Source organism: Triticum aestivum, chromosome 1A, assembly GCF_018294505.1.
Source record: "Triticum aestivum cultivar Chinese Spring chromosome 1A, IWGSC CS RefSeq v2.1, whole genome shotgun sequence".
NCBI lineage: Eukaryota > Viridiplantae > Streptophyta > Magnoliopsida > Poales > Poaceae > Triticum > Triticum aestivum.
Window position 1 is genome coordinate 252,342,327 of NC_057794.1, and position 72,089 is coordinate 252,414,415.

Sequence of the window (72,089 nt, forward strand, 5' to 3'; positions counted from 1 at the left end):
CACAGAGGGAGGCAGAGGTTGTCATGTGTTTTCATGGTTGGATGCACGAAATCTTAATGCAAAAGAACATTACTTTATATTGTCACTTGTGATATGGACCTTTATTATGCAGTCCGTCGCTTTTATTTCTTCCACATCACAAGATCGTATAAAGCTTATTTTCTCCACACTAATAAATCACACATATTTAGAGAGCAATTTTTATTGCTTGCAACAATGACAAGTTACTTGAAGGATCTTACTCAATCCATAGGTAGATATGGTGGACTCTCATGGCAAAACTAGTTTCAAGGATATTTGGAAGCACAAGTAGTATCTCTACTTGGTGCAAGGAATTTGGCTAGCATGAGGGGGAAAGGCAAGCTCAACATGTTGGATGATCCATGACAATATTTATTTCGGATGTAAGAAAGCATAACCCATTACATTGTCTTCCTTGTCCAACATCAACTTTTTAGCATGTCATATTTTAATGAGTGCTCACAATCATAAAAGATATCCAAGATAGTATATTTATATGTGAAAATCTCTCTTTCTTTATTACTTCATATTAATTGCAACGATGACCAAAACTATGTTTGTCAACTCTCAACAACTTTTATTCATCATACTCTTTATATGTGAAGTCATTACTCTCCATAAGATCCATATGATCTCTTTATTTCTTTTTATTCTTCCTTTTATTCCCTCAAGACCATAGAAAGATGGCAAAGCCCTTGACTCAACACTAATCTTTATTATATATAGCTCACAGACTCGATTACATAGAAGGATCATAAAGCAAAACTCAAAACTAAATCATACTAAAACTTTATTCTACTAGATCAAGATATTACCAAAAGGATCGAACTAAGAAAAACGGTAAAGATAAAAGTGTGATGGTGATACGATATCGGGGCACTCCCCAAGCTTGGCAGTTGCCAAGGGGAGTGCCCATACCCGTGTGTTTATGTCTCTTTCTTCGGAGGTGGTGATGTGATATTCTTGGCGATGATGCCCCTCAGGATACGATTCTCCTCCTCGAGCTTGTTGACTTGCTGCTTGAGGTCCATTATTTCCTTACGGAGCTTGCCCGTGACGGCTAAAGATCCTTTCACCCATGGATGTTGCATAGCTGCGGGAGAACAAGTAACACTCTTTTTCATATTTTCATAAGAAAGAAATCTAAAATTGGAAGGGATGACCGAGTTTGGAATAGTTGAGCTCTGTAGTTCCCCCATCGTGAATCCGGCTTGGAAACGAGAAGTAACTTCTTGATCCTCTTCCATGGCATCTATCCTTTTCAAGTCAGCCTCCATCTCTTCCTTCGTTGATGGCCCAAAGTGGTCAGCATCACTGTTTGCTCCCGGTCCCAGTGTCGTGTGGGATACCCGGCTCTCCCCAACTGACTCTTGAGAAGACATCTCGATCTAAATCTGCAGCAGAAACAACTCGAAACAAAGACGGGAGATATTTGCGTGGTACGGTGGTCAAAACCTCCGGGAGATTACATAATGAATTTTTACCGACCAAAAGAAGTATCGTGTAAGAAAACAGAGTCCGAAGGGCACACGAGGTGCCCACGAGGCAGGGGGTGCGCCCAGGGGGGTAGGGCACGCCCTCCACCCTCGTGGACGCCTCGTGTCCTTTCCGGACTGCTTATTATTTTCCTATTTTCTTAAATATTCCAAAACGGAGAAAAATTGCTATTAGAACTGTTTTGGAGTCGGTTTACTTACCGTACCACAAACCTCTTCCTTTTCGGAGGCTGAAACATTCTGGAAGGTGTCCCTTATATACTCCTCCGGGGTTATGGTTTCAATAACATTAGTTTCAACATTTATAGGATTACCTGAGATATAATGTTTGATTCTTTGACCGTTCACCACCCTCGGATTTGTGCCTTCGAAGTTGTTGATTTTTATGGCACCAAAACGATAGACCTCCTCGATTACATAAGGACCTTCCCATTTAGAGAGGAGTTTTCCTGCAAAAAATCTTAAACGAGAGCTGTATAACAATACATAATCACCTACATTAAACTCATGTTTTTGTATCCTTTTGTCATGCCATATTTTAACTTTTTCTTTAAACAGTTTGGCATTCTCATAGGCCCGGGTTCTCCATTCATCAAGTGAGCTAATGTCAAATAGTCTCTTCTCACCAGCAAGTTTGAAATCATAATTGAGCTTTTTAATGGCCCAATATGCCTTATGTTCTAGTTCGAGAGGTAAGTGACATGCTTTTCCATAAACCATCTTATACGGAGACATACCCATAGGATTTTTATATGCACTTCTATAGGCCCATAGTGCATCATCAAGTTTCTTGGACCAATTCTTTCTAGATCTATTAACAGTCTTTTGCAAAATTAATTTAAGCTCTATATTACTCAGTTCTACTCGACCACTAGACTGTGGATGATATGGAGATGCAATTCTATGATTAACATCATACTTAGCAAGCATTTTATGAAAAGCACCATGAATAAAGTGTGAACCACCATCAGTCATTAAGTATCTAGGGACTCCAAACCTCGGAAAAAAACTTCTTTAAGTATCTTAATAGAGGTGTTATGATCAGCACTACTAGTTGGAATAGCTTCTACCCACTTAGTAACGTAATCAACAGCAACTAAAATATGTGTATACCCATTAGACGAAGGAAACGGTCCCATATAATCAAAGCCCCAAACATCAAATGGTTCGATAACAAGTGAATAATTCATAGGCATTTCTCGACGTCTACTAATATTACCAATTCTTTGACATTCATCTCAAGACAAGACAAACTTACGGGCATCCTTGAAGAGAGTGGGCCAATAAAAACTGGATTGCAATACCTTATGTGCAGTTCTATCTCCAGCATGGTGTCCTCCGTAAGCCTCGGAGTGGCACTTGCGGAAGATATGTTCCTCTTCATGCTCAGGTACACAACGTCTAATAACACCATCTACTCCTTTATAAAGATGTGGGTCATCCCAGAAGTAATGTCTTAAATCACAGAAAAACTTTTTCTTCTGTTGGTATGTGAAACTAGGTCGTATAAATTTAGCAACAATGTAATTGGCATAATCAGCATACCATGGAGCAGTACAAGAAGCATTTATGATAGCTAATTATTCATCAGGAAAGCTATCATCTATAGGTAGTGGGTCATTAAGAACATTCTCTAACCTAGACAAGTTGTCTGCGACGGGGTTCTCAGCTCCCTTTCTATCAATAATATGCAAATCAAATTCTTGTAGTAGAAGAACCCATCTAATAAGTCTAGGTTTAGCATCTTTCTTTTCCATAAGATATTTAATAGCAGCATGGTCGGTGTGAACAGTTACTTTAGAATCAACAATATAAAGTCTGAACTTATCACAAGCAAACACAACTGCTAAAAATTCCTTTTCAGTAGTAGCATAATTTCTCTGGGCACTGTCTAGAGTTTTACTAGCATATTGGATAACATTTAATTTCTTATCAACTCTTTGTCCTAGATCATCACCTACAGCATAATCACTAGCATCACACATAATTTCATAGGGTAAATTCCAATCAGGAGGCTGAACAATAGGTGCAGAAATCAAGGCTTTCTTAAGTATTTCAAATGCTTCTACACAATCATCATCAAAGACAAAAGGAACATCTTTTTGTAAAAGATTAGTCAAAGGCTGGAATTTTTTGAGAAGTCTTTAATGAACCTCCTATAAAAACTGGCATGACCAAGGAAACTTCTTATACCTTTAATGTCTTTAGGACACGACATCTTTTCAATAACATCAACTTTAGCTTTATCAACTTCAATACCTCTTTCAGAAATTTTATGCCCCAAGACAATACCTTCATTAACCATAAGGTGACACTTCTCCCAATTCAAGACAAGATTAGTTTCTTCACGTCTCTGCAAAACTCGGTCAAGGTTGCTTAAGCAATCATCAAAAGAAGTTCCATATACAGAAAAATCATCCATGAATACCTCAACAATCTTTTCACAAAAGTCAGAGAATATAGCAGTCATACATCTTTGAAAGGTAGCAGGTGCATTACATAAACCAAAAGGCATACGTCTATAAGCAAAGGTACCAAAAGGACAAGTAAAAGTGGTCTTTTCCTGATCCTCTTTTGACAAAGGTATTTGAGAGAAACCAGAATAACCATCTAGAAAGCAAAAATGTGTATGTTTGGATAATCTTTCTAGCATTTGATCAATAAAAGGTAAAGGGTAATGATCCTTTTTAGTAGCTTTGTTTAGTTTGCGGAAATCAATTGCCATTCTATAACCTGTAACAATTCTTTGTGGGATCAATTCATCTTTATCATTAGGAACAACAGTAATACCTCCCTTCTTAGGGACACAATGGACATGACTTACCCACTAACTATTAGCAACATGATAAATTATATCTGCCTCCAGGAGCTTTAGTATTTCTTTTCTTACCACTTCTTTCATCTTAGGATTTAACCGTCGTTGGTGATCAACAACCGGTTTAGCGTCCTTCTCCAATTTTATTTTGTGCTGGCATAGAGTGGGACTAATGCCCTTAAGATCATCAAGAGTATATCCAATAGTAGCACGGTGCTTCTTCAGAGTTTTCAATAATTTCTCTTCTTCCTGCTCTGAAAGGTTAGCACTAATAATAACAGGATATATCTTCTTTTCATCAAGATAAGCATATTTAAGAGTATCGGGTAATGTTTTAAGCTCAAACATGGGGTCACTCTTGGGTGGAGGAGGATCCCCTAGAATTTCAACAGGCAAGTTGTGTTTCAAAATAGGTCCCTGTTTAAAGAATACTTCATCTATTTCCCTTCTTTCATTCGTAAACATAACATTTTCATGATCTAGCAAATATTGTTCTAAAGGATCATTAGGAGGCACGGCAATAGAAGCAAGACCAATAATTTCATCTTTACTAGGAAATTCTTTATCATGGGGTTGTCTACGAAATTTAGCAAAATTAAAATCATGAGGCATATCCCCTAAACCAACAGAAACAATATCCTTTTTGCAATCTATCTTAGCACTAACAGTATTCAAGAAGGGTCTACCAAATATAATGGGACAAAAGTCATCTTGTGGGGAACCAAGAACAAGAAAATTAGCAGTATATTTAACTTTCCAACACAAGACTTCAACATCTCTAACAATCCCAACCGGTGAAATAGTATCTCTATTGGCAAGCTTAATTGTAACATCAATACCTTCTAACTCAGCAAGTGCAATAGCATGCATAATTTCTTCATATAAAGAATGAGGTATTGCACTCGCACTAGCACCCATATCACATAAGCCATGATAGCAATGATCTCCTATTTTAACAGAAATAACAGACATGCCTACAACAAGTCTATGTTTATTTTTAGTATCGGGTCTAGCAATTCTAGCAGCTTCATCACAAAAGCATGCCCATCAATATTATCGGACAAGAGATCTTTAACCATAGCAATACTAGGTTCAACTTTAATTTGCTCAGAGGGTGTAGGTGTTCTAGTATTATTCTTATGAACCACAGTTGAAGCTTTAGCATGATCCTTTTGAAGGAAATATGCCCTAGAGGCAATAATAAAGTTGTTATTTATATTTCCTTATATCATGATAAATGTTTATTATTCATGCTAGAATTGTATTAACCGGAAACTTAGTACATGTGTGAATACATAGACAAACAGAGTGTCACTAGTTTGCCTCTACTTGACTAGCTCGTTGAATCAATGATGGTTATGTTTCCTAACCATAGACATGAGTTGTCATTTGATTAACGGGATCACATCATTAGAGAATGATGTAATTGACTTGACCTATCCGTTAGCTTAGCACGATGATCGTTTACTTTGTTGCTATTGCTTTCTCCATAACTATAAATGTTCCTATGACTATGAGATCATGCAACTCCCGAATACCGGAGGAACACATTGTGTGCTACCAAACGTCACAACGTAACTGGGTGATTATAAAGGTGCTCTACAGGTGTCTCTGATGGTGTTTGTTGAGTTGGCATGGATCAAGATTAGGATTTGTCACTTCGATTGTCAGAGAGGTATCTCTGGGCCCTCTCGGTAATGCACATCACTATAAGCCTTGCAAGCAATGTGACTAATGAGTTATTTACAGGATGAGGCATTATGGAACGAGTAAAGAGACTTGCCGGTAATGAGATTAAACTAGGTATTGAGATATCGACGATCGAATCTCGGGCAAGTAACATACCGATGACAAAGGGAACAATGTATGTTGTTATGCGGTTTGACCGATAAAGATTTTCGTAGAATATGTAGGAACCAATATGAGCATCCAGGTTCCGCTATTGGTTACTAACCGGAGACGTGTCTCGGTCATGTCTACATAGTTCTCGAACCCGTAGGGTCTGCACGCTTAAAGTTCTGTGACGATCGGTATTATGAGTTTTTATGTTTTGATGTACCGAAGGTAGTTTGGAGTCCCGGATATGATCACGGACATGACGAAGAGTCTCGAAATGGTCGAGACGTAAAGATCGATATATTGGACGACTATGTTCGGACACCGGAAGTGTTTCGGGAGGTTTTGGACATATACCGGAGTACCGGGGGGTTACCGGAACCCCCCGGGGAGTATATTGGGCCTAATGGACCTTAGTGGGAGAAGAGGAGGGGCGGCCAGGGCAGCTGCACGCCCCCTCCCCCTCTAGTCCGAATTGGACAAGGAGGGGGCGACGCCTGTCATGGATCTAAGACTGACAGTAGAATGGGGGGTAGGTATGAGGAGGCAAGATCCTAGCTATGGTGAAGTTGTACAAACGAGTTTTACGAGTTCAGACCCTTCGCGGAGGAAGTAACAGCCCTACGTCTCGGTGCCCGGAGGCGGTCGACTGGATTATGTACGTGTGTGTTTACAGGGGGTGCGAACCCTTGTGCCAGTGGAGGGGGGTGGCTTATATAGAGTGCGCCAGGACCCCAGCCATCCCACGTTACAAGGGGTTTAAGGTACATCAAGAGGGGGGCATTACTGGTAATGCTAGCAATTAAATGACACAAATGCTTATTAAGTCTATGGAGTAAACGTCCGACCGTTGTCATGCAGAGTGACTTTAGGTCTTCTGTCTATCGAGTGATAATTGTTGTGGTCGAGTGACTTTGAATCTTCCGAGTGGATGATGCTATCCTTTGAATGCTTCTAGTTTTAAGATGGTGTCCTAGGGGAGGGTGTCTAGGTCAGGCCTATGACCCTACCCTAGCTACATAGCTTCACCATTAGCCCCTGAATGGTTTAGGGTTTGAGTGGAGAAGGTGTTGAGGACACCTCCGATTCAATTTTTGCGCTTCAGAAGCGTCTTATTGGAACCAAATGAGCAATCATGATGACTTCAACTTCTTTTTTAGTCGCCTTGATCTATTCTTGGTTCTGCCGAGTGGGCTTTTACTGCGATGCTTCGAGTACTGATATGGGAAAAAACTTACGTCTAACAGGTTGCTCTGCTAGTCTTGGATATTGTGGGATTCGAATTTTGGGGAAGCGCGCGGGCCGGAGGAGGCCACAGTAATCGGGCGAGATTAGGGAGGGCCGCCTTGATTACCGCGCCACCTTTTTCGCCACGTATCTCGCGCGCGACTGTTGCGGGATTTGACAGGATCGTCCGGACCCACAGGTCAGCCACTCGGAAACGGCCTCATATAAGGTGTCGGATTGGTTTTTTTTTGCATAGTACGTTCCCATTCTTCTTCTTCCTCCCCCGCTTTCTCCACCATATCCACCTCTGCTCCTGGCGCCACTGCTCCTTTCGAGCTTCGCCCGCGACAATGGGGAAGGAGAAGACGGTGGCTTTGGAGCGCGCACAGAAGACGATGGCGAAGGCGAAGGGGAAGAAGTCCAGCCGGGGCGGATCTTCGTCGAGGTCCGGCCTGCCGCGCGGCTGGATCCAGGGCGACTGGATTTGGTCGACGATTCATCAAGACGACATCGACGATCTGGTCGATGGGGGACTGATTCCCCACGAATCTGCGCGGCTCTAGGAGGGCAAGACCGAACTGCATCCGCGGGAGGGTGAGTGCGTTCTCCTCGCCACCCATGTTGATCACGGATTTTCTTTGCCTCCCCATCCTTTTTTCCGAGGATTCTTGAACTTCTTTCGAGCACAACTCCACCACTTTTCTCCCAACACCATCGTGTACCTCGCTGCCTACGTGTCCATGTGCGAGAACTTCTTAGGTTGTAGGCCACACTGGGGCCTTTTCAAGCACATTTTCACGTGTCGTTCCCAGTCGGTCAAGAAGGCCAACCCGAGTGATGAGAGGACGCACGTGATCCAGCTGTGCGGGGGTCTTGGGATTCAAATGAGAGGTAAAAGCACTTTCCCAGCCATGATCCTTCCTGAGTCAGTCTAAGGATGGCAGTCGACCTGGTTCTATTGCAAAGACCAGCCGACTCCAGGTCAGTCAACCAGACTTCCTCCCTTCTCCATGGTGTCCTCCGCCTTGAAAGTGATCCCGGAGGAGAAAGCGCAGGTGGAGGTGTTGGTCGAGCGGGTGGTCCAACTCGTCCGTGATGGCGTGACTGGTATGGATCTGTTGGAGGTCTTCCTTAAGCGACGCATTCAGCCGCTTCAAGCCCGTGACCATCCGATGTGCATGTATTCAGGTATTGAGGATTCCACTCGGATCCACCCAGAAGAGGTCAACGAGGACACGATGGAGAAGTGGCTGAGAGGTGTGACTAGCAACAAAGATAACCCCAGGGGGTCTAGGAGAGTCCCTCCATTCGACAACTCGCGCCAACCAGACAAGGTCCAACTCTGAACTGCCGAGTGTTCTCTTGATTTGCATGTAACTGCTTGTTGTCAACCGACTGATTTCTGCTTCACTTGTTGTCTTTCAGGCCCTTACTGAGATGTACTCGATGCCCAACGGGGAGCACGAGCAGGATCCGGATGGGGAGGCGGGCGGAGGCGAGAGCGACGAGTGGCAATCTGATGAAGAGGAGGACGAGGAGAGCGACGACCCGAGTGATGAAGAAGAGGTCGACTCACCTCCCCGCAGGGAAAACGATCCAAGCAGGCTCATGACCCGGCAAGCATCCATGACAAAGTGACCGTACCAACTGGACAGTCGTCGAAGCGCCCTCGGACGTCTTCTCCACTGCCGACTGAGAGGACACCAAAGCAACCGAAAGCTGCACCGTCTCCATCGCCGACTGAAAAGGCGTCGAAACAACTGAAAGCTGCATCGTCAAAACCGCCGAAGGCCTTGCCCAAGATCAAAGTGGCCATTCCTACTATTTCCGGGTAATAATCAGACCTGATTTCTTGGTTTAGTATGAGTCGAATTTTGGTCGACCCACCGTGATAGGCATGACCGACTGAATCTTGAAATTTGCAGTGCTGCTACCTCTGGGACTTCCACCCACAAGTATGAAGATGAAAGAAATGGATGACGCAGTCACTTCCAACCCGAGTATAACTTCTCGTAATCCTGTCTTCAGTTACTCGGTCGATTGAATTCCGATGATTAATCTGGAGTTGACTGATCTTTTTGCAGCTCCTCCCAATGTCATTGAGCTTCCAGATGACGACAAGGACGTGCCGCTGAGGGCCAGGAGGAACAAAAAGGCATCAGTTGGCAAGACATCCCAATCGGTGCTGGCGGCAGAGCCAGCGGTTCAACGGCCTGAAGATGTGACTCGGGCTTCTGTTACTTTTGCTGATCCAGTATCGAGTGAACGCCCCACATCATCGACTGTGCCAGTGCTTGCTTCCATCATCCAGCTTCATGCCTCGGAACTTCCAGCTGCTGCGTCTAGACCGTCAGTCACATTCTTCACTACTCATCATGTTCCGGAGAGCCAGGCGGACGCCGCTGCAGAAGCCATTCGCCAAGCTGGCCTAATGATGGAGCGAGTGAAGGTGGTGCATGAAAATAGTCAGGCTGCTTACGCCGCCAGCGCGGCCCTTCGAGCCAATGTCCAGGTAAGTTGGCTTCTGACTGAACTTGTTATGTTAGATATGCTATCTGGAAACTTTTCTCCGTGCAATCTCTTGTTATTCTGCACTTCGCATCTGCGCACCCAGTGGGTGTTTGGCATCTTTGTTGTTTTCACTCTTCTACTCGGTCTGGGCGGACCATGTCGAGCGGAATCTGAACCAGTGGGGGCACGCTAAGTGCACCCACTGGGTGTAGTCCCCGAGACCGCAGTCGGCTGCTGGCAGTCGGTTGGGGTCCGAGTATCTCTTTCTCTCTTTCTTTTGTTCTTTCACTTGGTCTAGGCGGACCATGTCGAGTGGAATCTGAATCAGTGGGGGCACGATAAGTGCACCCACTGGGTGTAGTCCCCGAGACTACTATAGAATGTTTGATTCTGCAGTAGTCTTAAAGTTTTATTCACTCGGAAGTAAATAATCTTTGATCTTCGAGTACATGTCTTTTGCTCATTGTAGAAATCCTGTGCACTTATCTCCAAGTTCACTGAATTCAAGGAAAAACAGAGACAACTCAACCTTGACTTGGAGCTGGCCCATCAGAACTTGAAAAAGGCTAAAGATGAAGTGGTTGGTACGGAAGGTAACGACTTGTCGACTGTTTATTTTGACTTTCGTTATTTCTTCTTTCTTCTGTCTGACGCAAGTGTATATCTTGCAGAGAAAATGAGGCTGGCTCTGGCAAAGAAGGACCTCGATCTTGCAGCTGCGCAAAAGGAGGCTCAGGAGAAGACTACACTTGCTGACAAAAGTGTAACATCCCAAAATTCTAAATTTTGGAATGTTATAATAAATAGATAGATTTGACCGATTGTTTGATTGATTGTCTGAAAGTGAGTGAATTCGAAACTTTTGAAAGTTAAATGAGAGGGAATAAAAGGACTTTCCCAAACTTTCATATTTGCTTTCTGATCTCCATGAATTCACATTCTTTTCAAGACAAAACCATAGAGAGAAGATGACATGACTTCTTCCATTTAAAATGAAAAGGGTGTTTGAAAAACATTTGAATTCCATTGGGAAATATTTTCCAATTCAGAAACTTTATGCAACTCAATGATTTTCACGAGAGAAGATAAAATGACTTCTTAAAATTATGAAATATGAGTTGGGAGTTTCAAAGGATCAATTTCAAGTCCTTTTGGAATTAATTTTCAATTTGGAGTTATTTGAGTTTTATTCAAATTATTTTTCTCCAAAAATAAAATATATGGAAATTAGGGTAACATGATTCCCTACAATAGAAAATTGGAGAAAAAATTGAAATCATTTTGGTATTTTTAAAATGATTTTAGTTGGATTTTAATAGACCAGTAGCACTCTTTGTTTTATCTGAATTTGTGTGGATTTTATTTGAAGTTATAAAAATGTTCATGTAGTAGAAAATCTTTTTCTGAAAATTTTGATATATAATATGCCTATATAATATTTTAGTTATTTTTGCTTTTATTATTTTTGTTCTCTGAAAAAATGTGTTTATTAAAAAAAAAACCTCCTCGCCGACTGGGCCGGCCCAGCTCCCAAGCCAGGCCACGGCCCAGCCCAGCCGCACCGCCTCCCTCCTCCCGAGCGGGAGACCCGCTCGGGCACGCGCCGCCGCCGTCCCATTGCCGGACTCCGCGCCGCCCTTGCCCCTTCCCCACGTCTCGCCTCTCCCCTCCTCCTATAAGGCCGCCGCCCGGACACCCCGTCTCTCCTCTTGCCACGCCTCGCCTCGCATCCCGCGCATCGCCGCCGCCGGCGAAGATCCGCCGTGACCGCCGCCGCTGCTGTCCCGCGCCTCCACCCCGCGCGCCGCACTCCGCCCCTCCGTCGCAGCCGCGCCTCGCCTAGCCCCTCGCCGCCCCGCATAGCCGCTGCCTCCGCCGCCCTGCGCCGCTGCCGCCGCCGCGCCGGAGCGCGCTGCCCTCGCCGGAGCCGCGCCGACTCGCCGGACTTGATCCGCCGCCGAAATCCGCCGGTTTACAACGAAAACCCAACCGATATAAACCGCGAACCTCCCCGGTTTATTTTTATTCGTTTTCGGTTTTATTCAGAAAGCCTAGATCTGTTTTTTTATTAGGTTTAGTTATAAAGCGAACGCTCACTAGTTTAGGGTTTGTAGCGAACGGTTTTCGTTCGTTAGCATTCGGTAGCGAACATCCGCTATTTAGTCTTTTTCTTTTTATTTTATTTTTCTGCCAGGGACCTGTTTGTGAATATTTTATTTACAGATCGGTCCCTGTTTTTCAAACGATCACTACTTTCTACTCGTTTATCCAAATCCAATGAAACGAACGCCCACTTCTTCGTTACGATCTCCTCTATCCAGTAAAACAACTCAAACATGTTTTTGAAAAGTTTTAAAATTTGAATTAGATCAGATCTGAATCCAAACTTCGTTTGATCATAACTTGAGTTTCGTAGCTCCGTTTGAGTTGATTCTTTTTGCAAATCGAAGCTCTTGACCTAAACATTCTAATAAGGCCAAATTCACATAATTTTGGTACTGTTAGTAATTGTTTTATGTTGAAAGAGTTATTTGCTTGGTTTTGAAGTTTTCCGAATCGTCTTCTTCGATCTTTCTGGTCTTTTGAGTGATTGCTTATGTGTGGTTACTATTGCTTGCTTACGATAGATTGACCGGAGTGTGACGAGTAGAGCTATCAAGAGTTTTGAGTGCGAATCATCTTCATCAACATTGCAGGCAAGTTCACACTTTGATCATATCCCCTTCCATACCCAGTTTTTATGCATTAGCTTCACCCTCAAACATTGCATGAGTAGGATTGATAACATGTGGGTATTGGGAAGTAGTTGATGAGGTAGGAACCTATTGCCCTGCATTCAAACCTTGGGAGTTACTTTTACGTTATGCTTACATGGCCATGCTATGCTCGTAGACGTGGATTGGGTTTTGAGAGTATCCATGACAGATGTGAGATTATTAATTAATGGTTTACTTAAGGTGGCAACTTAAACACACATCTGGGTGGATTGAGGCACCTGGTTATTCTAGGATTGCCTGTCTAGGCACCTGGGTAATCCAGGACTTGCCTGTTTTCTTTTAGACCGCCACCCAGGCTCAAAGGGATCATGAGATTATTCATACTAGAAACTTCCGTGTGCAGCCACAAGCCATTATGGGCTCTGGCATAGTTGATTAAGTCGTGCGAACTCTTACAGGGTAGACTAGCAGATGTAGGGGAAAGTAGGTGTACCGGTCTATCCATCGTAAGGTGCTAGCGCTTCTGAAAGACTGTGTCTCGGTCATCCGTTTCTCAAACACCATGTAGTGCGAGAAATCTAACGGAGGCGATCGAGTCTTGTGGGGAAAAGTGCGCAAACCTCTGCAGAGTGTAACAAACTAATCATGATTAGCCGTGTCCCCGGTTATGGACATCTTGAGTATCTAGTTCTTGGATTATCCTGTTGATCTCATCACGTTACTTTAAATGAATATTGTTGGGTTTAATGATGTTACTTAATTTGGATTGAGAATGCTGTCAACCATTCTCAATGTTCAACAACCACCATGATAGTTAAATAAAATTTATTCCTTTGTAGTAGGGAAAAATTGGCTTTTCGCAAAAACGTTATAACCATAGAGCTTTTCCACCAGCCAAATATGCATGTAGTGATAGCCTTTATTCATCATTCTCTATGGTGTGAATTTGCTAGTACATTCAATGTACTGACCCTCTGTGGCTGCAACGTCTCATGTTGCAGGATTATCTTACGACGAGTAAGTGATATGTTAGGGTTACGATTTCTACACTCAACTTTGCCGTTGGTGTTGATGGGAATCCACAACCTTGTTACTTCCGCTATTTTGGATTTGAGGTAATAGTATTTACGTTACTTTTACATGTGATTTACCTCTGTTATAAATCCTCGAGTACTATGTGTGTCAGCATACCGATCCAGGGATGACACTTAAGCACAGAGACTTGACCCATTCGGGTCGGGTCGCTACAAAAAGGCTGGCTTTGGTCGGCGCGTTAGAGGAAGAAATCACCAAGCTGAAGACGTGTCTTACCGAGTCCAACCGAGAGGCGACTCGTCTAAAGAAGGATAAGGTGACTCTAAACGAGCAACTGGAAAGCATGTCTCGTAGGATTAACGACCTGGAAGCTTAACTGAAAGCACTCGCCAAGAAGCTCTTCCTTATGCTCAAAGGTACTTTTCTTTATCCGACTGATTCACTGTTTGCAAGTCATCATGAATTGGTCGACTCACTAACTCCTTGAATCTGCAGAATTCTGCCAAAACTTTGAAGAAGAAACTGGATTGGTCGAGATAGGCTTGGACCCTATCCTTTCTCCAGTCGGTGATGAGGCTGCCATGAACGTGCTCTGACTGGAATCTCGTGTTGCCAGCGTTACAAGCTATCTTGCTCGCCTGAAGGTGGCGGTGTCGCGCATTGATACATCACTCTGGCCAAGGGCAACGTTTCAAAATGACCTCGAGTCTCTGATCACTTGACTCAATGAGGTTCCTGGTCGAGTGCAGGAATGGAAGAAGTCTTCTGCCCGATGTGGTGCTGATGTGGCTCTGTCACTGGTTAGGGTCCACTGCAAAGAAGCTCGAGAAGAGAAGCTGGCGGCGATCAAGGTTGCCAACACCAAAAGGCATGACTTCCAATCCTTCATGGAAACCTTCATTGCTGCTGCCACTCGGATCGCTGACGGAATTGATCTGGACGAGTTCGTCGAGCCTGCAAGCCCTCCTCCTATGGAGTGAACAAACTTTATATCTCGCCTTAAATTTGCCTCGGAATGCTGAGTGATTTTGTAACCGTTAAGCTCCTTCGGGCTTGATGCTCGAGTACTTTTATCTTTGTTCTGGAACTTTAGCATTTATCTGAACTTGGTTTATCTTCTGAATGTGCTTGTGTTTGCCTTCGAGTGGAACTTGTTCTTCACTCGGAATATTCTTTGTACTTGAGATGCAGTTCTGAGGAGGATGTCCCAGTCGACCTGCACTTCGTCGTCCTTGCGGATGAGGATGGAGCGCACGTTGTATTTGTGGCGAAGTCCAAGGAGAAGGTTGCAGTCGACCTGCACCTCATCGTCCTTGCGGATGGGGATGGAGCGCACATTGCATTTGTGGCGCAGCTCCGAAGAGAAGGTTGCAGTCGACCTGCACCTCATCGTCCTTGCGGATGGGGATGGAGCGCACATTGTATTTGTGGCGCAGCTCCGAAGAGAAGGTTCCTGTAGACCTGCACCTCATCGTCCTTGCGGATGGGGATGTGTTTCAAACTTAGGCGAGTACTGGACTACAGCTAAGCCCCCGAGTGTGAGGGTTGCTCATCACTCGGTAGGATTTTCTAAACTTAGGCGAGTACTGGACTGCAGCTAAGCATCTGAGTGAGAGGGTTGCTCATCACTTGTTAGGATTTTCTAAACTTAGGCGAGTACTGGGCTGCAGCTAAGCCTCTGAGTGAGAGGGTTGCTCACCACTAGGTAGGATTTTTTAAACTTAGGCGAGTACTAGACTGCAGCTAAGCATCTGAGTGAGAGGGTTGCTCACCACTCGGTAGGATTTTTTAAACTTAGGCGAGTACTGGACTGCAACTAAGCCCCTGAGTGAGAGGTTTGCTCAACACTCGGTAGGATTTTTTAAACTTAGGCGAGTACTGGACTGTAGCTAAGCCTCTGAGTGAGAGGGTTGCTCACTACTTAGTAGGATTTTTCAAACTTAGGCGAGTACTGGACTGCAGCTAAGCCCCTGAGTGAGAGGCTTGCTCACCCCTCGGTAGGATTTTTCAAACTTAGGCGAGTACTGGACTGCAGCTAAGCCTCTGAGTGAGAGGGTTGCTCGCCACTTAGTAGGATTTTTCAAACTTAGGCGAGTACTGGACTGCAGCTAAGCCCCCGAGTGAGAGGCTTGCTCACCACTCGGTAGAATTTTTCAAACTTAGGCGAAACGGATTCGCAGCTAAGCCTCCGAGTGAGAGGCTTGCTCACCACTCGGTAGGATTTTTCAAACTTAGGCGAAACGGATTCGCATCTAAGGCACCCACTGGGGTATTTAGAACATATAAAAAAAGAACAACAATCATTTAAGAGACTGTAAAACTATGTCTTTGATAATCAAACTAAAGGGTATTTCTTATTACATCTCAGCAGTCTGAATGCTTAAGTGTAAAAGGGGCGGAGCAGATCCGCACTCCAAGCGCGTGGCACGTCTTTCTTGTGCTGGACATTGTATAAGTGGTATGCTCCGTTGTGGAGCACTCTGGTGATAATGAAGGGGCCTTCCCAAGTAGGAGCAAGCTTGTGTGGTTTCTGCTGATCCACTCGAAGAACCAAGTCTCCTTGAAATGCTCGACCCCTCATGTTTCTGGCGTGGAATCGACGTAGGTCTTGCTGATAAATGGTCGTCCGGATCAGGGCCATCTCTCTTTCCTCTTCCAGGAGATCAACTGCGTCTTGTCGAGTTTGTTCTGCTTCATCTTCTGAGAAAAGCTCGACTTTGGGTGCGTTGTGAAGCAAGTCACTCGGAAGAACAGCTTCAGCTCCATAAACCAGGAAGAATGGGGTTCGGCCAGTCGACCGATTAGGAGTTGTCCTCAAGCCCCAAAGCACTGACGGAAGTTCATCGACCCAGGCGCCTGCCACGTGCTTGAGATCACGCATCAGTTGGGGTTTCAGTCCTTTGAGAATCAATATGTTTGCTCTTTCAGCTTGTCCATTCGACTGGGGATGGGCGACTGAAGCGTAGTCGACCCGAGTGCCTTGGGAAGCGCAGAAGGCTCTGAACTCATCAGAATCGAAGTTTGACCCATTGTCAGTGATGATGTTGTGCGGAACACCATATCTGAATGTTAACTCTCTAATGAAACTGACCGCAGTACTGGCTTCAAGACTTTTGATGGGTTTGGCTTCAATCCATTTGGTGAACTTGTTGACTGCCACGAGTACATGAGTGAAGCCGCTCCTACCCGTTCTCAGAGGTCCCACCATGTCCAAACCCCAAACAGCGAAGGGCCAGACGAGTGGAATGGTCTTCAGGGCTGATGCAGGCTTGTGAGACATGTTGGAGTAAAACTGGAAACCTTCACATTTGTCGACTATTTCTTGTGCCATCTCATTTGCCCGTGGCCAATAAAATCCTGCTCGGTATGCTTTGGCCACAATGGTCCGAGAGGATGCATGGTGACCACAGGTCCCCGAGTGGATGTCATTGAGGATCACTCGACCTTCCTCTAGTGTTACGCATTTCAGGCTGACTCCAATTACAATTTCTCTGAACAGCTGCCCTCTTATCACAGTAAAAGCTTTGGATCGGCGGACGATCTGTCGGGCCTCTTCTTCGTCCTCTGGGAGTTCCTTCCTAAGGATGTACGCGATGTACGACACTGTCCAGTCGAGAGTGATGACCAAAACCTCCATGATCAAGTCGACCACGGCCGGGACTTCGACTTCAGTCGGATCAGCGACGCTCTTTGGTTGCGGGGGCTCTTCAGTGAAAGGATCTTCCTAGACTGAAGGTGTATGAATATGTTCCAAAAACACATTACTGGGAATGGCTTCCCTCTTGGAACCTATCTTCGCCAAATCATCCGCTGCTTGATTTTTCAGTCAGGGTATGTGATGGAGTTCTAAACCCTCAAACTTCTTCTCTAACTTCCTCACTGCATTGCAGTAGCCAGTCATAGTCGGGCTTCTGACGTCCCACTCTTTCATCACTTGATTCGCCACCAAATCTGAGTCACCGTAGACCATGAGGCGACGGACGCCGAGTGAAATGGCCATACGCAACCCGTACAAAAGTGCCTCATATTCAGCTTCATTGTTGGAGGAATCGAAATGAATTTGGAGAACATAGCGGAGCTTGTCACCCCGGGGGGATACCAATACTATCCCAGCACCAGAACCATTCAGCATCTTAGATCCATCAAAGAACATGGTCCAATGGTCCGAGTGAATCTGAGTCGGCTATTGCTGTTTGATCCACTCGGCGAGGAAATCCGCTATTGCCTGGGACTTGATAGCTTTCTTTGCCTCAAACTTGATATCCAAGGGAAGGAGTTCAATCGTCCATTTTGCCACTCAACCAGTTGCATCTCTGTTGTTCAGAATTTCTAACAATGGTGCGTCGCTGACGACTGTAATGGTGTGATCAGAGAAATAATGTGCAACCTTCTTCGTGGTCATGTAAATCCCATAAACAAGCTTCTGATAATGTGGATATCTTTGCTTGGATGGAGTTAAAACTTCAGAAACTTAGTATATTGGGCACTAAACTTTATAGGCTTTTCCTTCTTCTTCCCGCTCGACTGTGAGTACTGTACTGACAACTTGTCCAGTGGCTGCAATGAAAAGCAGTAAAAGCTCTTTGCTGATTGGGGCAGCAAGCACCGGCTGGGTGGAAAGCAGGGCTTTGAGATCTGCAAACGCTGCATCAGCTTCAGGAGTCCACTCGAACTTGTCAGATTTCTTCATCGGTCGGTAAAGAGGCAATGTCTTTTCACCGAGGCGAGAAATGAATCTACTCAAGGTGGCCAAACAACCAGTAAGCTTCTGGACATCATGCACGCGCACAGGGCGCTTCATCCGGAGTATGGCACCAACTTTCTCTGGGTTCGCGTCGATCCCTCGTTCGGAAACAAGGAAGCCGAGTAACTTTCCGCCAGGAACTCCGAATGTGCACTTTGATGGGTTAAGCTTGATATCATATCTTCTCAGGTTGGCAAAGGTTTCAGCAAGGTCAGTCAGTAGGTCGGAACCTTTACGCGACTTGACCACAATGTCATCCATGTATGCTTTCACATTCTGACTGATTTGAGTGAGCAGACACTTCTGAATCATCCTCATGAATGTGGCCCCAGCGTTCTTGAGACCGAATGGCATGATGAAAGCTGCTTTTATCTCGTCGGGTCCATACAGTCAGATATGATGGTACCCGGAATAGGCGTCTAGCAAAGACAAACGCTCACACCCTGCAGTTGAATCAACAATTTGGTCAATGCGGGGGGGAGGAAAATGATCTTTCGGGCAGGCCCGATTGATATGCTTGAAGTCAATTCACATGCGAAGTGAGTCGTCCTTCTTGGGGACCATAACAACATTGACGAGCCACTCGGAGAGGTAAATCTCTCGGATGAACTCAGCTGCCAGGAGCCGAGCCACTTCCTCACCAATTGTCTTTCTCTTTTGTACGGCGGACCGTCGGAGATGTTCCTTGACTGGTTTTACTTTCGGGTCGACTCGCAAACGATGCTCAGCCAGTCCCCTGGGTACACCCGGCATGTCAGAAGGTTTCCATGCAAAGATTTCCCAGTTCTCACGGAGGAACTGGATGAGCGCTTATTCCTATTTGCTATCGAGTGAAGTTGAGATATGAGTAGGAGCAGCATTAGGATCGGTCGGGTGAATATGAATCGGCTTGGTTTCACCGGACAACTGAAATGCAGAATCAGTGGCAGGCTTCTTGGAGTGCAGCAAATCACTCGAATCTGCATTTTTCTGGTATTCTTGCATTTCAACTCCTGCCATTTGTGCATCAGTGATTTTTGAGCCCTTCTGGAAGCACTCTTCTGCTTTCTGCTGATTGCCAGTGATAGTGATCACTCCTCTGGGACCAGGCATTTTCAATTTGAGGTACACGCAACACGGTCGAGCCATGAAACGTGCATAGGCAGGCCTACCCACAATGGCATGATAAGCACTCTTTAAATCCACTACTTCGAATGTCAACTTTTCTTTGCGGTAATTCTTGGAATCACCGAAAAACACATCAAGGACGATTTGGCCGAGTGATTCAGCCTTCTTGCCAGGTATAACGCCATGGAAACTCATATTACCTTCGCTGAGCTTGGACATCGGAATCCCCATTCCCTTCAAGGTTTCAGCATAAAGGATATTCAGGCCGCTACCACCATCCATCAACACTTTAGTCAGTCGAGTGCCTTCAACAACTGGGTCGACCACCAACGCTTGCCTCCCAGGGGTGGCTATACGTGCTGGATGGTCAGACTGGTCGAATGTGATGGCAGTCTGGGACCACTTCAAATAACTTGGTGTTGCCGGAGCAACCATGTGTCACTTCTCTGCTGATAACTTTCAATCGATTTTTGCTCTCAACATCAGCAAAAATCATCAGAGTGGAGTTGACATTGGGAAAACCATCATCATCCTCTTCCTTATCCTCATCCTTGTCCAACTCCTTTTCCTTCTCCTTGGGTTGTTTCTCTCGGAACTGCTGGATCAGGAGTCGACACTACCGAGTGGTGTGCTTGGGATAAATCAGATTACCCTCTTCATCTTTCTTGGTGTGAATGTTACATGGCAAATCGAACACATCATTTCCGTCTTGATCTTTCACTTTCTTGGGATTCCAGGGCCCTTTGGACTTCCCCTTGAACTTTCCTTGAGCCACAACTAAAGCCTCACCAGGAGCAACTGGATCGGCCTTACGCTTCTGTTTCCGATTGGAAGTACCTCCACCGGTGTCCTGGGCGACTGTTTTGTGTTTGCCACTCCGGAGTCGGTCTTCCTCTTTGCTGTTAGCGTATTTGGCGGCAATCTACATCATCCGAGTCAGGGACATAGCTCCCATCCGACCAAATTTCAGATTCAACTCCCGACACTTGACGCCTTCCTTGAAGGCACAAACTGCTTGGTGATGTGACACATTCTCCACTGTATGGTGTAACGTGATCCATCTTTGGATATAGTCTCTCAGGGTTTCATTCGGTTTTTGTACACAACTCTGCAATTCATTCAACCTCGCTGGTCGCTTGCAAGTACCTTCAAAAGTCCTAACAAACACTCGAGCGAGTTCCTCCCAACTGAATATACCGTCGGGTGCCAACTGGTTCAGCCATGCCCTGGCCGAGCCTTCCAACATCAGAGGAATGTGCTTCATGGCGACGTCATCATTGCCACCACCAATCTGTACAGCTACTCGGTAGTCTTCAAGCCAAGTGTCAGGCTTAGACTCACCCATAAATTTGCTGACTCCAGTCGCCAACCTGAAATTGGGAGGAATCACTGCAGCCCTGATGGCTCTGCTGAAACACTTGGGACCTGAAACATGCACTCTACTGCTAGTCGGATAATCTCTGTCATGGCCTTCTCTGTGTGCTCTATTCCTGTCAACCAGACCTTGAACGAGAATAGATCTCGCATCGAAGCCTGGCTCCCTTGGGTCGACTGGTATTCTTCGCTCGCCGCTGTGAGGGCGTTCGTCATCATGCCGACGAGGCACATATGACCCACTCCTCGGAGGAGGCGTGGGCACTCGACGTCGGTCATCGTGGCCGAGGTGGTGATCATATTGCTCATGGTTTCTGTACTGATCTTGCCTGTGACCATGTCCTTCATGCCGCGGGGGCGATCTTGGGTTGTGGGCCGACTGTACTGTATCTGCTACCACAGACCTGCTATGAATCCTATTTCACGACTGAGACACTGCTGTGTTCTGTTCTCCAGCTGCTCGGAGCAAGGCCCAGATCTGCATCAAACCCCTGCCTGCCTCAGATTGGGAAGGCTGGATTGACTCTGCTATTTGAGCTGCGGCTGTGAGATTTTGAATCGGAGTGCGGTATACCTGAGTTTGAGGCGGAATAAGCTGTCGTCGACTGGATTCAGGGATCCACTGCCGAGCACGCTCGTCGAGTGCATGCTGCAGGTTCTCCAGTCGAGTGCGCTCAGCCAAGTTGGCCAGGCGCGCTTCCTCCAAGGCCCGGGCCTCGGGAGTTTCTCCAACGATAGGAGTGTGAAGTGCATCCATGTTGCGGCGGCGAAGCTCTTCCCTCCGTTGTGAAGAAAGGGGCTCGGGGCGGTACTCCTCATGAATGCGCGACCGATCGCCGCCGCCATCACCACCGTCGTTGCGGGGGAAGCCAGGAGGATTGGGTGGTCCCTTGACCATCAAGACTTCTGCCGTGGATTGCTGCTGTCGCACTCGGATGCGATCTCGATGGAGCCAGTCGACAGGTCGAATGGGCCGTAGAGAGTTTCATCGGGCTCGATTGTCGCGACTTGAAAGGTGGCCGACTGGCGGGCCACCGCGTGTCTCACCCACCGCTAGAGCCGCGATCGACCGGAACGCTTGTGCCGGTGAGCAGCAGGGGATGAGGACGCCATAGGAACCGACCGATACTGGGTCGACGGTTGCCGGAGAAGGACGCCGCAGACGCACGCGCGAAAGTGCGTCGCCCCGCGGATGGGGAGCGCATTGACGTTGAGTGGAGCTTCCTGGAGCCAGGCGGAGTCGTCAGCGATGAACACGAGCGCGCCGAGACGGATCTCGTGGCCCTCAACCAGTCCGCCGGCGGAAACCATTATGATGAGAATCGGAAAAATCGCAACTCCACCAAAAAGTCACTAAGACACCTGCCCCACGATGGGCGCCAACTGTCGTGGATCTAAGACTGACAGTAGAATGGGGGTAGGTATGAGGAGGCAAGATCCTAGCTATGGCGAAGTTGTACACATGAGTTTTACGAGTTCAGACCCTTCATGGAGGAAGTAATGGCCCTACGTATCGGTTCCCGGAGGCGGTCGACTGGATTATGTATGTGTGTGTGTTTACAGGGGGTGCGACCCTTGTGCCATTGGAGGGGGGTGGCTTATAGAGTGCGCCAGGACCCCAGCCAGCCTACGTTACAAGGGGTTTAAGGTACATCAAGAGGGGGGCGTTACTGGTAACGCTAGCAATTAAGTGACATAAATGCTTATTAAGTCTATGGAGTAAACGTCCGACCGTTGTCGTGCAAAGTGACTTTAGGTCTTCTGTCTGTCGAGTGATAATTGTTGTGGTCGAGTGACTTTGAATCTTCCGAGTGGAATGCCTTGTAGTCGAGTGGATTATGCTATCCTTTGAATGCTTCTGGTTTTAAGATGGTGTCCTAGGGGAGGGTGTCTAGGTCAGGCCTATGACCCTACCGTAGGTGCATAGCTTCATCAGCGCCCCCTTTCCTTCTCTTCTTCTCTCCCTTCCTCTCCTACTCCCACTCCTACTTGGAAGGGGGGAGTCCTACTCCCGATGGGAGTAGGACTCCTCATGGGGCGGGCCATAGGAGGCCGGTCCCCTCCCCCTCCTCCACTCCTTTATATACCGGGAGGGGGCACCCCTTGGAGACACAACAATTGATCATTGATCTTTTAGCCGTGTGCGGTGCCCCCTCCACCATAATCCACCTTGGTCATATCATAGCAGTGCTTAGGCGAAGCCCTGCGTCGGTGGCTTCATCAACACCGTCACCACACCGTCATGCTGACGAAGCTCTTCCCGGAAGCTCTACTGGATCGTGAGTTCGCGGGATGATACGTCTCCAACGTATCTATACTTTTTGATTGCTCCATGCTATACTATCTACTGTTTTGGACATTATTGGGCTTTATTATCCACTTTTATATTATTTTTGGGACTAAACTATTAACCGGAGGCCCAGCCCAGAATTGCCGTTTTTTGCCTGTTTGGGGGTTTCGAAGAAAAGGAATATCAAACGGAGTCCAAACGGAATGAAACCTTCGGGAACTTGATTTTCTCACCGAATACAACTCAGGAGACTTGGACCCTACGTCAAGCCAACTAACAGGAGGCCACGAGGTAGGGGCGCGCTTGCCCCCCCCCCTCCCAGGCGCGCCCTCCACCCTCATGGGCCCCCTGTTGCTCCACCGACGTACTTCTTCCTCCTATATATATCCACGTACCCCCAAACAATCAGAACAGGAGCCAAAACCCTAATTCCACCGCTGTAACTTTCTGTATCCACGAGATCCCATCTTGGGGCCTGTTACGGAGCTTCGCCGGAGGGGGCATCGATCACGGAGGGCTTCTACATCAACACCATAGCCTCTCCGATGAAGTGTGAGTAGTTTACTTCAGACCTACGGGTCCATAGTTAGTAGCTAGATGGCTTCTTCTCTCCTTTTGGATCTCAATACAATGTTCTCCCCCTCTCTTGTGGAGATCTATTCGATGTAATTTTCTTTTTGCGATGTGTTTGTTGAGACCGATGAATTGTGGGTTTATGATCAAGTCTATCTATGAATAATATTTGAATCTTCTCTGAATTCTTTTATGTATGATTGGTTATCTTTGCAAGTCTCTTCGAATTATCAGTTTGGTTTGGCCTACTAGATAGACCTTTCTTGCAATGGGAGAAGTTCTTAGCTTTGGGTTCAATCTTGCGGTGTCCTTTCCCGGTGACCGTAAGGGCAGCAAGGCACGTATTGTATTGTTGCCATCGAGGATAACAAGATGGGGTTTTCTTCATATTGCATGAGTCTATCCCTCTACATCATGTCATCTTGCTTAAGGCGTTACTCTGTTTTTAACTTAATACTCTAGATGCATGCTGGAGAGCGGTCAATGAGTGGAGTAATAGTAGTAGATGCAGGCAGGAGTCGGTCTACTTGTCTCGGACGTGATGCCTATATACATGATCATACCTAGATATTCTCATAACTATGCTCAATTCTATCAATTGCTCAACAGTAATTTGGTCGCCCACTGTAAAATACTTATGCTCTCAAGAGAAGCCACTAGTGAAACCTATGGCCCCCGGGTCTATCTTTATCATATTAATCTCCTACTACTTAGTTATTTACTTTGCTATTTACTTTGCCTTTATTTTACTTTGCATCTTTATCATAAAAATACCAAAAATATTATCTTATCATATCTATCAGATCTCACTCTCGTAAGTGGCCCTATAGGGATTGACAACCCCTATTTGCGTTGGTTGCGAGGATTTATTTGTTTTTTTGCAGGTACGAGGGACTCGCGCGTAGCCTCCTACTCGATTGATACCTTGGTTCTCAAAAACTGAGGAAAATACTTACGCTACTTTGCTGCATCATCCCTTCCTCTTCGGGGAAAACAACCAACGCAGTGCTAAAAGAGGTAGCAAGAAGGATTTCTGGCGCCGTTGCCGGGGAGGTCTACGCAAAAGTCAACATACCAAGTACCCATCACATACCCTTATCTCCCGCATTACATTATTTGCCATTTGCCTCTCGTTTTCCTCTCCCCCCAATTCACCCTTGTCATTTTATTCGCCCTCTCTCTCTATCCCCCCTCTCTTTCTCTATTTGTCCCTTTTTGTCCGCTTGCTTTTTGTTTGCTTGTGTGTTAGTTTGCTTGCTTGTTGTTATGGCTAGTCCCTTATCTTCTCCGTTGTCTCCCGAGAATGAAATTCTGAATTTTAAGCAAAGGGAGGGTGAAATCTAAAAGATGCTTTGTATAGAATTTGCAATGCTCAAAATAAATCTGCTAGAAAGCAATCTACTACCATTCTCCTTTGCAATTTTTATGTAGGCATTACTCCTTGGCACCGTTATGTTCTTGATACTATTACCGGAGGGAATTTTTTGGGTAGCCATACTTTTGATTCTTATAATGCTATGTTAGATTTATTTGGCTCCCCCCTCTTTTGGTTAATGGAACTATATTAACTTTGGAGCATGTAATGCAAAGGCTTGAAATTATTGAAAATAAGGTTGCTACCGTAGAGTTAATTGAAAATTTGGATAAAAAGATCCACATCCGAATCTCTCAATATGGATCTAAAGTAGGAGTTACTTTGAAAGATATTAAAGAAAAGGAACCCATAGTTAATGAGAATATAAATCACGATTCCGTTAGGATCGATAAACTTGAGAATATTATTACCAATTTGGGAACCGCTTTTTCTTCCATAAAGAATACGCCAAGTTCCTCCACTAATGTTGCCAAGCTTATGTATGTTCCTAAAAATAAGGGTGAATCATCTAGTAAGGAAAATGCGGATCTTAAATCTATAAGTGTTCATCCCAATCTTTTTGCTATCATTAAGGAACCATTTGTTACAAATGAATTTTTCGATCTTGTGCCTAAAAGTTTGATAATTAATAAAAATAAAGAAACTCCTAAAGATGGTAGATTCCTCATTGAAGAATTGCCTACCAAAGATGGCAATACCTAGATCTATTCTTGCTTGTTATGCCTAGCTAGGGGCGTTAAACAATAGCGCTTGTTGGGAGGCAACCCAATTTTATTTTTATTCCTTACTTTTTGCTCCTGATTAGTAATAAATAAATTATTTAGCCTCTGTTTTGGTTGTGTTTTTTGTGTTTAATTAGTGTTTGTGCCAAGTAGAACCGTTGGGAAGACTTGGGGAAAGTCTTATTGAACTTGCTGTAAAAAACAGAAACTTTAGCACTCACGAGAACTGATGTCATTTTTATTTGGAAAGTTCTATTTAGTTAATTCTTTTTCAGATGATTAATAGATAAATTCCTCACGTCCAGCAATTTATTTTAGAATTTTTGGGGTTCCAGATCTTGCGCTAGCTACAGATTACTACAGACTGTTCTGTTTTTGACAGATTCTGTTTTGCTTGTGTTGTTTGCTTATTTTGATGAATCTATGGCTAGTAAATTAGTTTATAAATCATAGAGAAGTTGTAATACAGTAGGTATAACACCCATATAAATAAAGAATGATTTCATTACAGTACGTTGAAGTGGTCTTTTGTTTCCTTTCGCTAACGGAGCTCATGAGATTTTCTACTTTAAGTTTTGTGTTGTGAAGTTTTCAAGTTTTGGGTAAAGATTTGATGGATTAGGGAACAAGGAGAGGCAAGAGCCTAAGCTTGGGGATTCCCATGGCACCCCCAAGATAATCTAAGGACACCTAAAAGCCAAAGCTTGGGGATGCCCCGGAAGGCATCCCCTCTTTCGTTTACTTCTATCGGTAACTTTACTTGGAGCTATATTTTTATTTACCACATGATATGTGTTTTGCTTGGAGCGTCTTGTATGATTTTAGTCTTTGCTTATTAGTTTACCACAATCATACTTGCTGTACACATCTTTTGAGAGAGCCATACATGATTTGGAATTTGTTAGAATACTCTATGTGCTTCGCTTATATCTTTTGAGTTATATAATTTTGCTCTAGTGCTTCACTTATATCTTTTAGAGCACGGTGGTGGATTTGTTTTATAGAAACTATTGATCTCTCATGCTTCACTTAGATTATTTTGAGAGTCTTGATAGTATGGTAATTTGCTTAAAATCCTAATATGCTTGGTATGCAAGATTAATAATAAAACTCTCTTATGAGTGTATTGAATACTATGAGAAGTTTGATACTTGATAATTGTTTTGAGATATGGAGATGGTGATATTAAAGTCATGCTAGTTGAGTAATTGTGAATTTAAGAGATACTTGTGTTGAAGCTTGTGATTCCCGTAGCATGCACGTATGGTGAACCGTTATGTGATGAAGTCGGAGCATGATTTATTTATTGATTATCTTCCTTATGAGTGGCGGTCGGGGACGAGCGATGGTCTTTTCCTACCAATCCATCCCCCTAGGAGCATGCGCGTAATACTTTGCTTTGATAACTTGTAGATTTTTGCAATAAGTATATGAGTTCTTTATGACTAATGTTGAGTCCATGGATTATGCGCACGCTCACCCTTCCACCTTTGCTAGCCTCTCTAATACCGCGCACCTTTTCGCCGGTATCATACACCCACCATATACCTTCCTCAAAACAGCCACCATACCTACCTATTATGGCATTTCCATAGCCATTCCGAGATATATTGCCATGCGACTTTCCACCATTCCGTTTATGACACACTCCATCATTGCCATATTGCTTAGCATGATCATGTAGTTGACATAGTATTTGTGGCAAAGCCACCATTCATAATTCTTTCATACTTGTCACTCATGCATCATTACATATCCCGGTACACCGCTGGAGGCATTCATATAGAGTTATATCTTGTTCTAAGTATCGAGTTCTAATTATTGAGTTGTAAGAAAAATAAAAGTGTGATGATCATCATTATTAGAGCATTGTCCCAAGTGAGGAAAGGATGATGGAGACTATGATTCCCCCACAAGTCGGGATGAGACTCCGGACGAAAAATAAATAAAAGAGGCCAAAGAAGCCCAAATAAAAAAAGAGAAAGAAAAGAGGACATAAAAAGGAGAAAAGTCCCAAATAAATAAAAAATAAAAAATGAGAGAAAAAGAGAGAAGGGACAATGTTACTATCCTTTTACCACACTTGTGCTTCAAAGTAGCACCATGATCTTCATAATAGAGAGTCTCTCATGTTATCACTTTCATATACTAGTGGGAATTTTTCATTATAGAACTTGGCTTGTATATTCCAATGATGGGCTTCCTCAAAATTGCCCTAGGTCTTCATGAGCAAGCAAGTTGGATGCACACCCACTTAGTTTCTTTTTGAGCTTTCATACACTTATAGCTCTAGTGCATCCGTTGCATGGCAATCCCTACTCACTCACATTGATATCTATTGATGGGCATCTCCATAGCCCGTTGATACGCCTAGTTTATGTGAGACTATCTTCCCCTTTTTGTCTTCTCCACAACCACCACTCTATTCCACCTATAGTGTTATATCCATGGCTCACACTCATGTATTGCGTGAAGATTGAAAAAGTTTTGAGAATGTCAAAAGTATGAAACAATTGCTTGGCTTGTCATCAGGGTCGTGCATGATTTAAATATTTTGTGTGGTGAAGATAGAGCATAGCCAGACTATATGATTTTGTAGGGATAACTTTCTTTAGCCATGTTATTTTGAGAAGACATAATTGCTTTGTTAGTATGCTTGAATTATTATTATTATCTATGTCAATATAAACTTTTGTCTTGAATCTTTTGGTTCTGAATATTCATACCACAATTAAGAATAATTACATTAAAATTATGCCAAGTAGCACTCCGCATCAAAAATTTTGTTTTTATCATTTACCTACTCAAGGACGAGCAGGAATTAAGCTTGGGGATGCTTGATACGTCTCCAACGTATCTATAATGTTTGATTGCTCCATGCTATACTATCTACTGTTTTGGACATTATTGGGCTTTATTATCCACTTTTATATTATTTTTGGAACTAACCTATTAACCGGAGGCCCAGCCCAGAATTGTTATTTTTTGCCTGTTTTAGGGTTTCGAAGAAAAGGAATATCAAACGGAGTCCAAACGGAATGAAACCTTCGGGAACGTGATTTTCTCACCGAATACAACTCAAGAGACTTGAAACCTATGTCAAGCCAACTAACAGGAGGCCACGAGGTAGGGGGCGCGCCTGCCCCCCCCCCCCAGGCGCGCCCTCCACCCTTGTGGGCCCCTGTTGCTCCACCGACGTACTTCTTCCTCCTATATATCCACGTACCCCCAAACGATCAGAACAGGAGCCAAAACCCTAATCCCACCGCCGTAACTTTCTGTATCCATGAGATCCCATCTTGGGGCCTGTTCCGGAGCTACGCCGGAGGGGGCATCGATCACAGAGGGCTTCTACATCAACACCATAGCCCCTCCGATGAAGTGTGAGTAGTTTACTTCAGACCTACGGGTCCATAGTTAGTAGCTAGATGGCTTCTTCTCTCTTTTTGGATCTCAATACAATGTTCTCCCCCTCTTGTGGAGATCTATTCGATGTAATTTTCTTTTTGCGGTGTGTTTGTTGAGACCGATGAATTGTTGGTTTATGATCAAGTCTATCTATGAATAATATTTGAATCTTCTCTGAATTCTTTTATGTATGATTGGTTATCTTTGCAAGTCTCTTCGAATTATCAGTTTGGTTTGGCCTACTAGATTAATCTTTCTTGCAATGGGAGAAGTGCTTACCTTTGGGTTCAATCTTGCGGTGTCCTTTCCCGGTGACAGTAAGGGCAGCAAGGCACGTATTGTATTGTTTCCATCGAGGATAACAAGATGGGGTTTTCTTCATATTGCATGAGTCTATCCCTCTACATCATGTCATCTTGCTTAAGGCCTTACTCTATTTTTAACTTAATACTCTAGATGCATATTGGATAGCGGTCGATGAGTGGAGTAATAGTAGTAGATGCAGGCAGGAGTCGGTCTACTTGTCTTGGACGTGATGCCTATATACATGATCATACCTAGATATTCTCATAACTATACTCAATTCTGTCAATTTCTCAACAGTAATTTATTCACCCACCGTAGAATACTTATGCTCTCGAGAGAAGCCACTAGTGAAACCTATGGCCCCCAGGCCTATCTTTATCAGATTAATCTCCTACTACTTAGTTATTTACTTTTCTATTTACTTTGCCTTTATTTTACTTTGCATCTTTATCATAAAAATACCAAAAATATTATCTTATCATATCTATCAGATCTCACTCTCGTAAGTGGCCCTATAGGGATTGACAACCCCTATTTGCGTTGGTTGCGAGGATTTATTTATTTTGTGCAGGTACAAGGGACTCGCACGTAGCCTCCTACTGGATTGATACCTTGGTTCTCAGAAACTGAGGGAAATACTTACGCTACTTTGCTGCATCATCCCTTCCTCTTCGGGGAAAACCAACGCGGTGCTAAAAGAGGTAGCACGAGACGTCACCGAGCTAAACGTGTGCTGAACTCGGAGGTGCCGTATGTTCGGTAGTGAGGATCGATCGATCGTGGAGACGTACGACTACATCAACCGCATTATCATAACGCTTTCGCTTACGGTCTACGAGGTTACGTAGATGACACTCTCCCCTCTCGTTGCTATGCATCACCATGATCTTGCGTGTGCGTAGGAATTTTTTTGAAATTACTACGTTCCCCAACACCTTTATTCTAGTAGGGAAAGATGGTTTCTCAATATAAGCGGTAGGAACAATAGGATCAGCATTATAAGTGATAGTCTTTTCTTCAACTTTAGTAGGTTCAACTACTTTTACTTCAATGGGAGGATGATATTTAAGCCACTTCTCCTTAGGGAGATCAACATGAGTAGCAAAGGATTCACAAAAAGAAGCTACTATCTCAGAGTCAAGTCCATATTTAGTGCTAAATTCATGAAAAGCATCGGTATCCATAAAAGATTTAACACAATCAAAGTTAGGTGTTATACCCGACTCCTTACCTTCGTTGATTTCCCAATCTTCAGAGTTGCGTTTAATTCTTTCCAGTAAATCCCATTTAAATTCAATAGTCTTCATCATAAAAGAACCAGTACAAGAAGTATCGAGCATGGAGCGATTATTGAGAGAAAGCTGAGCATAAAAGTTTTGAATAATAATTTCTCTTGAGAGGTCATGATTGGGGCATGAATATAACATTGACTTAAGCCTCCCCCAAGCCTGAGCGATGCTTTCTCCTTCGCGAGGCCAAAAATTATATATATAATTACGATCACAATGAACCAGATGCATAGGATAAAACTTCTGATGAAATTCCAATTTCAAGCGGTTGTAATTCCATGATCCAATATCATCACACAGCCTAAACCATGTCAATGTCTTCCCTTCAAAGATAAAGGGAAGACCTTCTTCGTGATAACATCCTCGGGTATACCTGCAAGCATAAATAATCCACAAACTTCATCCACATAGATTAGGTGTAAATCGGGATGCAATATTCCATCTCCTGTAAAAGGATTAGCTAGCAGTTTCTCTATCATACCCGAAGGAATTTCAAAATAAACATTTTCAGTAGGTTGAGGAGCAACTCTTTGCTCTACTGGTTGGGGTGAAGATACCCCGGACAAGCCCCTCAAAGGATTACTTTCCATAGTAACAAGTGATAGTAAATTTCAGCACACCATATCAATTTTTCCTTACCAAATTCCACCTACCAAAGGCGCTTCACTCCCCAGCAACGGCCCCAGAAAAGAGTCTTGATGTCCCACAAGTATAGGGGATCTATCGTAGTCCTTTCGATAAGTAAGAGTGTCGAACCCAACGAGGAGCAGAAGGAAATGATAAGCAGTTTTCAGTAAGGTATTCTCTGCAAGCACTGAAATTATCAGTAACAGATAGTTTTCTGATAAGGTAATTTGTAACGGGTAACAAGTAATAAAGGTAAATAAGGTGCAGCAAGATGGCCCAATCCTTTTTGTAGCAAAGGACAAGCCTGGACAAACTCTTATATAAAGGAAAGCGCTCCCGAGGACACATGGGAATTATCGTCAAGCTAGTTTTCATCACGCTCATATGATTCGCGTTCGTTACTTTAATAATTTGATATGTGGGTGGACCGGTGCTTGGGTACTGCCCTTACTTGGACAAGCATCTCACTTATGATTAACCCCTCTTGCAAGCATCCGCAACTACAAAAGAAGTATTAAGGTAAACCTAACCATAGCATGAAACATATGGATCCAAATCAACCCCTTACGAAGCAACGCATAAACTAGGGTTTAAGCTTCTGTCACTCTAGCAACCCACCATCTACTTATTACTCCCCAATGCCTTCCCCTAGGCCCAAACAATGGTGAAGTGTCATGTAGTCGATGTTCACATGACACCACTAGAGGAGATACAACATACATCTCATCAAAATATCGAACGAGTACCAAATTCACATGACTACTTATAGCAAGACTTCTCCCATGTCCTCAGGAACAAACGTAACTACTCACAAATCATATCATGTTCATAATCAGAGGGGTATTAATATGCATAAAGGATCTGAACATATGATCTTCCACCGAATAAACCAACTAGCATCAAGTACAAGGAGTGATCAACACTACTGGCAACCCACACGTACCAATCTGAGGTTTTGGGAGAAAGATTGGATACAAGAGATGAACTAGGGTTTGAGATGAGATGGTGCTGGTGAAGATGTTGATGGAGATTGACCCCCTCCCTATAAGAGGATCGATGGTGATGACGATGGTGACGATTTCCCTCTCCCGGAGGGATGTTTCCCCGGCAGAACAGCTCCGCTGGAGCCCTAGATTGGTTCCACCAGGGTTTCGCCTCGTGGCGGCGGAGTTTCGTCCCGAGAGCTTGCTTATGATTTTTCCAGGGCAAAAGACTTCATATAGCCAAAGATGGGCACCGGAGGCCTGCCAGGGGGCCCACGAGACAGGGGGGCGCCCCCACCCTCGTGGACGGTGGGTGGCCCCCTATGGTGCTTCCTTCGCCCAATATTTTTTATATATTCTAAAAATGACTCCCGTGGAGTTTCATGACTTTTGGAATTGTGCATAATAGGTCTCTAATATTTGCTCCTTTTCCAGCCCAGAATTCCAGCTGCCGGCATTCTCCCGGTTCGTGTAAACCTTGTAAAATAAGAGAGAATAGGCATAAGTATTATGACATAATGTGTAATAACAGCCCATAATGCAATAAATATCGATATAAAAGCATGATGCAAAATGGGCGTATCAGTACTCCTGACATAATTCCAGCTCTATAAGTTTCATCTCCTCGAGAAAAATACCAGAGAGAAAGTTTCATTTTGGTCTACGATACGGAGCCGCTTCCACCTAGTGTTCTTCTTCGAGAGTCATGATTTGGAGTATGTTCGTGGCTCAGGAGAGAGGGATTTGTCACCGTCGTCATCACCAACCCTTCTCCATCAACATTTTCATGATGCTCACAATCATGAGTAAGTAATTCCTTTGTAGGCATACTGATGGAGATGGATGAGATTTCATATGTAGTCGTGTCAATTTGTTAGGGCTTGATCCCTAGTATCCATTATGTTCTGAGGTTGATGTTGCTATGACTTTGCTATGCTTAATGCCTGTCACTAGGGTCCGAGTGCCATGATTTCAAATCTGAACATATATGCTTTCATGAATATATTTGAGATGTTGATCTTAACTGCAAGTTTTGTGCACCTGTTATAATTCTGAACCCTAGACCCCCAAGGTGACCATGAATTAGGATATTGACAGGGATGACTTTATCTTGAGGAGTTCATTAATTAATTATGTGCTAATGCTTTGTTTTGGTTCTCTATTAAAAGGAACACCTTGATTACCGTTAGTTTCCATTAGGACCCCGATGTCGCGGGAGGATAGGGCAAAAGATGTTATGCAAGTTCTTATCGCAACCTGAGCAAAGACAATCGTATTAAAACGTAGGCATGAAGTAGCGATGGATATTTGAATAGGTATTGTACAATGAACATCGTATAACTGAAGTACCCCTCCCGCGTCCCACAAGCAACCGGGAGGGCCAACCCCAGCGCCGCCAAGGGTCTTCCCTTACTCCAATCTACCCCCTCACCACCGCCGGGCAAAGACCGGCCAGAGGCGGAAGGGTCTCATCTTTCCTCGTTTGTGGGTTGCTGGCACGGGCGGACGACCTTGGGCAATGGCGGCGTGCTGACAGCGGGGTGTTTTGGCGCACCAGCGAGTGGTGGCGGAGTTGCGCGCAACGCGCGCGACCATGTTGCTCCATCTTGCATGTGTGGTGGGATGCTTGTTCTGTGCATCCGTGGCAAGCTAGCTGCTCGATGTGGATAGGCATGATCCAGGCGCATGTGTAGCGGGTTGCACTAGCGTCCACCAGTGGCTACACCTTGTATTAGAGGATGCTCTGTGTTTGGCGGGGCGTGCATGGTCTGGAGGCTGCAACGGTTGTGGTCTTCTGGCGGTGCCTGATTTTGGATCAGATCACATTTGCTTCCCCCTACTCGATGTGCTCCGCCATACGGATCTAGGTCATGAGACTTGCTGGTCCTCGATGCAGTTGGAGCTGGAGGTGGGGGATTTAGATCGAGAGAAATCCCTATTCAGCTCTGGTCTGCCGCGGCATTCGTCAAATCTCCTTCTACCTCCACCAAGCCATCGTTCTTCCGGGTGAAAGCCCTAACTTCAGTGGGCGATGATGGTGCCTTCGGCGTCATTCCCTTCTTGAAGGCGCCTCCTTGAGAGATAGCTGGCTGGTGGACATCATTGGGTTGGCGTTGAGGTGGTGCGGTGTGGCGTCTACCGTGTTAGTGATGACAGGTCTCGGTGGCGTGGCGTAACGGGTTCTCAGCGATGGACGTGTGTTGATGGATGCACACAGGATGGTGACGTTGTCTGGCATCGTGGTGGCGTCGATGGTAGTTGGGCCTGACAAGGTCAATGCGCTGATTTCTCCTAAAGTTGGGACGGTGGAAGATGGCGGCGGCGGATTCTGGAGCGTGTGCATGCGGTGCGCGCTCATGGTCGGTTGGTGCTCTCGGCTTGTCGGCGGGCAGTTTAGTGAGGCCACCAGATTAGATGGTGTGTGTTGGTGCGAGGTTAAGGGCATACCATGAAGTTAGTAGGTGTAGCGACATAGATTAGAAAGGTGGCTTCGTAATTATCCATGTAATTTTTTCGGTCTCTGTTGAATATGATAATAAAGATGGTTGTATGCATCGCTTAATACAGAGGCCCATGGTCATCCTTCTTTTACAAAGAAAGTTACTACTGCCGATCTGTTTGCTACAAAATTGCTAATACTGTAATTATTTTGCCACAGCTATCACTATTATCATACTACTGTGTTACTAATAAATAGTTGTAAGAAAGTTATTCTTAGACATAATTGAATTGACAACTTAACTATTAAGGCTTATAAATACTTTTTGATTTCACTTGTGTCGAATCAATAAATTTAGATGAAATAATACCTTCAAAGACTATTACGATCTCCTACACTTATAGATCATCACCATGCAGGCCTACTAATGTTTGGAAACAACCAAACAACCCAAATCAAGAAAACCTGCATCCAGTGGGTCTGACGGGACTTAGGTGCAGGTAACTAAACACCTCCTATGATGCATGACCGTGCATGCAATACACACAGATAAGTCAACCGTACATGCATATCAGAACTAGCACTTCACTCCGCTCCATTGTGAGAGCACGTACGACAAAAATCACAGCAACAAGGAAAAAGGCTAGCGAAACGGACAAAATGATCATGACATCACCTTTTAGATGTGTTAGAAGGAAGAGAGATTGGTGGAATAATTGTTGTATTGCTTGAAGCTCGTGAGTATATATATATATATATATATATATATATATATATATATATATATATATATATATATATATATATATATATATATATATATATATATATAAGTACAGTGATTTACTTGGAGTACAAGACAAGTCAGAACAAATCTTAGTCTATTTCATCTTTCCTAATAATTAATATACTCAACATCCCTCCGCAGTCACTACGCGCGGTAACGACGCAGACGGTGAGACTGGAGAAGAATCCGAAGGCAAGCCGACGAACACCCTCCCACAGTCGTAACGGTCGACGCATCACGCAAGTCGTGCCTGGAGTGGAAACCGACGAGGTTGCTCAAGCAAGGCGGTAGCCCTTTGTGCCGTTTGTCGAGGTAGCCGAGAGCGTAGGTGGTGTAGCCGTAGTCCAGGTAGCCGTGCGAAGAACACCGTGGTCGGTGTCGAGTCGGGGGTCACCGGTGTCGAGGTAGTCGCTGTGGAGCCGCGGAAGAAGAGCAGCGACGGCGGTGCTCGAAGTAGGCGATAATGAACCCGACAGCGCGACGAAGACCGGCGCGGACGGTGAAGTTCCCGCGCGAAGGGAGGCGGCGCGACACATATCACGTGGAGGTCAACGCGCGTGGACGGCGGTGGACCGCGGGCCGCGGCGTTACGGCCCGAAGGAGCGACGCAACGGCGGCGGGCAGGTCGGTGCGACGGCGGGGAAGACCTCGGGACGGTTGCAGAGATCGTGTGCCACGCTCGCTACAGCCCGACGAGGCGACGCAGCGGCAGCGCGAGGGTCAGTGCAACCTCTGGGACGAGCTGGAGCGGACAACCTCGGTGCGGCGGTTGACCGCGGGCCGCGGCACTACGTCCCGAAGGGGCGACGCAGCGGCAACGCGCGCGATATGGTGCAACCACGAGAACATCCTCAGGGCAGCGGCGAGGACCACGTGCCGCGGCGCTACGACCCGAAGGGGCGACGCAACGGCAGCATGGATCGGTGCAGTCACGGGGAGAACCACGGGATGGCGGCGCTGCGGCCTGATGGGACGACGTAGCGGCAACCCGTTGCTCAATCGATGAAGACACATGAATATTTGATGACAACCTTTATGAAATTCCACGCAGTATGTTCAGTTAATCAGACCGAACGGGTGCGTTAGACAACAGGATGTTACAGCAGCAACCGGACATAGCAAGCATGTGGTCAAGCGAACCAACTTGTGATTGGATGGTTAGAGAGACGGTGGTATTTCCAGCCCACCAGGGTTCAAATCCTGGTGCTCGCATTTATTTCTGAATTTATTTTAGAATTTTCGGCGATGCGCATTCAGTAGGAGGAGACGTTCCCATCAACGACAAGGTGCCTACGATGACTTCGTAAATTTCAAGATGATATGCCTCTTCAGTCTTTCAAAGATGCTCATAGAGATAGAATATGTGTGTGCGTTCATACGGATGAGTGTATGCGTATGTATATGAGCGCTTGTGTGTACTGATGTTAAAAAAAAACACTTGTGGTCAAGCATCGTGAAGGATCACTTGACATGCAACGAGCAGCCAGCAAGCCACGAAACTTGCACGGCCGGTCAACATGCATAACACGACCACGCGGCCTGGCTGCATTGGCAGGCGGCCAGCGCGCTAATCACGCCCGCACGGGACGTGCGAGTGGCCGCACGCGAAGCGGCCAGCCCAACGAGCCAGCGCAAGACTGCGCGAGCCATCGCCGTACCAGCGCCCGCAATATACGTCCCAAGGACCGTGTGACAGTCTATCCCGTCGGAGCTGATGAAGATGATGACGAAGTAGCAGCGTGCGTCGTAGATGACAAACGGCGGCGGGCGACGCAAGCCGATTTAAGATTAAAAAACCAAAAAGAATCGTCGATTAAGACAACCGGCAAGAGAGAAAAAATTCCGGATAAGCGATCGGCGAAAAAGACTCTCTAGGGCAGCCGGTCAACACGACCGGCGGATGAATCCTAGATACGGGCGGCGCGGCCCCGGGCGACAGTCATGGAGGCCGACCGCCCCGGGGCGGCGCGCGGGTGCGGAAGCGGCTAGGGTTTAGAACCCGGAAACTGATACCATGTTAGAAGGGAGAAAGAGATTAGTGGAATAGTTGTTGTATTGCTTGAGCCTCGTGGAAGTACAGTGATCTACTTGAAGTACAAGACAAGCCAGAACAAATCCTAATTTATCTCATATTTCTTAATAATCAATATACTGAATAAGATGAGACTCAATTAAGTCTCATCGACATGTGCCGTAGATAGACCCTTTTTTGTTGTAATGTGTTTTAGATTACATTCATGGAAAAACTCTCACACAGAGGATAGCAAAAATTAGTATACATCTCCCATGGTAACTGTGGCATTTTTACCCAATTTGTTTGTGTACTGTTCATTTCTATTTTGTACATGTTTTTTAATGGCATTTCCCAATCATAATTAGTTGCCATGGCAATTCTGGAAATATGCCATGTGTGCATTATCATACTTCATCCGTCTCAAAATAAATGTCCCAACTTTACATTAACTTTAGTTTAAAGTTGTATTAAGGTTTCAAAAGAGACGAAAATTCCTACACAAACGTACTAGTAGCTTGATTATTGGAGTAGATTTCCAACGTAGCCAGCAGGCGCCTTCCAAAGCTAGGGTTCTTTGCCTCCCATCGACGCCGGCGCCGGTCCGTCCCGTCTCCGGTGGCCTTAGGGCCATGGAGGCGGAGTGGATCTCGGGCCTTGTCGGTGGGAGGGCTTCGTTTTCATATCTTTTTTCGAACTTTGTTAGGGTTTGTGTCCTGGTCAGGAAGGCGAGACGACGACGGCTCCCTGAAGATGAAATAAAGGTCTCTCGTCTAGTCCCTGTTCCGGTGATGCGTGTAGTATCATCGGTGGGCGTGTGGAGGTGTGTCTCTGACGGATCTGTCTTTGGTTGATTTGCTCGGATCTGTTCGTCGTTCGTCTTCGTTCATGTGTCTTCAGGTTGGATCCTTTTGATCTACACTCTTCATCCGCGGAGTTTGCTATTCTGGTGCGTTGATTCTATGGGACCTTAGCACGACGACTTTCCGACTGTCTACTACAATAAGGTTTGCCCGGCTCGGGTGAGGGAGGGGCGATGACAGCGGCGCGCCTTCGGCTCGCTTCAGTGTTTGTAGTCGTCGCTAGATGGTCTACGGATCTGGATGTAATTTTTATTATTTCTAGAGTTCGTTGTACTACCATGATTGAAGATGAATAGATTAAAAGTTTTTTCGCAAAAAAAGACACTTATTTTGGGACAGGGGGAGTATATATTAAGAGTATTTTTTGCCATTCTTCTTTAGGAATCAAAATATTATTAAAACTTACCATTTATTAAAAAATAACACCATGCCGAATTGTAAAATAGTTTGTTCTACTCCAATGGAAATTTTTTGTTTTCATTACTTTTTTCTCAGTTTTTTTTGCCATCGTCTTATACAAAACAATGGCAATTTAGGATCTGATGGCAAATTAGTAACATATTTTCTTTTGTAAAGTGACATGCAAATTTTTGACAAAACCACATGGCAAATTTCTTAGGTAATTTTTTGAAAAGTGAAATAAAAAATGTCAAAATTGTATTTGCCATGTCACTGTTACAACTTTTGCCATGCCACAACCACACTTTTTGCCGTGGAAAATTCGTTAAACTTTTTGCCATGGCAAAAAGCTAAAACCTGTTGCCATGCAAACCTACAAATAGTTTTTGTAAAATCGTTTTTGCCATGATCTCTTTTCTCATGGTCACATGAAAAAATCATAATATTTTTTTGTTTGTAAAGATGGCAAATTTAGGTCTTTCAAAACACTTTTTCCCAAAACATGGCAAATTGTTTAAAAATAAGAATAGAGAAACTACTCCATATAAGATTTCATGCCACACACGTGGCAACTTTTAAGTTTTTTTTCTTCTTATGGTCACATGGTAATTTCAAAGCACCATTCTACAAACACATGGAAATTCTCATGAATTTGTTTTCTATGTGATGAGGCAACGATATGAACTTTTTGATCTGCACATATGGCATTTTCTAAAACCATTGTATTTTTTTACAATGCCAATTTCAGGTATACAAAAAAGAGGCCACATGGCAAAAAAAATAACACGCAAAGGTTGTGTCAACAAAACCATGATATGTTCTTTTCTGTTCTCGTGTTTATTGTGTTTGGAACATTTTAGTGCACACTATGCCTTGCTATTTTTCTATTTCGCTCTTGCTTTATTTTGAAAGAAAAACAGTTACCTGGGTTTCTGGCCCAACAACGGAGATCACGCTGGGTTTGCGCTGGAGCGAAGCACTCCCTATAAGCTACTAGTAGACTGCCCGTGCGTTGTCACAGGCCAAAAATATATATGTAAACAATGCTCATTTTTCTTCCTACAAACAAGCACATTGCACATGATGTCCAACCACCCCACAAACACAACTACACAAGCATGTTCTTCTCTCTATTCCGACAAACACCACACACCCTTTTAGCCGCTCTTTTCCATCCAACTTTTTGTCCATCACCTTATGTGTCCATACATCATTCATTATCTTAATCTATTGCCCCTTGAATCTGCATTTAGCTTTCATGTCGTTATTTTATTGTCTCACTTTACTATGTACGTCGTGCAACATGGTACACCCCAATGGTGAGATATTAAATAAGGTGCCATATATGGACATGGAAACATTATTTCCACCATATGTTCATTCAGAAGTTGATTATGAATAATGTTGTGTTTGCTTCCAGCCTCCACACGGGCTCTTCTTCCATCTCCATCAAAGATGTGTCTCCATCACTTCACCTCCCCAAGACTTCTTATGTAACTCAAATATGCATACAACAATGTTGGATATCCATTTCGTATTCCACGAGCCCTCCTGCTTCTCTTTTGTCATTGTGTCACCGTTCTGCCATGTCAGCACCTTACTCCAAAATCCGCCTATGTTTCACTCTGCTCCAAATACTCCCGTGTGTTCTCCTCCTGCCATTACCCCCTACCACCATCGATCCAACGGTGTCTCCTCACACAACGGGCGAGGGCTATGGTGCCTCCACTTGCATGAGGCAAACTCTGGCGGGCATGAAAATGTATCCAACATGCCTATGCATCTCAGTCGTCGGATAGCAAAAAATAATCATGTATTTCATCCACGAATTAATACAGCAAATAAGAAACTATCCGAGGTAACCACAACAAGGTCCTAAGTTTTCCCCATGGACATAGTGAAAGAATCTAATCACTTGAAACCTAGACCATACGATAAACCACCACCTACAACAAACTGGGGAATCATTTGTATAGCCCTCTTATAGTAATAGTTGGATGCCCATGCAATGCCACAGAACACGAAACTTAAAACATCAAAACCAATGATCAAACAACATGTATGTCACATGCGACCTATGACCGTTGTGATAAATATCACCTTGAAGCACATCCTTGCTAGTACATCCTTTTCTATATGAACTCTGTTGTGATACATTACTAAGATGTCGTCCTTTTCATTACCTCTCTACGCCTCTCAACTCCCCATCTGGGTCCATCGATGTTTTTTTCTCATCATATGCTTCACCCTGCCTAACATTGCCATCTTAACCAACAAGAATTGTATATGATAACGGATGTTAGTGCATCAAGTGGCATAATCCCACAAGGTATTTGCTAGGGTGGCACTTCCAACAAAACACATGGCACATTATAAATTAATGTCAAATAATTGTAGTTATATATTCACCTAGTCACTTATGCTATCAGACAACTATGATCAACAAGGAATGTGCATGGTTAGTGCTACAGATAATAAAATGATAAACGTTGGACACATACACAGAAAATTTATATCGTTTGAGGAAGGCAAAGGTTGTTTAAGTATCGTCAAGCATGTCAAGATGACATCAATACAAATATCCATAATTTGGTCCCAACACCCAATATCTTTCACACATAGGTGTATCATTCCATTTATAGATAGGAGAGAATACAGGTTTTTCTGTGGTTACCCCAAAGACGTGCACAACGAGAATGGCGCCTTCAGGGTTACCGATGAGCATATGAGAGGGGGTTGCTCAGCCCCACCAGAAGATGATCAGGTTACAGGGATAATTCTATCTAGTCCCTTGACGCCATCGCGTGCCCAACGCATGGCTTCGTCCTTGATGGTGCTAAGAAGGTGTGAGTTGGACGGTTGCAAGCCATCGAAGATGGCTGCATTCCTGTGCTTCCAAATGAACCAAGCTGTGATGATCACGAGAGAGGCAAAGCCCTTGCGCTGCTGAGGCGGGGCCACGGCGGGCCACTCCAGCCACCAGTCGAAGAAGGTGGTCTGGACGTCCGGGATGGGCGGCGGTAGTCGACACCAAGACTTGACCTCGTGCCAGGTGATCCTCGAGAAGACAAAATCAATGAGGAGGTATTGCAGGGATTCTTCTTCCTTGGAGCATAAGCAACAGACGGGTGGGTGCTGAAGACCATGCTTGGCCAAGCGGTCCGCCGCCCAACAACAGTTTTGCGATGCAAGCCAGAACTTCACATTTAGCGGAGCCTAGCTGCGCCAAATGATCTTCCAGAATGACGCCGTCGTGGATCCAAGGATGACGAATATTATGAGACTTTAGCCAGAATATTAAGAAAATTTTAATTGATCATTACATATCATTTTCCAGTAGACCCTATTTTCAAGAAGCACTGTGGCTGTTTACACTGAGATAATATCTGGATACTATAACAATGTACAAAGCAGACCTCAAACTTAATGTAAGTTAAATATAGTATTAAAAACACAAGAAATAGTGATAGAAATTATACTCTTGTTTACCTGAGGTATTAATAAGCAATTGGAAGTTGGATTTCTAGAGCCTGCATTCACAATTCTAACCTCGAAAGAAAGAACAAAGAAGAAAACAATGGGTGGACCATGAGAGAGTAACATAAAAGATTTGTACCACAACTTTCAAACATGATATGTTAGTTGCTCACAAAGGCAAACTCAGTAGTGTACAGAAATGGTCAAATGACCATAATCAACTAATCAATAACCAAGACAAAAGAACAAAGTAAATCAGTTACAAACTTCCTAATTATTACTGTATGAATTATGTTTGGTTAAAGCTCATGGTCCTGTGTGCCACAAATAATGACATGTAAGAGACCATTAAAAAAACACAAATACTTAAAAGATCGTAATCAACCTGTGTACGAGTGCAACCGGTCTGTCTTGTCCCAGAGAGATGCCCATGCGCGTACCCAGCTCAATAGAATTTTCCAGAGAAAATATTGTACACGAAGACAGCTACTTCTACTTGGTCCAGTCAGTCATGTGTTGTTGGGTATAGTCAGTACTCAATAATCATTTGAAAAGAAAAAGATAACAATCAGGCGCTGTAATGGCCGATGGGACTTTCTTCTATCATAAGACTAACTTTCTTGTATGAAGTTGATATGCGTTTGAATTTTCATGGCGTACCATAGAAGATCAGATAGCTAGTTCTCAGAAAATAAGAATGACAAAACATATACTCAGTTTATTTGTTTATTTATTAAGGAAGCTAAGATGCTACTACATGACTAATTACTGAAATAATCAAGCTGCTACTAAAAGTTCAATTGCAAACGTATGACAATCTGCTTTTGGGTCACTCTTCTTTGTGAGACTTTTTTTCATGCTAAATTTTCTATGTCTGCCGCTTCAGGCCAAGGTGCTATCCTTCAAACTTGGGTTTGCCGTGTGGCTAAGTGTCTTGTCCAGCGGCTCGGCCGCATAGGAGGGCATTCTTGGGGATAAGGAACTTGTCATCCTCTCATTATCAGGAGGTATGCCAATTTTTATTGTAGTATTTCCCAAAGCCGTATTGTAATTTTAACAAATTAAACACAACCCAATCTTCTTGATTGTCAAGCGTTTTCATAAGAGAACATAGTACCCATACCTGAACATTATACCGTGAAACGCCATCCCTCAAGTTGTAGATTTGTCTACTTGCCAGCAACCATTTTCCTCCATTTAGTCTGCACAAAATTTAGGATTCGCTCAGATTCAAATCATGGAAAGTAAAGCCACAAAGACAGGAAATCGCTCCCATATACTTGAAACAAAGGTCGCGCATATGCATACCCAACGCTACCACAGGGAATCAAATTCAGTTGCTCACGAACTTCATAAGATGGCTAGAATGTATGGTAGTTGTGAGTGGGTGGAAGTACTCCTAGTGAGCTGCTTCCCCTCCTTTCATCTGATCTGATATTAAATAAAGAGGGGTTTCAATTTCAAAAAGTAAAAAATAACAGGGTACTAATTGTTGGGCGGGCGGGGGATGTGGAGGCGGTGTAAACTAACTGTCGGTGCTCTCAAATGATATTTTTTAACTTTGAGCTGATGATCATTTTTTTGTGGGAACTAATAATAGTAGTTTACACAAAAAATAGTAGTTTACACATCAAACAGAATCTGAGCCAAAATCATAAAGTCCCTGCTGAACCCTGTGTTCAAATCAGAACTGACACCAGACATCAATGATCTGAAAATACCTATGAAACGCCATGGCATGGCTTAGCCTAACGGTTCTAGATACTATCAGTAAGAAAAGAGATGTATTATAACATTACCTGACCAACAGTTCCACAAATAAGCTGTACATGACTGACAGGTGCAAATATACTACCTCTTATATTTAAGAACAGAGGGTGTACAATAAAATAGTAAGAAACAACCTTCTTTTATGCCCAATATACTACTCCCTCCGGTCCTTTTTACTCTGCATATTAGAATTCTCTGAAGTCAAACTTCACAAAGTTTGACCATATTTATATGAAAAAATATCAACATCTGCCATGCTAAAGTTATACAATATGAAACTTTAAGTCATGACACATCTATTGATATTGATTTCATATTGTGAATGTTGGTACTTTTTTCTATAAAGTTGATCAAACTTTACGAGGCTTGACTTCAGTCAAATCTTATATGCAAACTAAAAAGGACCGGAGGGAGTATCGTTTTAGAAATGCACTCCATATTGTGAGTTGAATCACCTTTTAAACATGCAGAGATCATGAATGCTAGTAGGCTAATATTTCCTTGCGACTCGGCTTCTGTTGTTTTAAATGACAAATATGTAGTCATTTTATTGGCTGGGAAATTTTATGGCAGTCTGAAATGACTCATTTTACATCATCCCTTTTTTTTTTTGCGGGAACATCATCCCTTTATCTGCAATGATCTAAACTCCTTTTGCTGAAACTCGTAGCAAGATGGTAGTCTGGAATTCATATGAATAAGGCAATGCTCTAAACTCTATTTGCTGAAATTCATAGGAATATGTGTATGCCTCTGCTTACCTTTCATGCATTAAAATAAAGGAGGCTCGTCCAGACGCGGAGGTGATTCTTCCTTACTTCTCGCGACGGTCTACTGTCAGCCACTTGATTCCTTCTTGCTGTAATACTTACTATATATGCACGCACGCGGTGGTTCTTCCTTACTTCTCGCAATTCAAATGTTTGGACGAGAGATTTCAGCGCAAGGCAGTGAGATACGCCAAGGCACGCATGCAAGATGTTCGACAGAAAGTGAAGTTAACGGAACAGAGTAGAAGATGCACCTTGATACCGGGGAATGACATGCCGAGCTCCTCCTCGGGGATGACGACGGGCCACTTCTCCCCGGCCTCGCGGAAGACCTGCTCGGTCTCGAGGAGGCGGCCGCGGGCGAGGATCTGGTCGCGCATGCCCTGCGCAGTGGCGCCGTCGGCGGCGACGAAGGCCTCCTCGGCTCCGTTGAGCTAGGTGACGTGGATGCGCGGGGGCGGCTGGGCCTTGGGGTCCTTGGCTGCGGCCCTGATGGCGTGCGTTGCTACGCCCGTCTATTTTGAATGTTTTATGATAAAAAAGATAATTTTTCTGTAAATACATGAAGACAAGATAAATTATAGAAAATGCTAAAATAGACTAAAATGGTTTGTTTCATGAATGTTTTCCTTTTTATGAAATATACTTCTGTGAGTAATAAGTAATAACCTGAATTTGTCATGATGCTCCTTAAGTTAGGATGAAAATTCTTCATCAAAAAGGTTGTTGGTATTAACCACACCAAGAGCCAAAACAGGCCACAAACTCTGTAATTTGATAAGATCTTCGCTGAACATACATTCTTAGGTATCCATGGTAGGGAGCAACACAGTGTGCCAGTGGCAATCATAATAAGGGCTCCATTTGGATCATTCTCAGATAGGAGCATTATTGGGACCTGATTACACACAAGAACTACCATGTTGGCGCGCGGTACAACGCCTGTCTTTTTTGGGTTAAATGGTAGAATATTCTCTAATTATATGAAGTCATAATGCAATGAAGTTAAATTCGTATAGACTGACTTAAAAAGCTTAACTAAAGGTCAATTTAAATTTGCAGCAGGGCCATGCAATGACATATGTCATGGACATGCACACAAATTTAATCTTTACATGCACCCTTAATCATACAATGAGGCTTCAACGATTGAGGGCACCCAATTTAATTTATCTGGTCAGAGAAAAACTATAAATTTTTTAATGGGTACAACAAGCAGACCATCGTCTGATTCTATTTTCTTGCTATTAATTTGGATCAACTAATTTGTGAATCAGGCTTCAACCAAGTATACTGATAAAGTGATTTCATAAATGCTACATGTATATTAATTCAAACAACAATGTTTAAAAGGACAAGATTTAATAGAGAACACATTTATGCTATAAATTCTTCTTTTTTGCTTTCTAAGAGGATTAAGTAATTCTAGTATAGTCATGAACCATGTGACAGAATTTGAAAACATGTATGTCAGAAAGCACCTAGAGCTTGGAATCAAAACAAGGATAGGAGTTGTGCTTCCTGAAGACTTGGGAGATTATGGTTGATGAGTACACGAACCGCAATCCCACTTAGCTTGTCGAAGATATGCACCTTGTATTCCTTGGATCTGACCATCATTAGAACACAATAATGGGAAAGCACTTCAGAAAATGTAGTAGCAGTTTTGGTGCTCTCACTCTGTAGCGACCAGACCTCAAACGGTCCAATCTCTGTGCTCCGGTGTCATCCCTAGATCAGTAATGCTGACACCACACAGTACTCGAAGGATTTATAACAGAGTAGCAATCACACACTTATTACATCGAGTGTCTCAATAGAGAACTTATTACAATAAATATGGCTTAAGACCATCTAATAACGATAACAGCGGAAGGCTTGGAAGATAAGTGAGTCCATCAACTCCAACGGCATCACTGAGTATAGAACCCTAAAAGCTCCTTAATCGTCGTCTGAAAAGTATGCAACATTAACGTTGCAGCCCGAAACGGGTCAGCACATGGAATATGCTGGCAATGTAACACATAGAGAGTAATGGAATGAAACAGCTATACTATATGCATATTTGGCTGGTGGAAAGCTCTATGGTTACAGTTTTGCGTAAAGCCAATTTTTCCCTACTACAAAGGAATAAATTTATTTAACTATCATGGTAGTTGTTAAACATTGAGAATGGTTGACAGCATCCTCAATCCCAATTAAACATCTTCATTAACAAAACCCAACAAAATTAATTTAGAGTAACATGTTGAGATTCACATGATAATCCAGGTACTAGATACTCAAGATGTCCATAACCGGGGACACGGCTAACCATGATTAGTTTAATACACTCTGTAGAGGTTTGCGCACTTTTCCCCACAAGACTCGATCGCCTCCGTTTGGTTTCTCGCACTACATGGTGTTTGAGAAGACGGATGACCGATACATAGTCTTTCAGAAGTGCTAGCACCTTACGATGGATAGACCGTTACACCTACTTTCCCCTGTTGGGGAACGTAGCATAAATTCAAAATTTTCCTACGTGTCACCAAGATCTATCTATGGAGTCATCTAGCAACGAGGGAGGAGTGGATCTACATACCCTTGTAGACCGCGCGCGAAAGCGTTCAAGAGAACGGGGTTGATGGAGTCGTACTCGTCGTGATCCAAATCACCGATGATCCTAGCGCCGAACGGACGGCACCTCCGCGTTCAACACACGTACGGAGCAGCGACGTCTCCTCCTTCTTGATCCAGCAAGGGGGAAGGAGAGGTTGGTGGAGATCCAGCAGCACGACGGCGTGGTGGTGGAAGTAGCGGGATTTCAACAGGGCTTCGCCAAGCGCTGCGGGAGGAGGAAGATGTGTCATGGGAGGGAGAGGGAGGCGCCGGGGCTTAGGTGTTGCTACCCTCCCTTCCCCTCACTATATATAGGGCCAAGGGAGAGGGGGGCGCAGCCTTGGCCCTTCCTCCAAGGAAGGATGCGGCCAGGGAGGAGTCCATCCTCCCCAAGGCACCTCGGAGGTGCCTTCCCCCTTTAGGACTCTTCCTTTCCCTTATCTCTTGGCGCATGGGCCTCTTGGGGCTGGTGCCCTTGGCCCATACAGGCCAAGGCGCACCCCCTACAGCCCATGTGGCCCCCCAGGGCAGGTGGCCCCACCCGGTGGACCCCCGGGACCCTTCCGGTGGTCCCGGTACAATACCGGTGACCCCGAAACTTGTCCCGATAGCCGAAATAGCACTTCCTATATATAATTCTTTACCTCCGGACCATTCCGGAACTCCTCGTGACATCCGGGATCTCATCCGGGACTCCGAGCAACTTTCGGGTTACCGCATACTAATATCTCTATAACCCTAGCGTCACCGAACCTTAAGTGTGTAGACCCTACGGGTTCGGGAGACATGCAGACATGACCGAGATGACTCTCCGGTCAATAACCAACAGCGGGATCTGGATACCCATGTTGGCTCCCACATGTTCCATGATGATCTCATTGGATGAACCACGATGTCAAGGACTTAATCAATCCCGTATACAATTCCCTTTGTCTAGCGGTACGATACTTGCCCGAGATTCGATCGTCGGTATCCCGATACCTTGTTCAATCTTGTTACCAGCAAGTCTCTTTACTCGTTCCGTAACACATCATCCCGTGATCAACTCCTTGATCACATTGTGCACATTATGATGATGTCCTACCGAGTGGGCCAGAGATACCTCTTCGTTTACACGGAGTGACAAATCCCAGTCTCGATTCGTGCCAACCCAACAGACACTTTCGGAGATACCCGTAGTGCACCTTTATAGTCACCTAGTTACGTTGTGACGTTTGGCACACCCAAAGCACTCCTACGGTATCCGGGAGTTGCACAATCTCATGGTCTAAGGAAATGATACTTGACATTAGAAAAGCTTTAGCATACGAACTGCATGATCTTTGTGCTAGGCTTAGGATTGGGTCTTGTCCATCACATCATTCTTCTAATGATGTGATCCCGTTATCAATGACATTCAATGTCCATGGTCAGGAAACCGTAACCATCTATTGATCAACGAGCTAGTCAACTAGAGGCTTACTAGGGAAATGGTGTTGTCTATGTATCCACACATGTATCTGAGTTTCCTATCAATACAATTCTAGCATGGATAATAAACGATTATCATGAACAAGGAAATATAATAATAACTAATTTATTATTGCCTCTAGGGCATATTTCCAACAGTCTCCCACTTGCACTAGAGTCAATAATCTAGTTCACATCGCCATGTGATTAACACTCACAGGTCACATCGCCATGTGACCAACATCCAAAGAGTTTACTAGTGTCACTAAACTAGTTCACATCATCATGTGATTAAGACTCAATGAGTTCTGGGTTTTGATCATGTTTTGCTTGTGAGAGAGGTTTTAGTCAATGGGTCTGCAACATTCAGATCCGTATGTACTTCGCAAATCTCTAGGTCATATTATAAATGCTGCTTCCATGCTCCACTTGGAGCTATTCCAAATGGTTGCTCCACTATACGTATCCGGTTTGCTACTCAGAGTCATTCGGATAGGTGTTAAAGCTTGCATCGATGTAACCTTTTATGCCAAACTCTTTATCACCTCCATAACCGAGAAACATATCCTTATTCCTCTAAGGATAATTTTGACCGCTATCTGGTGATCTACTCCTAGATCATCTTTGTACCCTCTTGCCAGACATGTGGCAAGGCACACATCAGGTGCGGTACTTAGCATGGCATACCGTATAGAGCCTATGACAAAGTCATAGGGGACGACCTTCGTCCTTCCTCTTTCTTCTGCCGTGGTCGAGCTTTAATTCTTAACTTCATACCTTACAACTCAGGCAAGAACTCCTTCTTTGACTGATCCATCTTGAACACCTTCAAGATCATGTCAAGGTATGTGCTCATTTGAAAGTACCATTAAGCGTTTTGATCTATCCTTATAGATCTTGATGCTAAACGTTCAAGTAGCTTAATCCAGGCTTTCCATTGAAAAATACTTTCCAAATAACCCTATATGCTTTCCAGAAATTCTACGTCATTTTTGATCAACTATATGTCAACATATATTTATCAGAAATTCTATAGTGCTCCCACTCACTTCTTTGGAAATACAAGTTTCTCATAAACTTTGTATACACCCAAAACTTTGATCATCTTATCAAAGCATACATTCCAACTCCGAGATGCTTACTCCAGTCCTTAGAAGGATTGCTGGAGCTTTGCATACTTATTAGCATCTTTCAGGATTAACAAAACCTTCCGGTTGTATCACATACAACCTTTCCTCAAAAATCGTCGAGGAAACAATGGTTTTTGGCATCCTATCTGCAAGATTTCACAAATAATGCAGTAATTGCTAATATAATTCCAACAGACTCTTAGCATCGCTACGAGTGAGAAAGTCTCATCGCGGTCAACTCCTTGAACTTGTCGGAAAACATCTTAACGACAAGTCGAGCTTTCTTAATGGTGATACCTACCATCATTGTCCGTCTTCCTTTTAAAATCCATATGTACCTAACAGCCTTACGACCATCAAGTAGTTCTCCCAAAGTCTACACTTTGTTTTCATATATGGATCCTCTCTCGGATTATATGGCCTCGAGCCATTTTGGAATCCAGGCCCACCATCGCTTCTCCATAGCTCGTAGGTTCATTGTTGTCTAGCAACATGACTTCCAAGACAGGATTACGTACCACTCTGAAGTAGTACGCATCCTTGTCATCCTACGAGGTTTGGTAGTGACTTGATCTGAAGTTTCATGATCACTATCATAAGCTTCCACTTCAATTGGTGTAGGTGCCACAGGAACAACTCCATGTGCCCTGTCACACACTAGTTGAAGAGACGGTTCAATAACCTCATCAAGTCTCCACCATCCTCCCACTCAATTCTTTCGAGATAAACTTTTCCTCGAGAAAGGACCCGATTCTAGAAACAATCCCTTATTGCTTTCGGATCTGAGACGGGAGGTATACCCAACTGTTTTGTGTGTCCTATGAAGATGCATTTATCCGCTTTGGGTTCGAGCTTATCAGCCTGAAACTTTTTCACATAAGCATCGCAGCCCCAAACTTTTAAGAAATGACAGCTTAGATTTCTCTAAACCATAGTTCATACGGTGTCATCTCATCTGATTTACGTGGTGCCCTATTTAAAGTGAATGTGGTTGTCTCTAATGCCTAACCCATAAACTATCGTGGTAATTCGATAAGAGACATCATGGTATGCATCATATCCAATAGGGTGCAGTTATGATGTTTGGACACACCATCACACTATGGTGTTCCAGGCTGTATTAGTTGTGAAACAATTTCCACAATGTCTTAATTCTGTGCCAAACTCGTAATTCAGATATTCATCTCTATGATCATATCATAGATATTTTATCCTCTTGTCACGACGATCTTTCAACTTCACCCTGAAATTACTTGAACCTTTCAATAATTCAGACTCATGATTTATCAAGTAAATGTACTCAACATCTACTCAAATCATCTGTGAAGTAAGAACATAACGATATCCACTACATGCCTCAGCATTCATTGGACTGCACACATCAAAATGTATTTCTTCCAACAAGTTGCTTTCTAGTTCCATTTTACTGAAAACGAGGCTTTGAGTCATCTTGCCCATGTGGTATGATTTGCATGTCTCAAGTGATTCAAAATCAAGTGAGTCCAAATGGTCCATTTGCATGGAGTTTCTTCATGCATATACACCAATAGACATGGTTCGCATGTCTCAAACTTTTCAAAAATGAGTGAGTCCAAAGATCCATCAACATGGAGCCTCTTCATGTGTTTTATACCGATATGACTTAAGTGGCAGTGCCACAAGTAGGTGGTACTATCATTACTATCTTATATCTTTTGGTATGAACATGTGTATCACTATGATCGAGATTCAATGAACCATTCATTTTAGATGCAAGACCATTGAAGGTATTATTCAAATAAACAGAGTAACCGTTATTCTCCTTAAATGAATAACCGTATTGCGATAGACATAATCCAATCATGTCTATGCTCAACGCAAACACCAATCTCGATGGTAGAGGGAGCGTGCAATGCTTGATCATATCAACATTAGAAACACTTCCAACACATATCGTTAGCTCACCTTTAGCTAGTCTCCGTTTATTCTGTAGCTTTTATTTCGAGTTACTAACACTTAGCAACCGAACCGGTATCTAATACCCTGGTGCTACTAGGAGTACTAGTAAAGTACACATCAACACAATGTATATCCACTATACTTCTATCGACCTTGCCAGCCTTCTTATCTACCAAGTATCTAGGGTAATTCTGCTCCAGTGGCTGTTCCCTTTATTATAGAAGCACTTAGTCTCGGGTTTGGGTTCAACCTTGGGTTTCTTCACTAGAACAGCAGCTGATTTGCCGTTTCATGAAGCATCCCTTTTTTTGCCCTTGCCCTTCTTGAAACTAGTGGTCAACCATCAACAATTGATGCTCCTTCTTGATCTCTACTTTTGTGGTGTCAAACATCGCGAATATCTCAAGGATCATCATATATGTCCCTGATATATTATAGTTCATCACGAAGCTCAAGCAGCTTGGTGGTAATGACTTCGGAGAAACATCACTATCTCATCTGGAAGATCAACTCCCACTCGATTCAAATGATTGTTGTACTCGGACGATCTGAGCACAAGCTCAACAATTGAGCTTTTCTCCCTTAGTTTGCAGGCTAAGAAAATCGTCGGAGGTCTTATACCTCTTGACGTGGGCACGAGCCTGAAATCCCAATTTTAGCCCTCGAAACATCTCATATGTTTTGCGACGTTTCAAAACGTCTTCGGTGCCTCAACTCTAAGCCGTTTAACTGAACTATCACGTAGTTATCAAAATGTGTATGTCAGATGTTCGCAACATCCATAGACAACGTTCGAGGTTCAGCACACTGAGCGGTGCATTAAGGACATAAGCCTTCTATGAAGCAATGAGGACAATCCTCAATTTACGGACCTAGTCCGCATAATTGCTACTATCAACTTTCAACTAAATTTTCTCTAGGAACATATCTAAACAGTAGAACTGAAGCGCGAGCTACGACATAATTTGCGAAGACCTTTTGACTACGTTCAGGATAATTAAGTTCATCTTATGAACTCTCACTCAGATAGACATCCCTCTAGTCATCTAAGTGATTACATGATCCGAGTCAACTAGGCCGTGTCCGATCATCACGTGAGACGGACTAGTCAACATCGGTGAACATCTTCATGTTGATCATATCTACCATACGACTCATGCTCGACCTTTCGGTCTCTTGTGTTCCGAGGCCATGTCTGTACATGCTAGGCTCGTCAAGTCAACCTAAGTGTTTTGCATGTGTTCCGAGGCCATGTCTGTACATGTTAGGCTCGTCAACACCCGTTGTATTCGAACGTAAGAATCTATCACACCCGATCATCACGTGGTGCTTCAAAACGACGAACTTTCGCAACGGTGCACAGTTAGGGGGAACACTTTCTTGAAATTTTAGTGAGGGATCATCTTATTTACTACCGTCGTTCTAAGCAAATAAGATGTATAAACATGATAAACATCACATGCAATCAAATAGTGACATGATATGGCCATTATCATATTGCTGCTTTTGATCTTCATCTTTGGGGCTCCATGATCATCATCATCACCGGCATGACACCATGATCTCCATCATCATGATCTCCATCATCGTGTCTCCATGAAGTTGCCTCGCCAACTATTACTTCTACTACTACAGCTAACGGTTAGCAATAAAGTAAAGTAATTACATGACGTTTATGTTGACACGCAGGTCATAAATAAATTAAGACAACTCCTATGGCTCCTGCCGGTTGTCATACTCATCGACATGCAAGTCGTGATTCCTATTACAAGAACATGATCATCTCATACATCACATATATCATTCATCACATCCTTTGGCCATATCACATCACATAGCATACCCTGCAAAAACAAGTTAGACGTCCTCTAATTGTTGTTTGCATGTTTTACGTGGCTGCTATGGGTTTCTAGCAAGAACGTTTCTTACCTACGCAAAGACCACAACGTGATATGCCAATTGCTATTTACCCTTCATAAGGACCCTTTTCATCGAATCCGATCCGACTAAAGTGGGAGAGACAGACACCCGCTAGCCACCTTATGCAACTAGTGCATGTCAATCGGTGGAACCAGTCTCACATAAAAGTACGTGTAAGGTCGGTCCGGGCCGCTTCATCCCACAATGCCGCCGAATCAAGATTAGACTAGTAACGGTAAGCATATTGAACAAAATCAACGCCCACAACTACTTTGTGTTCTACTCGTGCGTAGAAACTACGCATAGACCTAGCTCATGATGCCACTGTTGGGGAACGTAGCATAAATTCAAAATTTTCCTACGTGTCACCAAGATCTATCTATGGAGTCATCTAGCAACGAGGGAGGAGTGGATCTACATACCCTTGTAGATCATGCGCGGAAGCGTTCAAGAGAACGGGGTTGATGGAGTCGTACTCGTCGTGATCCAAATCACCGATGATCCTAGCGCCGAACGGACGGCACCTCCACGTTCAACACACGTACGGAGCAGCGACGTCTCCTCCTTCTTGACCCAGCAAGGGGGAAGAAGAGGTTGGTGGAGATCCAGCAGCATGACGGCGTGGTGGTGGAAGTAGCGGGATTCCAACAGGGCTTCGCCAAGCGCTGCGGGAGGAGGGAGATGTGTCATGGGAGGGAGAGGGAGGCGCCAGGGCTTAGGTGTTGCTGCCCTCCCTTCCCCTCACTATATATAGGGCCAAGGGAGAGGGGGGCGCAGCCTTGGCCCTTCCTCCAAGGAAGGGTGCGGCCAGGGAGGAGTCCATCCTCCCCAAGGCACCTCGGAGGTGCCTTCCCCCTTTAGGACTCTTCCTTTCCCTTATCTCTTGGCGCATGGGCCTCTTGGGGCTGGTGCCCTTGGCCCATACAGGCCAAGGCGCACCCCCTACAGCCCATGTGGCCCCACCCGGTGGACCCCCGGGACCCTTCCGGTGGTCCCGGTACAATACGGTGACCCCGAAACTTGTCCCGATAGCCGAAATAGCACTTTCTATATATAATTCTTTACCTCCGGACCATTCCGGAACTCCTCGTGACGTTCGAGATCTCATCCGGGACTCCGAACAACTTTCGGGTTACTTCATACTAATATCTCTATAACCCTAGCGTCACCGAACCTTAAGTGTGTAGACCCTACGGGTTCGGGAGACATGCAGACATGACCGAGATGACTCTCCGGACAATAACCAACAGCGGGATCTGGATACCCATGTTGGCTCCCACATGTTCCACGATGATCTCATCGGATGAACCACGATGTCAAGGACTTAATCAATCCCGTATACAATTCCCTTTGTCTAGCGGTACGATACTTGCCCGAGATTCGATCGTCGGTATCCCGATACCTTGTTCAATCTCGTTACCGGCAAGTCTCTTTACTCGTTCCGTAACACATCATCCCGTGATCAACTCCTTGATCACATTGTGCACATTATGATGATGTCCTACCGACTGGGCCCAGAGATACCTCTCCGTTTACACGGAGTGACAAATCCCAGTCTCGATTTGTGCCAACCCAACAGACACTTTCGGAGATACCCGTAGTGCACCTTTATAGTCACCCAGTTACGTTGTGACGTTTGGCACACCCAAAGCACTCCTACGGTATCCGGGAGTTGCACAATCTCATGGTCTAAGGAAATGATACTTGACATTAGAAAAGCTTTAGCATACGAACTACATGATCTTTGTGCTAGGCTTAGGATTGGGTCTTGTCCATCACATCATTCTTCTAATGATGTGATCCTGTTATCAATGACATTCAATGTCCATGGTCAGGAAACCGTAACCATCTATTGATCAACGAGCTAGTCAACTAGAGGCTTACTAGGGAAATAGTGTTGTCTATGTATCCACACATGTATCTGAGTTTCCTATCAATACAATTCTAGCATGGATAATAAACGATTATCATGAACAAGGAAATATAATAATAACTAATTTATTATTGCCTCTAGGGCATATTTCCAACATCCCCTACATCTGCTAGTCTACCCTGTAAGAGTTCGCATGACTTAATCAACTATGCCAGAGCCCATAATGGCTTGTGGCTGCACACGGAAGTTTCTAGTATGAATAATCTCATGATCCCTTTGAGCCTGGGTGGCGGTCCATAAAGAAAAACAGGCAATCCTGGAATATCCAGGTACCTCAATCCACCCAGATGTGTGTTTAAGTTGCCACCTTAGATAAACCATTAATTAACAAACTCACATCTGTCATGGATATCACTCACCCAATCCACGTCTACTAGCATAGCATGGCATAACAGGCAAACGTAGAAGTAACTCCCAAGGCTTGATAATATAACGGGTAATAGGTACTACCTCAACTACTTCCCATCCCATAATTTAATTAGATTCTAATCATGCAATGTTTGAGAATTGATCTAATGCAGTAAAAACTGGATAGTAGAAAATGTATGATCAAAGTGTTACTTGCCTTGCTGATGATCCGCGAAACCTAGCGATTCGAAGTAATAGGTGGCGCACTCCGGGTATCCTATCGCAGACAAACAAACAAGTATACAATAAGCACTCATCTAATGCAATGGTAAAAGTCAAATAAGAGAACTAACCAGAAAGTTCAACTTAAGAACTCCGGTTTGCAAAAAGAATCAAATCGAACGAAGCAACGTAAGTCAAACGACGAAAGAAAACAACTTCGTTCTACTAATCTGGATATAAGTCAAATTTTACAGTAGCTAAAACTTGTTTAAGTTGATTAAACGGATAAAGGGTTTCGAGACGAAACTCCAGGCGCTTGAATCGCCTGATTCCGATAAACGAGCGAAAAGTTATACTAAAACGAAATCGGATCAGAAATCGCGATCAGAGAAAATCGCGGATTTAATCCGAGAAAAAGAAAAACGATGAACGTTCGCTAGAACGAACGTACGCGCGCTAATTAAATGAATCGGAAAAACTGATCTATTAAGAAAACCGAAACTAAAAAAACCGACGAAAAACCGACAGAAAAAACCAAACGGTTTTTCGAAAAAAACGGCGGCACGGATTTCGAGGCAACCTCGGGCGGCGGGTCGGCGAGGCGGCGGGCGGCGGCTCCGGCGACGACGCGGCGGGCGGCGGCGACGGCGGGCGGCCGCGGCGGGCGGCGGCGACGGCGGGCGGCGGCGGCGGCGCGAGCGAGCGGCGGCGGCGCGAGCGAGCGGCGCTGGCGGCAGCGGCGGCGGGCGCGGGCTAGGGTTTGGGCGGCGGCGGCTGGGCTGGCTTCGGCCTCGGGCGCCCCGGCTTATAAAGCCTGCCGGGCCAGAGTCCCAGGCGGACACGGCCCGGTTAGGTCGGTTGCCTTTTTTAAATTATTACGCGCAGAAGAAAAATAAAAAGAAATACTAAACAGACTTCAAAAATCCCGAAATAAATTTTTCCGGGCTTCTAAAATCAAGCCGCACAAGGTGAATATTTATTTGGGGTCTAAATGCAATTTTCAAAAACACACATTTTTCCTAAATTCAAATAAAATAACGAAAAACTCCGAAATAAAATCTTATTTGATTTTATTATTAAATCCTCAATATTTTTTTATTTTGGGAAAGTAATTTTATTCCCTCTCTCATATTTTTGTAATAGGAATAACTGATGATAAAATAATTAAAATCAAATGATCCTATTCTCAAAATTTGAGAAAACTCAAATTTGAAAATAATGAATTCCCCAACTCTCTTCGTGGGTCCTTGAGTTGCGTAGAAATTTTCTAGGATCAAACCAAAAGCAAAATAAAATATGATATGCAATGATGATCTAGTGTATAACATTCCAAATTGAAAATTTGAGATGTTACAAACCTACCCCCCTTAAGATGAATCTCGCCCTCGAGATTCGGGTTGGCTAGAAAATAGGTGAGGGTGGTCATTGAGCAAATCTTCCTCTCGTTCCCAGGTGGCTTCAATCCTCCGTGTGGTTGCTCCATTGAACTTTGCAAAACTTGATAACCTTGCTGCGAGTGACTCGGCTGGCAAACTCGAGAATCTTAATTAGTTTCTCCTCATAGGTCAAATCGTTATCCAACTGAATTGTTTCCAATGGCACTGTGTCTCTCAAGGGTATGTCAGCCATCTCCGCGTGGCACTTCTTCAACTGAGAAACGTGGAACACATCATGAACTCTTGACAATCCTTCGGGCAATTCCAACTTGTAGGCCACTTCTTCCATACGCTCCAAAACTTGATATGGTCCTACAAATCATGGCGCTAACTTTCCCTTAACACCAAAACGCTTTGTTCCCTGAAATGGGGATACTCGAAGATAAGCTCTATCTCCAACTTCGTAAACAGTCTCCTTGCGTTTAGAATCTGCATAACTCTTCTGTCTGGACTGAGCTATCTTGAGCCTATCGCGAATCAATTTCACCTTCTGTTCAGACTCTTTAATCAAACCAGGCCCAACCAACTGGCGGTCTCCAACTTCGTCCCACGACAACGGTGTCCTGCACCTCCTTCCGTACAAAGCTTCGACAGGGGCCATCTTTAAACTGGTTTGGTAACTGTTGTTATAAGAGAACTCTGCATATGGCAAATTGTCATCCCAACTAGATCCGTAATCTAGCGCACAAGCTCTCAGCATTTAGGGCTGGAATTCGAGCCGAGTCGAGTCAGCTTGGCTCGACTCGTTAGAGCTCGTTTCATTAACGAGCTAGCTCGGCTCGACTCGTTACTATAACAAGCTCAAACCCAAGATTGGCTCGACTCGTATAACTCGCGAGCTGGCTCGTTTAGCTTGTTAAGATCGTTTAAGATATAAACATAAAGCCCTCAAATATGATAAAATGATTATGTATATATTAAACATATATATATCGCTATACAATTGCAATTTTCTTGTAACGCGTGAGTCTCCTAGGAGGCTAGGCCTTCAACTGCTCGGCCTTGGGTTGTGCGACTGGGACGTAGGCTGTTTAGTGGCTGATCTTTCTTTGTATTGGGAGTGGCTGATCTATTGTATCGAGCCTAACAAGTTACACGAGTACTCGTGAGATTGACTCGTTTAACTTGGTCTATAAACAATCTTAAACTAAAGCTCGGCTTGACTCGTTATTCTTCGAGTTCGAGTCGATTCGAGCCGAGTCACGAGCTACTTGTTTAGCTCGCGAGCTTCAAGCTTTTTTTCCAGCCCTATCAGCATATCCTCCAAAATCTGATTGACTCTCTCGGTCTGTCCATCTATCTGTGGATGAAAAGCTGTACTGAATTCTAGCCTAGTACCCAAAGTTTCATGCAACTGCTTCTAGAACTTTGAGGTAAACTGGGTTCCTCTATCTGATATGATACTCCTCGAAACTCCATGCAAACATACGATCCTGGTCATGTATATCTTTGCCAACTTAGCGCTGGTGTACGTGGTCTTTACCGGGATGACATGAGCTACTTTCGTCAACCGATCGACTACAACCCAAATCGAGTCATAGCCTGAACGAGTCATGGGTAATCCCGTGATAAAATCCATGCCTAACTTATCCCACTTCCATTCGGGTATCGGCAATGGCTGTAGCAATCCTGCTGGCTTCTGATACTCTGCCTTTACTCTCTGACATACATCACAAACTGCTACATACTCCGCAATATCTTTCTTCATTCCGGTCCACCAGAAAATATCCTTCAAATCTAAATACATCTTGGTATTTCCTGGGTGAATCAAATATGGTGAATCATGTGCCTCTTGCAGAATTAGCTTCCTAATCTCCGGGTCATTGGGCACATAAACACGGTCTTCAAACCATAGGGTGTCGTGCTCATCCTCACGAAATCCTTTAGCCTTTCCTTCGATTATTTTCTCCTTTATAGAGGCAATCTCCTTGTCAGTCTTCTGAGCTTCTCTGATTTTATCCATCAATGTAGACTGAATCTCCAATGCCGCTACATAGCCTCTCGGAACTATTTCCAAACATAACTCTCGAAGATTTTCGGCTAACTCCTTTGGTATTTCTCCTGTCATTAATGTATTGACATGACTCTTGCGGCTTAATGCGTCAGCTACTACATTAGCCTTTCCGGGATGGTAATGCAATCTCATATCATAATCCTTGATGAGCTCCAACCATCTCCTTTGTCTGAGGTTTAACTCCTTCTGTGTGAAAATGTATTTCAAACTCTTATGATCCGTGTACACCTCACAATGGTTTCCAATGAGGAAATGTCTCCATGTTTTCAATGCATGCACTACGGCTGCTAATTCCAAATCAGGCGTAGCATAATTCAACTCATGAGGTTTTAGTTGTCTTGAGGCATATGAAACAACTCTCCCTTCCTGCATAAGCACTGCTCCAAGTCCTCGACGTGAAGCGTCGCAATACACCTCATAGTCCTTGGTCTGATCTGGCAAAATCAACACTGGTGAAGTAACCAAGCGTTTCTTCAACTCCTGGAAACTAGCCTCACATTCCTCAGTCCATTTGAACTTGGTATCCTTCTTTAATAACTCCGTCATAGGCTTTGCAATCTTGGAGAAATTCTCAATGAATCTTCGGTAGTATCCTGCGAGTCCAAGAAAACTCCGCATCTCTCCAACCGTAGTTGGTGCTTCCCAGTTGGTCACGGTATCAACTTTAGTGGGATCAACTGCTATTCCTTCTCCGGATATAACGTGTCCGAGGAATCCTACTTCCTTCAACCAAAACTCATATTTTCTGAACTTGGCATACAACTGATGTTCTCTGAGCTTCTCAAGTACCAATCGCAAATGTTCCTTATGCTCCTCTTCATTCTTCGAGTAAACCAGGATATCATCAATGAACACCACGACGAACTTATCCAAGAACTCCATAAACACTTTGTTCATCATGTTCATAAAATATGCAGGTGCGTTAGTCAGACCAAATGACATAACGGTATACTCGTACAGCCCATACCTGGTGGTAAAAGTTGTCTTAGGAATATCATGTTCTCGAATCTTCAACTGGTGGTATCCTGATCGCAGATCGATCTTGGAAAATACCTTAGCTCCTTGCAATCGATCAAACAGATCATTGATCATTGGTAGTGGGTACTTGTTCTTGATCGTTACTTCATTCAATCCTCGGTAATCAACAACCATCCTTAACGATCCATCCTTCTTCTCCACTAGAAGTACTGACGATCCCCATGGCGAAGAACTTGGGCGAATATATCCCTTATCCAGTAACTCTTTAATATGCTTCTTAATTTCCACCAAATCCTTTGCAGGCATCCTGTATGGTCTCTTTGATATTGGCCCTATGCCTGGCAATAGCTCAATCAAAAACTCAATATCTCTATCCGGTGGCATGCCTGGTAACTCCTCTGGAAATACTTCAGGGAAATCCCTTACCACTGGTACTTCCTCCTGCACAACTCTTGTTAAACAATTTACTTGAGTCTCTTTTGGCACATGTCGGGATACATACTTGATCCTTCTTCCTTCTGGGGTAGTAAGCAAAATTGTCTTACTGGCACAATCGATGTTTCCTCCATACATCGACAGCCAATCCATACCCAGAATTACATCCAATCCTTGTGATTCCAAAAATGATTAAATCCGAGGAAAACACATGCCTACCTATACTCAATGGCACTTGAAAACATCCTTGACTGGCCATATACTCCGCTCCTAGTGAGCTTACTAGCATGGGTGTTCTAAGAACCTTAGTGGGCAGGTTATACTTATTCACAAATCCCCTTGATATGTATGAATGCGATGCACCAGTATAAAAAAGAAGAGTGCAGTAAATGACTTAACCAAAAACTTACCGATTACGGCATCCGGCTGCTCTTCAACCTCCTCCACGTTAACGTGGTTCACCTGTCCCCTGTTGAAAGGGTTCGGCTTCTTCCCAGAACTGCCATTGCCATTCTGGCCTTCAGGACATTCATTGGCATAATGTCCTGTCTTCTGACACTTAAAGCAAGTGACTTGGCTCAGGTCCTTCTTGGCTGGGGTTGATGGGTTGGTGCTATTCTAGCCATTGCTTCCTCCATTCCCATTACCATTCTTGGTGCCATTGTGATTGTGCGAGCTACCTCCTCCATGGGTATGCTGAAAATGTCCTCCCGATCTAGGGGTAAAACGTGGCTTCTGCTGAGCTCCTGAATTGTACTTTCCTTGTCCATACTTCCTCTCGCGGTTCTCAATTTGCTGCTGCTTGCCTTCAATCATAAGAGCAAGGTCTACCAACTCCTAGTAGTTGTTGAAGGTTGCTACCATCAACTGCATGCTCAACTCATCATTCAATCCTTCCAGAAACTTCTCCTACTTGGCTGCATCCGTAGCAACATCATCTGGGGCATAACATGTTAATTTACTAAAGTCCTCCACATACTGGCCAACCGTCCGTCCTCCTTGGCGCAAGTTGCGAAACTCACGCTTTTTCATGGCCATAGCTCCTGCTGAAACATGGGCAGTACGAAAGGCCTGCTGAAACTGGTCCCATGTGACAGTGTCGACAGGGAAAGTGGTTGTGAAATTCTCCCACCATGATGTTGCGGGTCCTTCAAGCTGATGTGTGGCAAACTTCACCTTCTCCGCATCTGTGCATCCTGCTGTGGTCAACTCTCTAGCTGTCTTGCGGAGTCAATCATCTGCTACTATCGGCTCGGTGCTACTGGAAAACACCGGCGGATTCAGCCTAAGAAAACGGGCTAAGTGATCAACAGGTGGTGGTGGTGGTGGTGGGTTGTTGTTGTTGTTCCCCTGATTCTGATTCTGGCCTAGCAACTGCATCAATGTGTTCTGCTGCTGGATCAACTGGGTGAGCTCCGGTGGAAAGGTAAATCCGGGGTCACGTCTCGGAGGCATCTGAGGGTTTAGAAAAGATGAGATGTAAGAATAGAGGGGGTCTAAAGAGAAAACACTACCCATATGCACATGAGGCAAAAGCAAACAATTCACTTCATTCAATCAAACAAGGGCATACAATCGATCTAACTATCGCAAAAGTGCTCGGACTACTATATTTACATGGTGGACTACTACTACTGATGAGGTGGTCTACTAGAAATATTCTTCGGTTGCAGACTCCATGATATCTGCTCCGGCTTCATCAAAATAGTCATCATCGCTATCATCTGGGTCCGAGTCGGTGTCATCGATGATGATGTAGTCTTCCGGGCGAATCTCCTTGGGTTCTTCGTCTTCATCTACTGGTGTAGGGCCTCCCATAAATATTGCTAGCTTCATTGTTAGGTCGGCATTCTTATCCACTAGTACTTCAATTTCCTCTTCATAATCTTCACGTGTAGCCTTGAGTTCTTCCTCTAGTTCCTTCATTCTTGTCTTAGCCTTCTTCAGATCTATCATGTCGGCGCACATCTGGTTCTCCTGTCGTCGAATGTGCTGGTTTAATTCCTGGATAAAAGCTGCAATGGATCTATCCTTTCTGGTGCTGATCATCTCCCAGTGCTCATCTCGGCGCCCACAAATTTGGTAGATAGTATCCTGGAGATCATTGTGGTAGACTTCTCCAATGCGTCCCATGGCGATGTGAGCTGCCATGCTCTTTCCTAGACTCCAAGTTGGTGCATCAAAAAAAACTCTATGGGCTCAGTGACTGGCATGAATGTCCTTCCTGGAACTTGAACTTGAATCATCCAGCGCTCTTCTTCAGGTAAAGTGGCGTTGTAGGTTCCGGTGAAGCTTGGTACTCCTATGTTCAGGTATCTAGTGACTTCCTTCAAGTGACGTCCAAAAGGTGTATCGTCATCCGGTTGCGTGAACTTGTTCCTTGCATCCGCCATCCTAAAGAGTAGAAAAGATGAGAGGTCAGAAAGAAGAGAGTGAATAGTGATCTAGGTCTTTAGCTTAGTGGTCGTGTCCTACAGTCAGCGTGTGCTCTGATACCATCTCTGTAGCGACCAGACCTCAAACAGTCTGATCTCTGTGCTCCGGTGTCATCCCTGGATCAGTAATGCTGACACCACACAGTACTCGGAGGATTTATAATAGAGTAGCAATCACACACTTATTACATCGAGTGTCTCAATAGAGAACTTATTACAATAAATATGGCTTAAGGCCATCTAATAACGATAACAGCGGAAGGCTTGGAAGATAAGTGAGTCCATCAACTCCAACGGCATCACTGAGTATAGAACCACGACCTAAAAACTCCTTAATCATCGTCTGAAAAGTCTGCAACATTAACGTTGCAGCCCGAAACGGGTCAGCACATGGAATATGCTGGCAATGTAACACATAGAGAGTAATGGAATGAAACAGCTATACTATATGCATATTTGGCTGGTGGAAAGCTCTATGGTTACAGTTTTGCGTAAAGCCAATTTTTCCCTACTACAAAGGAATAAATTTATTTAACTATCATGGTAGTTGTTAAACATTGAGAATGGTTGACAGCATCCTCAATCCCAATTAAACATCATCATTACAAAACCCAACAAAATTAATTTAGAGTAACATGTTGAGATTCACATGATAATCCAGGTACTAGATACTCAAGATGTCCATAACCGGGGACACGGCTAACCATGATTAGTTTAATACACTCTGCAGAGGTTTGCGCACTTTTCCCCACAAGACTCGATCGCCTCCGTTTGGTTTCTCGCACTACATGGTGTTTGAGAAGACGGATGACCGAGACATAGTCTTTCAGAAGCGCTAGCACCTTACGATGGATAGACCGTTACACCTACTTTCCCCTACATCTGCTAGTCTACCCTGTAAGAGTTCGCACGACTTAATCAACTATGCTAGAGCCCATAATGGCTTGTGGCTGCACACGGAAGTTTCTAGTATGAATAATCTCATGATCCCTTTGAGCCTGGGTGGCGGTCCATAAAGAAAAACAGGCAATCCTGGAATACCCAGGTACCTCAATCCACCCAGATGTGTGTTTAAGTTGCCACCTTAGATAAACCATTAATTAACAAACTCACATCTGTCATGGATATCACTCACCCAATCCACGTCTACTAGCATAGCATGGCATAATAGGCAAACGTAGAAGTAACTCCCAAGGTTTGATAATAAACAGGTAATAGGTACTACCTCAACTACTTCCCATCCCACAATTTAATTAGATCCTAATCATGCAATGTTTGAGGATTGATCTAATGCAATAAAAACTGGGTAGTAGAAAAGGTATGATCAAAGTGTTACTTGCCTTGCTGATGATCCGCGAAACCTAGCGATTCGAAGTAACAGGCGGCGCACTCCGGGTATTCTATCGCAGACAAACAAACAAGCATACAATAAGCACTCATCTAATGCACAGGTAAAAGTCAAATAAGAGAACTAACCAGAAAGTTCAACTTAAGAACTCCGGTTTGCAAAAAGAATCAAATTGAACGAAGCAACGAAAGTCAAACGGCGAAAGAAAACAACTTCGTTCTACTAATCTGGATCTAAGTCAAATTTTACAGTAGCAAAAACTTGTTTAGGTTGGTTAAACGGATAGAGGGTTTCGAGACGAAACTCCAGGCGCTTGAATCGCCTGATTCCGATAAACGAGCGAAAAGTTATACTAAAACGAAAATCGGATGAGAAATCGCGATTAGAAAAAATCGCGGATTTAATCCGGGAAAAAGATAAACGACGAACGTTCGCTAGAATGAACGAACGGACGAACGCTCGCTAATTAAATAAATCGGAAAAACCAATCTATTTAAAAAAATCAAAACTAAAAAAACGATGAAAAAACCGAACGGTTTTACGAAAAAAATGGCGGCATGGATTTCGAGGCGACCTCGGGAGGCGGGTCGGCGAGGCGGCGGGCGGCGGCTCCGGCGACGGCGCGGCATGCGGCGGCGGCGGCGACGCGAGCGGGCGGCGCTGGCGGCGGCGGCGGCGGGCGCGGGCTAGGGTTTGGGTGGCGGCGGCGGCTGGGCCGGCTTCGGCCTCGGGCGCCCCGGCTTATAAAGCCTGCCGGGCCAGAGTCCCAGGCGGACACGGTCCGGTTAGGTCGGTTGCCTTTTTTTTAATTATTACGCGCAGAAGAAAAAGAAAAAGAAATACTAAACGGACTCCAAAAATCCCGAAATAAATTTTCCCGGGCTTCTAAAATCAAGCCGCACAAGATGAACATTTATTTGGGGCCTAGATGCAGTTTTGAAAAACGCACATTTTTCCTAAATTTAAATAAAATAACGAAAAACTCCGAAATAAAATCTTATTTGATTTTATTATTAAATCCTTAATATTTCTTTATTTTGGGAAAGTCATTTTATCCCTCTCTCATATTTTTTTAATAGAAATAATTGATGATAAAATAATTAAAATCAAATGATCCTATTCTCAAAATTTGAGAAAACTCAAATTTGAAAATAATGAATTCCGCAACTCTCTCCGTGGGTCCTTGAGTTGCGTAGAAATTTCTAGGATCAAACCAAAAGCAAAATAAAATATGATATACAATGATGATCTAGTGTATAACATTCCAAATTGAAAATTTGGGATGTTACACAATCACTGAAAGTTGTTTGATTTTTATATTTCGCTAAGCCCAATACGACCAAAAAATGAAAGAATGGCAAGAGCTGCAAGTGCACAAGTTTAGCAATGCCACTATACCTTGAAAGAGGAGCTTCAAATTTTCCATGGTGCGCCAACATTTATGCTGAACCAAACCATCAAAGGAAGGCTATACAGAGATAAAACATGTGGATTTCATTGCAAATATATTGTGCAAAATAGCAACTATTTTTATTGTCAGGATGGGTAAGCCCGCCATCAAAGGAAGCACATGTGGGGACCCCGACTCATAAGTCGTGATCACCGAATGCACGTGTACAGTGATCCCAGAGATCAATGCTCACTGAACACACAGAAGCTGAATAACAAGAGTCTTACATCCATACGTACCGTATTACACAAGTAGGATCATTATGGTTGAGTCTTGAGTGTAACATCGCAGCGGAAATATTCGTCAATAACTTGGACCTATGCCATCTGCCTTAACCCTACAGGCATTCTGACTGGGAAGCGTCCTAGCTCACATGTTCGTCACCAAGGTACTCTTCATTATATCATGTTCTTTCATGCCTGGCCAATAAAATAACCAGTGGCAAGCCAATGAGTACTTTGAATGTACTCGCAAGCAACCCATGTTTTGGTTCAAGATACAACAATGCATGATATAGGTAAATTTTTACAAAAAGCTAGTTTTGAGTGCAATGACATGCTCAACAACTTGTAAGACATGCATCAGGAGAATTCAAGTAACCATGAGGACAAGTTACAGATATCAACATAAATAGAGTGGGCATCAACCCAACTCAATCATGTCAAGTCCTTTGACTTGACCCAAGTAGTTCTTCCCACTTACACACTGGTTTGTAAACATGTGGACGTAGTTTAAGCAGCAGCGCCCAACTGTCCTTGACCGTGGACACGGCTATTCAAATAGTTTTACGCTCTGCAGAGGTTGCACACTTTACCCACAAGATCCGGGGAACTTCCGTGTCATCCACGACCCGCGGTACCTCAAGTACCCGGGGTAAGCACCCGATCACTATCTTTCCCTAGACGATACTAACATAGAGTCCACTCGATTGGTAGTAACCCCCGTGCTCAACATTTCACAACTTAAAATTGTGGAGCCTCGCTCCCATATTCATCACATACCATTGGCACGGGGTACCAACGGTGTGTCCAGTGCCCCATAAAAATGTTCTTGGCCGCCCTACCTGGCACGACCCCGTCCCGAGAGAGAGTACCAACTCTCCCCCGTCACTAGTAATGCGGGCTCCAAGCTAGTATCGGCCTAGGTAATCAATAATGCCCTTTCCCATACAAGGGTAGAGTGGTTGCACATGTAAGGTTGGGACAGTCGACAAATCTTAAATCTAATCCATTTTCGAAAACAACACATACACTTGCCTCGGTACACCACTTCGTCATCAAGTGGTTACCCATCTCATTGTCTCCCTCGGGCATAAGTGGCACCCGACGGGGTTTTCAAAAAGTCTTTTGAAAGTACTTTGTCTCCATCACCATGCATATCCCGTCCCTTTAGCGTAGCACTACTTAGCATCCTATCTACTCCCACTGGCATAACCCTCATAAGAAGGTAGGGTCATGCTTAATGCAAGTATCAACAAGGGGAAAATGAAGGCAACCTACCAAAGTGGCTACCATCTTATCATGATTCCGTTGCAATAATAATAAAGTGCTATATGAAGTGCATAAAAAGGGTTTCATAGACATGGTCAAAGGGCCGCTTGCCTGTTTTAACAAAGTCTTCGAGGTCTTCAAATAGCTTTGGTCCAACTCCAAGCATTTCGTCTACTTCGTCAACTATCATTGAAAGCAACCATAATAAGCAACACAACAAGGCAGAAATAAAAGTGCTTCAAAAATATTGATTTGACTTTTCTAGGATACCTCTGGTCATGTGAGGAATGACCAAAGTGATTTCATTGGAATTGGATCAATGGATATTTCTAAACATTTTGATATGATGGAATCAAGGGGTTTATGGATTTGCAAGAAGTGTAGAGAAACATATTTTTGAAAAATGAGCAAAGGCACCCATTTAACAAAACATGATTTTAGAACCATCTAGGAGTTGGTTTCACTGGACTTGGAGTTCAAATGATTTTCCTATGAATTTACAAATTGACAAATATGAAGAAATGTCTCATTATCTTGTGTGGTACAGAAAGTATTAATAAAAATGTTCATAAACTAAGTTATGAACTTAGAAGTATCTAGGATCTTGAATCATGGCATTTGGATCAATTTTAGGCTCTCTGTGATTTTCTAAAGTTCAACACAGAAATAAGAAAATAGGATTTATTTAATATGTGTGAAGGGAAATGTGCTAGAAAAATGTGCAAAAAGCACCATGTGATAGGGCATGATTTTAGGAACTACTAGAAATTTGAATCATCCAATTTGGAGTTAATTTGAACTATGTATGGATTTTACAAATTGTTCAAAAAAGAAAAGGGAAAAGGGCTCTGTGCCTGCTGGGCTAGAACAGCCGCAGGGCAGCGGCCCAGCCAGCGACGCGGCCCAGCCGAGCCGGCGCGCGCGCGCGCCAGGTTTGGACCTGACGGGCAGGGCCCAGCTGCCAGTGGGAGAGAGAGGGGGCGAGAGAGAGGTGAGGATGACAGGCGGGGCCCGGCTGTCATCTCTGACCTCGCGACCAGAGGGTCGGCGTGCTCACCGGCGACGTTTCCGGGCACGGCAGGGTGAGCTGATGGCACCGTTGGACTCCTCATCGTGTCGTCGTTCGGGTGGTGCCGGAGTTGGTCGCCGGGGTGGCCTGGTTCGCCGGCGATGAGGAGGCACGGCGGAGGAGCTTCGGGAGGTGGACAGACTGCTCCGTTCGGCCTGCAACCGATGTGGAAGAGGGGGGATGATCAGTGGGCTCCTGCGGCTCCAGATCAAGCGAGAGTGGGGACGGAGAGGGCCCGTACCTCTGGATCGACGGCGACCCGAGGCGGCGGAGCTTCGGTCGATCCCGAGCACAGAAGCCCCTTGAGGATGTTTTGGTGGTGCAAGCGTGTTCTTGGGGGTGTGAGGAGGAGGCGAATGCCACCGGAGCGGCCCGGGGCGGGCTTATATAGTCGCGCGATGGTCCACCGTGGACTTGTGCGCCGGCAAGCTCGTTGCCGTCGCCACGGGTCACGGGGGCCTGTTTGAGTGTGTCTGGGGTGCTCGTGGGGTTGGTCCAGAGTGAGCGGGTGAAGGAAGAGAGCAGGAGGAGGGCCAGGGGCACCGCGCGTGTGAGGCCGCTCATTGGAGCTCTCGGGCGGCCGACGCGCGTGCAAGCAAAGGCAGCAGGAGGGAGAAGGAGGAGGGGGACAAAGGCGTGGCGTGATGAGGATGTCGAGGCACCTCGACTGGCGCAAGGGCCAGGCCCGAGGTGGCCAGACGCTGCGGATTGGGGATGGCTACAGTGCGGGTGTGCACTGTAGCGCGCTCTGGAGCACGCCAATTGCATGCCAGGGCATGCCTTTAGCTTGTAGGGTGCGGCCACTTGTGTCTAGGTTGTTTAGGGAGGAGTAAACAAAGGGGAGAGGGCCTTGGATGCCCTGGACAGCCAGTAGGAGAGGAGAGAGGTTGAGGGAAGAGAGGGAAAGGAGCTGTCCAGAGAGAGAAAGTGGGGTTTTACCCCTCCAATAATTGAGCTATGGATTTGCCATTGCTACTGGAGGTGCAAGGGGACTAGGAGGGACTGTGATAAAAAGTTGAGGCCATGGAGAAGAGTGGAAGTGGTCAAAATAGGGGTTTTAGTAAAATGGCAGAAGGTGTTTGTTGTTGGTTTGGGCAAGAAAATTAATTCCACTTGCCATGAGAATTAACAGGATGGAATGGCACATAGAAGTAGGATGTTCCACCAAGTTTTAGCTCATTTGGGCAAAGTAGCCAATGTAACTTTGGTAAACCCTAGAAATCAACAGAAATGGCTTTACCAAGATTTAGTCATGCAAATCTATTCTCCTTGATGCACCACTTGGTGTAGTGTCATCATTTGAGGTTATGAACATGTCCACAAAAGTTGAGATCAAAAGGAGAAAGTTGACAGTGTAGAGTTGTTCAAATTTGGTTCTGAATAGGAAGGGTTTTGGGGCACTTTGAGCAAGATAACATTCTCTCCAACTTGTGCCATTTGGTCTAGATGAATAATTAGACCATTTGAGCATGTTCACAAGGTTTGAGAACATTTGGACATGTTTGGTAATGTAAAGTTTCTCAAACTTCAAAATGGACACAAATGGTTTTGAGGAGATTTCATGGGGTTATACTATTCTCCATGACATGATATTCCAGTGATCAGCTTAGTTGGAAGAGATAGATAGGAGAAGCGAATGCCAGATGCGCGGTGTGCCAATCAATCCAATTTCGTGAGATCGAGTCAAGATAAGAAGGAAAAATTCTTTGGAGTAAAGTCGCCTGGAAGAAAGAATAGGACTTGGCAAGATCATCAAACATGTCATATGTGACATGCTAGAATTTTCTTGGAATTTCTGGGGAATATTTCCTGTAGAAATATTTCAAATCCTTGAAATGGGCAGAAATGGTTTTTGAGGGATTTGACCAATATTTTGAACATGACCATGTGTTGAAACTCTTATATGTGGACAATATATGTCCATTGAGTTTCCCTGATTTTTTTCAAATATTTTTGAAACAATAAAATAATTTTTCCCTATTAAAGACCATTTCTGGCCTTAAAAAAAGCTTTTAAATCAAATAGGAAAATAACTTTTAAAATTATATTTTTGTGGTTTCTGGGTATCCTATATCTAATAGGAGTCAAACATATTTTTGGAAAGATTTTTACTGCCCTGAATTAAGTACTTGCAGTACAAATCTTAATTCAGGGGTTTTTGGAAAACTAATTTTTGAAAATACTTTTTGGCCAAATTATTTTTGTAAGAAAATACTATATTGCTCTATACACATGGCATGATCATTGGTTCAAGAGTTTGGAGCAAGGAGATGAAGTATAGGAGTTGAGGATTTATTTGATTTTAGAGCACTTGCAAACAACAGACAAAAATCCAATCAAGGCAAGGTCCAAAACACTCAAAAGTTTTTGTCAAACCACATTTTATCATGATTGTTAGCTTAAGTGTTGTGGCATGAAAATCAGGGTGTGATAGCACATCACCATACTAACAATATTTTTTAAAAGTATAGATCCTAGTAGTGGCTGCGGGATGGCACAAATCATTCCATTATCCGATGCATACTGAAATAATCTTCTTCGTCACAATTCCAGTAGCTTTTAGAAGTGCCCCTGGGACCTGACTGCATTTGGAAAAGGTCAAATCTTTCATGATAAGCTGAAGCCAATATTTAAATTGGAAGGTTATGCTGGAATCAAGATGCCTCCACAAGACGAGGCGCAGAACATACAGAAGGTCAGACAATTTTATGTGTAACCAATTGAAGATCCAAGTCAAATCACTGGCATCAACTTGGTTGCATATTCCAATCTCTCACCAAATGGTGTGGACACAAAGAGAGAACTCATCCTTGCTATGAAGCATTTGAAAATAGCAAATTCAGGATATAGAAGGCACTGTCTTGCTCCTACTACTAAACGTGACATAGAATGCATAAGAAGAAATGGATGCTTGTGCTAT

At 44.1% G+C, this 72,089-nt stretch overlaps 1 long non-coding RNA gene across 1 annotated transcript; it reads right to left on the reverse strand.

Moving 5' to 3' along the window:
• Positions 1-41,479: 41,479 nt before the first annotated feature.
• On the reverse strand, positions 41,480-45,497 carry LOC123044806 (uncharacterized). The gene is made up of 3 exons (XR_006420500.1): positions 45,228-45,497; positions 44,965-45,107; positions 41,480-43,635 (listed from the first exon to the last, which is right to left on the reverse strand). It is a non-coding gene; the product is annotated as an uncharacterized lncRNA (long non-coding RNA).
• Positions 45,498-72,089: the final 26,592 nt, after the last annotated feature.